The sequence below is a fragment of the Nicotiana tomentosiformis genome, chromosome 3 (genome assembly GCF_000390325.3).
Source record: "Nicotiana tomentosiformis chromosome 3, ASM39032v3, whole genome shotgun sequence".
Classification (NCBI taxonomy): Eukaryota; Viridiplantae; Streptophyta; class Magnoliopsida; order Solanales; family Solanaceae; genus Nicotiana; species Nicotiana tomentosiformis.
The window spans coordinates 81,526,435-81,598,523 of record NC_090814.1 but is presented as its reverse complement, the minus strand read 5'-3'; the positions used below and the strand labels follow the sequence as shown (position 1 = coordinate 81,598,523).

General features: G+C 37.5%; 4 protein-coding genes across 7 annotated transcripts; 2 read left to right on the top strand and 2 right to left on the bottom strand.

Annotated features, from left to right (window-relative positions):
* The first annotated feature begins 44,238 nt into the window (after positions 1-44,238).
* LOC104106191 (protein COFACTOR ASSEMBLY OF COMPLEX C SUBUNIT B CCB2, chloroplastic) lies at positions 44,239-52,957 on the top strand. Of its 4 annotated transcripts, none has more exons than XM_070197168.1 (7): positions 44,239-44,670; positions 44,813-44,931; positions 45,017-45,088; positions 48,816-48,959; positions 49,078-49,231; positions 49,384-49,575; positions 52,753-52,957. In XM_070197168.1, the coding sequence occupies exons 1-7, from the start codon at positions 44,469-44,471 to the stop codon at positions 52,815-52,817; spliced, it is 948 nt and encodes a 315-aa protein (XP_070053269.1). In that variant the 5' UTR covers positions 44,239-44,468; the 3' UTR covers positions 52,818-52,957. The 4 variants fall into 4 exon arrangements, with proteins under 4 accessions (XP_070053269.1, XP_070053273.1, XP_070053272.1 ...); XM_070197172.1 differs by having other exon boundaries at positions 52,758-52,931; XM_070197171.1 differs by lacking the exon at positions 52,753-52,957 and adding an exon at positions 50,105-50,285.
* LOC138907078 (uncharacterized) lies at positions 45,267-47,324 on the bottom strand. Its single transcript, XM_070197167.1, has one exon. The coding sequence runs from the start codon at positions 47,206-47,208 to the stop codon at positions 45,376-45,378; it is 1,833 nt and encodes a 610-aa protein (XP_070053268.1). The 5' UTR covers positions 47,209-47,324; the 3' UTR covers positions 45,267-45,375.
* LOC104108583 (dihydrodipicolinate reductase-like protein CRR1, chloroplastic) lies at positions 51,939-55,306 on the bottom strand. Its single transcript, XM_009617655.4, has 9 exons — positions 54,923-55,306; positions 54,764-54,838; positions 54,614-54,679; positions 54,415-54,510; positions 54,091-54,207; positions 52,930-53,022; positions 52,644-52,745; positions 52,459-52,545; positions 51,939-52,382 (listed from the first exon to the last, which is right to left on the bottom strand). Exons 1-9 carry the CDS (start codon positions 55,175-55,177, stop codon positions 52,350-52,352), a joined length of 924 nt encoding a protein of 307 aa, XP_009615950.1. The 5' UTR covers positions 55,178-55,306; the 3' UTR covers positions 51,939-52,349.
* A 10,552-nt stretch (positions 55,307-65,858) lies between these two features.
* LOC104108587 (uncharacterized) lies at positions 65,859-66,461 on the top strand. Its single transcript, XM_009617658.1, has one exon. It carries the CDS (start codon positions 65,859-65,861, stop codon positions 66,459-66,461), a length of 603 nt encoding a protein of 200 aa, XP_009615953.1.
* The last annotated feature ends 5,628 nt before the right edge of the window (positions 66,462-72,089 follow it).

Below are 72,089 nucleotides of genomic sequence, written 5' to 3'. Positions count from 1 at the left end.
ATTTTGCTTCGCAAATTGTCTTGCAAGGTGGCCCCATGGCCAAAGTATGACATTATGTGTTCAGAGTCCCTTAGTCGCAATTTGGTACGCCAGGTTAGGTGAGGCACCGGGTGCTTGTCTCGCTCCTAGGTTCGGGGCGTGACAAACTTGGTATCAGAGCAGTTCTATCCTAGGGAGTCTACAAGCCGTGTCTAGTAGAGTCTTGTTTATAGATGTGTTGTGCACCACATTATATAAACAGGGCACTACAGGGCATTTAGGAGTTGGTTACCCTTCTTTGAAATCTAAATCGTGCTATAGAACTGAGTTATAGGAAATTTGAATTAAACTTATGTGTTGGTGTTTGCATGCACAGATGACGGTGACTAGGAAGACTACGGCTAGCCTAAGGAGAGATACAACAGTAGGTGAGGGGACCAGCAGGGTACCCCCAGTAGATGGGGCCCAGTCTGAGGCTCAAGGTGAGACCCCTACTCAGCCATTACCGGCTCCTCCACCAACTACGGAGATTCCTAGGGAAACCGCACATCCAGTTCCCCCTCCACTTCCATCAGATCAGGACTTGAGGAGTGCGGTGCATTTGTTGACACAGTTGGTAGCTACCCAGCAACAGGCTAGGGCATCAGCTAGTGCAGGAACTTCTGAGGGGTCTGGGAGTTCAAGGGTCCGAGAGTTTATTGCTTTGAGTCCCCCAGAGTTCACGGGGACAGATCAGAGGGAGGACCCGCAGGATTTCATAGATCAGCTTCACAGGATCTTTCGTGTTATGCATGCCACGGAGAAAGAGGCAGTTGAGCTAGCAGCTTTTCGACTCCGAGATATAGCCATCCTTTGGTACGAGGGATGGGAGAGGTCCAGGGGACGTGATGCACCTCCAGCTATTTGGGAGAATTTTTCAGATGCCTTCCTTGACCAGTACTTACCACGGGAGATCCGACAGGCTCGAGTCGATCAGTTTCTAGCCCTCAAGCAGGGTAATATGAGTGTTCGAGAGTATAGTCTCCGTTTTGACTCATTGGCCAGATATGCACCATCCATAGTTGCTACTATGCGAGACAGGATTCACAGGTTTATAGCAGGGTTAGCCCCAGAGTTAACTGAGGCATGTGCCACCGCTGCATTGCAGGATAGTATGGATATCTCCCGGATTCAGGCATTCGCCCAGAATATAGAAAGGGGTAGGCGTCGGCAGCAGGGTACAGAGAGGGCTGAGCAAGGGCAACGTAAGAGGATGAGATTTCCCAGGTCTCAGGAGAAATATCAGGGTAGTTATAGGACCCAGTACTTCGGACGGCCACCTAGGCCTCCGCCACCTCAGTTACAGGGTTACAGGTATGACCGCTATACTCAGTCAGGACCAGGTGAGAGCTCATGGGCGTCGGGTTTGCAGCGACAGCGAGGATCTGCGCAGACATGGTCATTTCCTCCACGGTGTGACATCTGTGGTAGAGGACACTTGGGCCAATGCCGAGCAGGTTACTGATGCTTGTTATACATGTGGGCGTCCAAGGCATATGATGCGGGATTGCCCAAATAGAGATTCGGGGGGAATGGCACAACCAGCGAGTTCAGCAACAGGATCATCTATGTCCGTGCATCCTTCAGGGCGCGAGTCTCAGTCTTCGGCTGGTAGAGGTCGGGGCAGAGGTAGAGGTTCCAGTTCAAGTGGTAATCAGAACCGTATCTATGCTTTAGCGGGTCGATAGGACCAGGAGTCTTCACCAGACGTTGTGACAGGTATATTAACCATTTGCTCTCACGATGCTTATGCTTTGATAGACCCAGGATCTACTTTATCGTATATTACCCCATTTGTCGCGAGGAAGTTTGGTATAGTGCCTGAAATACTAAGTGATCCTTTTGCGGTATCTACACCGGTCGGAGAATCGATTATTGCTAGACGGGTTTACCGAGGTTGTACGGTGACAATTTGTAGTCGTCAGACCTCAGCTGACCTAGTTGAGCTAGAGATGATGGATTTTGATGCTATCATGGGCATGGACTGGTTGGCAGCTTGCTATGCCACAGTTGATTGCCGAGCAAAGGCAGCCAGATTTTATTTTCCGGGTGAGCCAGTCCTTGAATGGGTAGGTAATACACCAACACCCAGAGGTAGGTTTATTTCCTATCTGAAGGCGAGGAAAATGATCGCAAAAGGGTGCATTTATCATATTGTGCGAGTTAGAGATGCAGATGCTGAGATACCTACACTTCAGTCTATTCCCGTAGTCAAAGAGTATGCAGATGTGTTTCCAGATAAGCTTCCAGGTATTCCTCCAGAGCGAGAGATTGATTTTAGCATCGATTTGCTTCCAGGAACTCAACCAATATCCGTCCCTCCGTATAGAATGGCACCTGGCGAATTGAAGGAGTTGAAGGAGCAGTTAAAAGATTTGTTGGAGAAAGGTTACATCAGGCCCAGTACCTCACCTTGGGGTGCACCAGTACTATTTGTGCGGAAGAAAGACGGCTCGCTGAGGATGTGTATCGATTATAGGCAGCTGAACAAGGTAACTATTAAGAATAAGTATCCACTTCCAAGGATCGATGACTTGTTTGATCAGTTGCAGGGGGCTAGATGCTTTTCAAAGATAGATTTGAGGTCGGGGTACCACCAAGTCAGAGTTCGGGAAAAAGATATTCCGAAGACAGCCTTCAGGACCCGATATGGCCACTTCGAGTTCCTTGTCATGTCCTTCGGGTTGACTAATGCACCCGCTGTATTTATGGACTTGATGAATAGCCTATTCCGACCATTTTTAGATCTGTTCGTGATAGTATTTATTGATGATATTCTGGTTTATTCCCGTTCAGAGGATGAGCATGCGGACCACCTGCGAGCGGTACTCCAAACCCTCCGTGATCGTAAGTTGTATGCTAAGTTTTCTAAATGTGAGTTCTGGTTGAAGTCTGTAGCATTCTTGGGGCATATTGTATCAGATGAAGGGATAAAGGTGGACACTCAGAAGATTGAGGCCGTGAAATCTTGGCCTAGACCTACCACTCCGACAGAGGTTTGTAGCTTTCTAGGCTTAGCAGGATACTATCGGAGGTTCGTAGAGGGTTTTTCTTCCCTTTCGGCACCATTGACGAAGTTGACACAGAAAGAAACTAAGTTTCAATGGACAGAGGCTTGTGAGCGGAGTTTCCAAGAGCTTAAGAACAGGTTGACCTCAGCTCCAGTTCTAACACTTCCAGAGGGTCTAGAGGGTTATGCCGTGTATTGTGATGCATCAGGTGTCGGGTTAGGATGTGTCCTGATGCAACATGGGAAGGTAATTGCGTATGCTTCAAGGCAGTTGAGGAAGCACGAGAGGAATTATCCGACCCACGACCTCGAGTTAGCTGCGGTTGTCCATGCACTTAAGATATGGTGGCATTATTTATATGGTGTTCATGTTGATGTATTTACTGATCATAAAAGCCTTTAATATATCTTCAAGCAGAAAGAGTTGAATTTGCGACAGAGGCGATGTCTTGAGTTATTGAAAGATTACGATGTTAATATTCTCTACCATCCAGGGAAAGCTAATGTTGTAGCAGATGCCTTAAGTCGCCGATCTATGGATAGCTTAGCACATGTAGAGCCCAAGAAAAGACAATTAGCTAGAGAGATTCATCAATTGTCTTCGTTGGGGGTTCGGTTAGTAGATTCTGAGGATGGTGGAGTTGTACTCCAAAACACTATAAAATCTTCCCTCATAGCGAAAGTCAAGGAAAGGCAGTACGAGGACCCAGAGTTGGTCGAGCTGAGAGAGCAAGTTCCACAGCAGAAGAATCCACTGTTAGAGCTAAAGGGAGATGGGGTTCTCAGATATAGGGGTCGTTTGTGTGTTCCAGATGTAGCAGGGCTACGAGACTGGATTATGTCAGAGGCACATTATTCATGGTATTCCATCCATCCTGGGTCGATGAAGATGTATCATGACATTAAGGATGTGTACTGATGGAATGATATGAAGAAGAACATTGCTGAGTTTGTCGCCCAATGTACTAGTTGCCAGCAAGTGAAGATAGAGCACCAGAAGCCTGGAGGGCTAATGCAGACTATAGAGATCCCGACATGGAAATGGGAGGCGATAAACATGGATTTTATCACGGGTTTACCTCGTTCTAATCATAAGTTCGATTCCATATGGGTGATAGTCGATAGGCTCACGAAATCAGCTCACTTCCTACCGGTCAGATCTACATATACAACAGAAGATTATGCAAAGTTATATATTAAGGAGATAGTGCGGCTACACGGAGTACCAGTTTCTATTATATCTGACCGTGGGGCTCAGTTTACAGCACATTTTTGGAGGTCATTTCAGAGAGGTCTAGGGACTCAGGTGAATCTCAGCACAGCTTTTCATCCACAGACTGATGGACAAGCCGAGCGCACAATTCAGATGCTCGAGGATATGTTACGAGTATGTGTGTTGGATTTTAAAAGAAGTTGGGATGAACATCTACCTCTTGTCGAGTTTGCATATAATAACAGTTACCACTCCAGTATTCAGATGGCTCTGTACGAGGCTTTGTATGGGCGTAAGTGCAGATCTCCTATAGGGTGGTTTGATGTTGGGGAATCTGGGTTATATGGGCCAGACCTGGTTCAACAGGCCATAGAGAAAGTAAAGCTTATCCGGGAGCGACTGTTGACAGCTCAGAGTCGTCAGAAGTCATATTCTGACGTGCGGCGACGAGACTTAGAGTTCAGGATTAATGACTGGGTATTCTTAAAGGTATCACCTATGAAGGGCGTGATGAGGTTTGGCAAGAAAGGCAAGCTTAGCCCACGGTATATTGGGCCTTATAGGATCATTCGGAGAGTGGGCCAAGTAGCTTATGAGTTAGAGTTGCCCTCAGAATTGGAGTCTGTCCATCCGATTTTTCACGTATCTATGCTACGGAAGTGCATTGGCGATCCTACCCGAGTGGTGCCCACGGATGATGTACAGATTACAGAGGACTTGTCATACGAGGAAATTCCAGTTGCCATCCTAGACCGACAAATCCGCAATCTACGAAATAAGGAGGTAGCTTCCGTAAAGGTTTTATGGAGGAGCAAGAATGTAGAAGAGATGACGTGGGAATCGGAGGAAGAAATGAAGTCTAAATACCCCCACCTATTTCAAACTGAAGATATGGCTCGAGATGGGATGCTACAACACAACTCTATTTAGGCTAGAAGGTCAGCAGGTAAGCTTTTATTTTTCACTTTTAGTATTTATGATTTACGGTTGGTGAGGCAAAGTGTTGCTATTTATAAACATTGGCCATGTGTGGCATGCATAGTATGTTTTCTGGCTACGTACAGGTTGGTTTTAACCTAGTGTACGAAGGATACTCTGGCAAAAGTTTCCAAAGTCTCTAAGAGTAAACATTCGAGGACGAATGTTTCCAAGGGGGGAATGATGTTACACCCTATATTTTCGTACATAAAAATGCATCGTAAGCAAACTAATGTAGGACCAAAAATGAGATAATATTTAAAAGTATATAAATTAATTTAATCATGTTACCTCTGAGGTTACAAATATTGAAGATCATGAACAACAAGTACAAAGAGGGTTGGACGGTTCAGAAGATAAAGCAATTGAAGAAAATAATATTTCGTCGAAAGTCGACAAGTTGGGAATGTTATAACATATACCTTTGGGGTGAGACTAGGGTGCTTAACATGATAAGGAGATTATGTTATGATTTATATTAGTCATATGACATCCGTGTGTTATGTTTTGAAGTCAAGAGAGTTGTGGAACAAAAGTCGATGAAAGTCATCACAAGTTACATTCATAAGTTTTACTGAAACTTTGGGTCAAATGTAACTGCGATTTTCTCCCAATATACTTAGAGTTATGGGGTGTTCCACCCATAAAATTAAAGATCTATGAGTCTATTTTCTAACTCATTAAACCGTTTGTCAATACGACATTGGAGTAGAAAGATATAGGCATTTGTGCGATACTGCGCAAGCTGCTAGGTGACAAGTAGGTGTGTCACCTACTTGCTTAAATGAGAGCCCAAAAAAATGGGCCATTTCGGGTCATCCAAAGAGGCCTTTTAAGGGCCTATTTTCTTCATATATTAGACTTAAAATAGAGCATAATAACCAGACATAAGCTCTGCAAAGAATCCTCCCAAAAATTTCCCACAAACCCTAATTGATTTTCTCTCCCTTTCAAGTTCCAATTAGAGGTAAAACCTAGAGTTTGAAGAACCAAGATAAGAGCTGAGTTATCCAACAAATAAGGTGAGTTTACTTCTCTCTTTCATCCAATTTTTCTTCTGTAAATTCATGGTAAGTCGTTCTATACTTGTAAGAACTCACGGGACGGTGATCGGAAGCCGTGAGTTCGAGTTATTCACTTGTAGCGGACTGTTTTGTGGACTGTTTTGTGTTGCTGTTGGGCTGCGTGTTTTACTACTATTTTGTGGAGTTTTGGAGGAGGAAGGGGGTTTATAAACACCATATAAATGTAGGGTGGTTGGCTGGTCGTTCGTCATAACATTTTCGGGTCGTTTGACACTACTACGGTGGTCGTTTTGTGTACGAAGAGATTGGGGTGTGTTGGGCTATTTTGTAGTATTTGATGGTGTATATAGGGCTGGAAAATGATGTATATATGTTGTTATTGTTCTGTTCTTGTATTGTTGGTGTTATCTTGAATTTGGAGGAAGTAAGGATTATAGGGGAGATGCTGCCCGTTTTAATACAAAATAGGTTTGTCGTTCGTTGTGCGATAGTTGTACCTTTCGTAACTTAACGATAGTATTATTATCATTCTTGTAGATTAAGGTGCGAAGAGGTGAGTTCAACTTGGTGATTGGAAAGATTGTGATAAGGTATGTTAAGGCTAAGCCTTCCTTCATTTTGGCATGATCTCGTAGCTACATGTGTTAGTAATGAGACAAAAAGAGAAGTTCATATTCATGAATTTATTCACACTATTCTAGTCTCATAAGTTACAATATTATTCCTTATCGAGACTCTATATTCAATTTTAGTATTGTCTTCTTCCAGTCAAGAGAGCAGCAAGCCTATATATACAGTATTACAGTATTTTCATTACCATCGAGCTATAATCGATGGGCAGGCCCCTATTGGGAAACCTCTGATCAGATGGAAAGTTATATACCGAGCCTACTGTGGCCGAGCGCCTATGAGCGAGCCCAGCATGGTCGAGATACATAGCCTAGTATGGCCGAGCGCCTATGAGCGAGCCTACTATGGCAGAGCAGTTATATATACCGAGCCTTATAAGGCCGTACAATTATTTTACTTACTATATTGAAGGAGTTGAGTCAGTATCAGCAGGTAAGTATATCTCCAGATCATCTTTGACTCCCAGTTACTTCCAGTTATTATATTATCAGTTCAGTTTCGATTTTCAGTTATGTTATTGCCTTACATACTCGGTACATTATTTCGTACTGACGTCCCTTTTCCGGGGACGCTGCATTTCATGCATGCAGGTTCAGATAGACAGACGAGTAGATCTCCTCAGTAGGTGTTTCCCGAGTTCAGCCTGATCGGTAAGCTCCACGTCTTTCAGAGTTGTCAGGTCTAGAGTGTTGTGTACATCTTATGTATATATGTATATATGTTATGGGTAGGTCGGGGCCCTGTTCCGATCATAGTACATCTATCAGTAGAGGCTTGTAGACATATCCTGTTGGTTAGTGCAGTATGTTGGGTTTGTAGGCCTGGTATGTATAATTTGGTGGTTTGTCAGCTGTAGTAGCTATGACGGCCTTTTCAGCCTAGCTTTATATTGATGTTTAGTTAGCGCTAGTTTCCATTCAGTTTTATATTTTGCTTCGCAAATTGTCTTGCAAGGTGGCCCCATGGCCAAAGTATGACATTATGTGTTCAGAGTCCCTTAGTTGCAATTTGGTACGCCAGGTTAGGTGAGGCACCGGGTGCTTGTCTCGCTCCTAGGTTCGGGGCGTGACAAACATCTGGCGTACCGCCTCAACAGTGTCAACAGCCAGGTCTGGCTCGTTAGACTGGCCAGCTGGTGCCACTAGAACTGATGGTGCTGGTGCTGCTGGTAGTGATGGTGCTAGATCTATCAGCATGCCAAATGGAAGATCTCCAGCTGTAACAATCTTGGTCACCTCTTTTTGCAGCTTTTCAATTGATTTCGTGGACGCCCTAGATTTCCTCATTTTCTTTACTTGCTTTCCCATCTCCTCAATCGCTAATCCATATTGTACCAAGGTGTTCATTATAGTGGTCTGGTTCTCCAGGAGCTTCTTCAAAGTCTCCTCCACTGTCGGAGGTATCTAGGGTGCCGGCATAGATGAATACATTATAACAAGACCAGATAAGTCAGACAACTTTGCAGTAGCTGTCTGCATCTAGTTGTTGAGGCTCGCCAAAGTCTGGGAGATTCGCAACATAGATAGTGGAGCAGAAGGCATAGGCACCGGCTTCAAAGCCGATGTGGAGGGCACTGATGCTGAAGGACCTAAAGAAGGAGGTGGAGGCATAGCTGTTGCACCATCAGAAGGCTCTGCTGAAGTAGATGGCATGTCAACTGTCTCAGCAGCTACCCCGGCGGGCTCATCAGACTGGACTACAATAGTAGAGGGTTGACCATTTTTCATTGGGTTTCCACCACCCATCAAAGAATACCATGAGAAGGGCTTCTTCGCCCGCACCTTGATATCAAAATCCCTCGGCTCCACCCCCACATCCGTAAGGTACTTAGTAATAGTGTTGGGATACGGGTAGGAGGTGTCACCTTGCCTGGTGGCCACATACATGTTGGCCGACATCACGACACCCATATTGATTGGGTACCCGGCCATGATAGAGGCGACTAGCACTGCCCGCGGAATTGGAAGATTTGTTTCATTTCGGCACAGGTCTAGTTTGCTACACACAAACGTTTTCCATCACTTGGCCATAAAATTTAGGGTGTTCCGTGGAATAGGAACCCCTGCTGTGATCCATGCTGGAGGCGGCCCCAGAGCTGCAAGAATCTCAACTAGCCATGGTCGAACTGCATCTCCCAGTGCTAACGTTTCCAGGTATTGCACAAGCTCCACATCCTCAAACCCTAAATACGTGTTCTGGGTATTCTGATCGAATCTCACCTTTAGATTTCTAACTCTTGTTACCTTGGTCCCCTTCTTTATATGCGCCACATTGGCGTAAAATTCCCGGACCAGGTATTCCTTGGCATCTATCACACTTTGGGTGAACCACGTCCACCCCTTCTGCTCCGGGAACTGTCTCAACACTACCGGGTTGTATTTGTCAAGGTCTTTTAACATGAACTGACGCTCAAGAGTGAGCAATCTCAAAGGCCACCAATTTTGAAAACTTGTGAAATCAGTCAGACTAACAAACCTATCTTCCCACATCTCTTTATTCCTCGACCTCTCAAGGCCGACAACTCTGGTATCACCTACTCTACCATCATCCAGAATATCATCCACATCAGTTGTTGATGCTTCAAGGACAGGTGTAGAAGAGGGCTTTGAAGCCTGACTTGCACTCTCCGAATCCTCGAAAGTGCTACGTGAGGAGGAAGGCTCGTCTCTAAGTTGGTATCTGCCCTGTGGCTGTGATTGAACAACAGGTTGCTCTTGCATAAAGTCATCCTCTGACGCTTCCCGAGATGAGGCGTATGAACTAGATTCGGAAACTCGGCCTGCTGTGGCTTTCTTACTGATTACCCTTTGGAGGGTGAGGGGTAAATTGCTTTTGCCTCTGCCTCTGGAAGGCTCACTCCTCCCCTTTGATGTATCACCATGACCTCGTGATCTAACCATTTTCTGTATCAAATAGCAGCAGGAGTCAGTTCAAGTGCATATAAATAGACATTCACAGAACAAAACATGTTTGTAGGTTGGGGAAGTGCGGTCCGCACAATTACAAGTACGGCCGCATACTGGGTTGTGCGGACCGCATAATTTGGACTTGCGGACCGCATAATTTGGACTTGCGGCCGCATAGATGAAATTGCGGTCCGCACAATTTTGAGTGTGACCGCATATCTGAAGTGCGGTCTGCACAATTGTCAGTGCGACCGCACTATGAGTACCTCAAAATAGCAACTCTTTGAAGACAGAGATTGGCCGGATCTGTGACCGCATACACTTTTCTGTGGTCGCGATGGGATTTTTGCGGTCCGCACAATTTTAAGTGCGGTCCGCATAGTTTTGCCTCACCAACTGCCCCAGTTAACACTTCTGCGGACCGCACAATTTCTTGTGCGGTCACAAATTTCAAACTTAGATTGGGCAGATCCCTTAAGGGTTTCGATTTATGCACAAATTGGACATGGTAATAGCAGCTAAACATGCTAATCAAGATACCCATTCCCCAAATAGCAATTAGGAGCTGACCCAACACAATTTACACCCCACATAGATATAAAATTGACTTCTAATGACAAATGGTCTAAAATAACTAACAAATTGTAAATTAAACTAAGAAAATTGAAGAATCCTAGAAGTGATTTGAACATACCAGTGATGAAGCAGTGCTAAGGAATGATCACATATGCGTATCTAGGTGGTAGATGATTGAACACATGTGTGCAAAGTTTTAGCCCATTTTTTTCTCAGAGAATGAAAAGTTTGTACAGTAGCCTTACCATTACTATTTATACACAACGGATCTGGCTAAGGAACAACGAGATGAGTGCGGCCGCAAAATTTCTTCTGCGGTCCGCACTCTATTACCTGGAGGTTCAATTTCCTTTTATGATTTTGCGGTCCGTAAATTTAGCTGTGCGGCCACAGATTTTGGTGCGGACCCCAGAATTCGCTATGTGACCGTACATTGGTTGTTTCTCTAACATACAAACTTCAGAGAGTTTGCATTTTTCCATCTCAATTTGTGCGGTTCGCATAAGAATTGTGCGACTGCAATTGCCTTCTGTTGTAGCTATCAAAATTGTGCGGTCCGTACTTTTTCTAAACTTCACTAATTTTTCTGAGCACAGTTCCTGTAAAGCACACTCAGTCCTGCAACACACTTCAAATCCAGTTAGCACAAAATAAGCCATATCTAAAGAAGAAGAAAAGAAAAAGAAAAAACATGGGTTACCTCCCAAGAAGCGCTTGATTTAACGTCGCGGCACGACGCAGATTACCATCACTTGAAATGAATTACTGCCACGACGTGGCCATCACTAACATTTCCCAGATAATGCTTCACCCGGTGACCATTCACTCTAAACACCTCATCATTTTTATTCTTCAAGTCCAATGCACCAAAGGGTGTCACTCCCACAACTTCAAACAGGCCACTCCATTTAGACATTAATTTTTCGGGAAACATCTGTAACTGTGAATTGAACAACAACACAAGATCACCCTCTTTAAACTCTTTGTTCCAAATGTACTTATCATGAAGATATTTCATCTTCTCTTTGTATAAGGACGAACTTGTGTATGCATGGTACCGGAATTCATCCAACTCATTCAAATGTGCCACCCTTAAGTTGGCGGCGACATCCCGCTCAAAATTCAACTTCTTTAAAGCCCACATGGCTTTGTGCTCAAGTTCCACTGGAATATGACAAGATTTTTCGAACACTAACCGGTATGGAAACATTCCGATAGGTGTTTTGTAAGCCGTCCTATAAGCCCATAAAGCATCATACAATTTCTTGGACCAATCCGTCCGGTTAGCATTCACTGTTTTGGACAAAATACTCTTTATCTCCCGGTTGGAGACTTCCACTTGACCGCTTGCTTGTGGATGATAGGGAGTCGTGACTTTATGAGTGACACCATACTTGGTGAGTAAGGTGTCAAAAGTTTTGTTGCAAAAATGCGATCCCCATCACTTATGATAGCCCGTGGAGTACCATACCTTGTGAAAATATTCTTCTTCAAAAACGCCACCACACTTCTCACTTCATTGTTCGGTAAAGCAATAGCCTCAACCCATTTAGACACATACTCAACCGTGACCAAGATGTAGGTGTTTCCATAAGAACTCACAAAAGGACCCATGAAGTCAATACCCCACACATCGAAAATATCAATCTCTAAAATGGTGGTGAGGGGCATCTCATTTTTCTTTGAGATTCTACCGGCCCTTTGACATTCATCACAATGCTTGACGAGATCACTTGCATCTTTGTAAAGAGTGGGCCAATAGAAATCGCAACTTAGCACTTTGGCCGCCATTATTGCTCCACCGTGGTGGCCACCACACGGCAAAGAATGACAAGCTCCAAGGATTTCACATTGTTCCTCCTCCGGTACACATCTTCTAATCACTCCATCCGTACAAATCCGTAAAAGGTATGGTTCATCCCAATAATATTCTTGACAATCCCGTTTGAGTTTCTTCCTTTGGTTTGAAGAGAACTCATTCGGAATGATACCACTTACAAGAAAGTTTGCTAGATCCGCGAATCATGGCACCTATTTCATTGAAATAGCCAAGAGTTGCTCATCGGGGAAGGAGTAATTGATTTCAAGTCCATCATGCGGCCTCCCCTCCTCCTTCAAATGAGACAAGTGGTACGTCACTTGATTTTCACTTCCTTTTCGATCTTGGATGTCTATATCAAACTCTTGCAACAAAAGCACCCATCTAATCAACTGAGATTTGGAATCTTTCTTGCTCATAAGATAAAGAAGTACCGCATGATCCGTGTGGACAATTACTTTTGCACCCATCAAGTACGGGCGGAACTTCTTAATAGAAAACACAATGGCAAAGAGCTCTTTCTCCGTAACGGTGTAGTTGACTTAGGCACTATTCATGGTCTTACTAGCATAGTAGACCGGATGAAAAATCTTATTGATGCATTGCCCCAAACAGCCCCTATTGCTACATCACTTGTATCATACATGAGCTCAAAATGGACACTACAATTTGGAGTGGTGATAATGGGAGTAGTAGTCAACTTGAACTTTAGCAATTCAAAGGCTCTCATGTAATCATCATTGAAGTGGAACTTAGCATATTTATCCAAAAGCTTGCACAACGGGTTCACCAATTTAGAGAAATCCTTTATGAAACACTGGTAAAATCCCGCGTTGCCTAATAAACTCCGCACGCCTTTCACCGAAGTTGGAGGTGGAAGTTTAGAAATCACCTCAATCTTTGCCTTGTCAACTTCAATGCTATTCTTTGAGATCTTGTGGCCAAGGACAATGCCTTTCTCGACCATGAAATGACATTTCTTCCAATTGAGCACTAAGTTTGTTTCTTCACATCTTGCCAACACTTTATCCAAGTTTGCGAGACAATCATTGAAAGAATTCCCAACCACCAAAAAGTCATCCATGAATACTTCAAGGTATTCCTCCATCATGTACGTGAAGATCGACATCAAACACCTTTGAAAAGTCGCTGGTGCATTGCACAACCCAAATGGCATCCGCTTGAAGGTGGAAGTACCATAAGGACATGTAATGGTAGTTTTCTCTTAATCCTCCGGAGCAATAAGAATTTGGTTGTAGCCGGAATACCCATCAAGGAAATAATAGAAAGCACGGTCGGCCAATCTATCAAGCATTTGGTCTAGGAAGAGAAGTGGAAAATGGTCCTTCCTTATGACTTTGTTGAGCTTACGATAATCTATACACACTCTCCACTCGGTCACCGTTTTTGTAGGAATCAACTCATTCTTATCATTGGTGACCACCGTCATGCCCCATTTATTTGGGACACATTGAGCCGGAGAAGTCCACGAACTATCAGAAATGGGGTAGACAACCCCGACATCCAACCACTTGATGATCTTCTTTTTGACAACCTCTTGCATGGCTTCATTGAGTCTCCTTTGATGTTCGATAGATGGTTTGGCACTTTCCTCCAAGTTAATCTTGTGCATGCAAAATGTGGGGCTTATCCCCCGAATATCCACCAAACTCCACCCAATATCCTTCTTCCTCTTTTGTAGCACCGCCAGTGTAGAGTCTACCTGCACATTAGTCAAACAAGAGGAAAAAATAACCGTTAAAGTAGAAGAAGGGCCAAGAAATTTATACCGAAGATGTGGAGGCAATGACTTCAACTCTAAAATTGGATGCTCTTCAATTGAAGGTTTTGTAGGAGGAGTTTTCCTATTTTCAAGATCCAAGGACAATTTGCGGGGTTCAAAAATGTACGACCCCATTCCTTGCAAAGAGTTCACGCATTTCATGAAGCCATCCATCTCGTCATCAGCAAAGTTGAGCAAGGCGTCCTCCAATGTATCATCAACATTCATCACATCACTTGTTTCATCTACAATCACATCGGTCACTAAGTCCACGAAAGAACACACCTCTTTGCTATTGGGTTGCCTCATGGACTTACACACATGGAAAACCACTTTTTGATCACCAACCCAGAAGGTAAGTTCTCTGGCTTCAACATCAACTAGAGCCTTCCCCGTAGCAAGGAAAGTTCTACTAAGAATAACCAGTACCTTATAATCAACCTCATAATCAAGAATGACAAAATCCGCCAGAAGAATGAATTTATCAACACGAACCAATACATCTTCAATCACTCCCAATGGTCTCTTCATGGTACGATCGACTATTTGTAATCTCATAGATGTGGGACTTGGTTGCCCAATTTCCAAAGTCTTAAAAACCGAATAGGGCATCAAATTGATACTTGTCCCAAGATCACAAAGAGCTTTAGCAAACTCAACACTTCCAATTGTACAAGGAATCATGAAAGCGCCGGGATCCTCCAACTTGGGAGACATGGAATGCACAATTACACTCACTTGATGAGTTATTTTTATAGTTTCAAAATTCATCGACCGCTTCTTTGTCACTAAATCCTTCATAAACTTTGCATAACCGGGCATTTGCTCCAAGGCTTTAACTAATGGCACATTTATCGAGAGACTCTTCATCATATCAATGAACCTTTTGAATTGATTCTCGCCATTTTTCTTGGCAAGCCTTTGAGGATAGGGAGGAGGTGGCTTAGGAAATGGTGCCTTAGATTTTTGTACTACCAGTTCTGGTATGTCAATCATATGATCCCAAAACAGGTTTACATTCTCTTGAGTTTCTTCCACCGTGTCATCAATATCAATCCGCACTTCCTCATTTGCGTGCACAACATTGTTTGGGCTCTCCTCTGCCTCTACCAGTTACTCATCATCCACAAGTTGCCTTTGACTTGAGGTGGGTGCATTCCTACCTCTTCCACTTCTTGTAGTAACCGCCATGGCATACCCCATATTGTTCCCACCCTTCGGGTTTACCACCGTATCACTTGGTAATGATCCCTTAGGATGAGAATTTAAAGCTTGAGAGATTTGACCTATTTGCACTTCTAAGTTTCTGATTGATGTGTTGTGTGAAGCAAGTTGAGCATCGTAATCAGCATTCTTCTCCATCATTTGCTTGAACATATTCTCAATACGACCCATTTCATTATTGGAGGAACTAGGACCATGAGAAGGGTAAGGAGGTATTTTCATCGGGGGCCTTTGAAAACCCGACCCCCAATTTCCTTGGTTGTTGTTCCGCCCGCCTTGGTTGTTGCCTCCCCAATTGCCTTGATTGTTGCCTCCCCAATTGCCTTGGTTGTTATTATTTTGCCAATTCCCTTGGTTATTGCTTCCACTCCAATTGCCTTGATTGTTGTTATTCTAATTGCCTTGATTGTTTCCGCTATTCCAATTACCTTGGTTGTTTGAAGGTCTCCATTATTGTTGACTAGGGCCTTGGAAGTTATTTCTTTACCCTTGAAAGTTATTCACATATTGGACCTCTTATTCTTGATCATTGTAAGAATCACCTTGATCAATTCCACTATCATCTTGCGCAAAATTGTCCACTCTTTGTTGCACTTATGGACTTCTTGTTCTTCTCTTGTTTTCTATCATATTAACTCCCTCCATAGCATTGACTTGCCTTAGGTTTTGTACTTGTTGAAGTTGAGCCTTTGCCAATTAGTTCATGGTGGTGGTCAACTCAGCAATAGCTTGCCCATGATCATGCAATTCTTTATGTAGGTGAATCATGTTCGGATCACCTCGAGGAACATTTGCCCTACTTTGCCATGCCTATGAAGTGTCCGCCATCTCATCTAAACTCTCACAAGCTTCCGCATACGACGTTGTCATGAAATTTCCACCGGTAAGTTAATTTACCACACACCGATTGGTCGTGTTGATCCCCCAGTAGAAAGTTTGTTGAATCATAGCCTCCGTCATGTCATTATTGGGGCACTCTTTGACCATAGTTCGGTACCTCTCCCATATTTCATGCAACGGCTCATTGGGCTCTTGTTTGAATGCTAGAATCTTGCCTTTAAGAGTAGCCATATGCTCAGGAGAAAATAACTTGGAAATAAATTTCTCCGCCAACTCATCCCATCTATGGATGGAATGGTTTGGCAATCTCTCTAACCAATCCAAGGCTTTCCCCCGTAGAGAGAAAGGAAATAGCCTCAACCTTAAAGCATCCTCAGAGACGTTTGTCTGTTTACTCCCTCAACAAGTGTCCACAAACCCTTTCAAATATTTGTATGCATTTTGACTCAGAGCCCTGGTGAAGAATCCTCGTTGCTCTAGCAATGTAAGCATTACATTCATGATTTGAAAGTTGCCCGCCCTAATGCGGGGCGGGACTATAGCACTTGCATACCCTTCATTCGACAACACCTGGTGTGGATATGCTCTTGGTGGAGGAGAGGGTGGAACTGGGATGTTGTCTTGAGGCGGTCGACCTCGTTTATTTGCCTGAGGTTCAAGAGGAACCTCTTCAACTTGGTCATCTTCAGCGTTCACATCCCCCAAATGTATGTTTCCGAGTTGATCATTGTTGAGGGCTATTGTTGCACCTAAAATTGATTCACATAAATAAGTAACATGGAAGGAAAAGAAGACAATTCACACACAAAACCAAATATATAGCTAAATCGGGTTTTTAGCTCCCCGGCGACGACGCCAAAAATTAGTCTCGTCCCAGTCACACCTCTATTTAAGGTTATGAAACGGTCGATGCAATATTAATAACCAACAAGGAGTCGCGGTCGATTGTTTATAGGGAGCTATGAATGGGACTTAAGGATATATATTATAGTGTATGAGCTTGAAATATCTCAAATTGCACTCCTACAAACTTTGGTTGTTTCTAGGTCTAATTTAAGCTAAAATTACAAACTAAGAATTGAAACTAGGAAAGTGTTTTTGTTGTTGTTTTTTCAAATGATGTAAAAGGACTAGGGCTATGACCTTCACCTAGGTGTTTGCCTAATGGGTTGTAAACTTTAAGCTTGTTTTATTGGTCGTGGTGTATTATAGCTATCAACACTCGAGTACCCACTCAATACCTCTCGGTCAAAGAGTGATTTTGCCCAATTTGGCTTTCTCAAGTCCAAATGGGTATTGAACAAAATGGTTGATACAAAGCTCAAGTCGGGTTTTATTATCTTTAGTTTCAACCCTTTAATTGGGACTATCAATCTCTCGATTTACCCAATTTCTTGTTAGCCAAGTTTTTCTAGACTAAGTCTCTCTTTCTCAAGTAGAGACCAAGTCAAATAGGCATAAACTAATATTTGTAACCATTAATTCTACAATTAAAAGCAAGAACAAGGCTAAATAATAAACACTCAACCATAAACAAGCAATAAATCAAACACCCATTAAGATTACAATCTAGGGTTGGGTCACAACCCTAGTGAAAATCTAGCTACTCATGCTTAAGATAGAAGAAATAGAAGAAGAAATGATAATTAAACCCATATTGATAATTAAAATGATGAAATCAATATTCAAAAAGCTCTAAATAGCAAAAACTACTAAAAGAGTAACAGAAACCGTATAATGTAGCAGCTGATGTCAAAACTTAACCTAATAAAGTAAAACTGTTCTACTTATACAAAGCTAGAATTTTCGGACAAAAATACCCTTTTGGAGATTCTGCGGCCGCCCAATTCCATGTGCGGTCCGCACTTTTCTTTAGCTTGATAGGAGTAGGAATCCGCGGTCCGCACAAATGTGTCTGTGACTGCACCTTGCTCTTCTGCGATCTGCTCAAATGTGATTGTGGCCGCATAACTATTCTTCTGCGGCCGCACAATAATTGTGCGGTCCGCACTTTTGTTGAACTTGAGATGCAGGTTCTCTGAACTTTTGCTCTTATCCAGTTTCTGCGGCCGCACATTTCATGTGAGGACCGCACTTTTCACACTTCTCTAATGGCCGTTTCTTCACATCCTGCGGCCGCAAATGATAATCTATGGTCCGCACTTGTGAGCTTTTGTGTCTGTTTTTTGTCCTTGAGTTCAGATCACTCCTTCTTGAGTTGAATTTCATCTTGGGAGCTCATCTTCCAATTTTCCTGTAATTAAGCACATTTTATCAGTTTACAGGAACATAATTAAGCACTTTTGGACTAAAATGAAAGCAAAAAGATGCTAATAAGTAGTCAAAATCTACACTTATCAACTATCACACCACAACAAAATGGTGTGGCAACTGTCATATACTTGCTAAATAGGGTTCCTAGTAAAGCAGTTCTAAAGACTCCTTTTGAACTTTGGACTAGTAGGAAACCTAGTTTGAGGCACTTGCATGTTTGGGATTGCCCGACAGAAATAAGAATTTATAATCCACAAGAAAAGAAACTGGATTCAAGAACAATTAGTGGTTTCTTCATTGGTTATCTAGAAAAATCAAAAGGGTATAAATTTTACTATCCTAATCACAGTATGAGAATAGTTTAAACTGGAAATGCTAGGTTCATTGAGAATGGTGAAGTTAGTGGGAGTGAAAAACCACGTTATGTGGAAATTAAAGAAGTCAGGGTGCAAGTTCCTTTGCCCTGCATTTCTTCTAAACTTGTTGTTCCTGAAGTTGTTGTATAACCTAACAATTAGCAAGAACAACAAATAAATAATACTACTACTAACAATGAAGTTGTAGTTAATGAACCTACAGTAGATGAACCACAAGAAGTAGCATTAAGAAGGTCTCAAAGACAAATGAGATCTGTCATTTCAGATAATTATTTAGTTTATCAACATGAGCCATAAATTGACTTTGGAATTGATAATGATCAGTTTCATTTTCACAAGCCATTAAAAGTAATAATTCTTATAAATAGTTAGATGCTATGAAAGATGAGTTGAAGTCTATGGAACAAAATTAGATTTGTGACCTTATTAAATTACCATAAGGTTGCAAAAGATTCGGGTGTAAATGGGTCTTTAAGGCCAAACGCGACTCAAATGGCAACATCGAACGTCATAAGGTCAGACTTGTTGCCAAAGGTTTTACGTAGAAAGATGGCATTGGCTATAAAGAGACATTTTCACCGGTCTCTAGAAAGGATTCACTTAGAATTATAATGACTTTAGTAAGTCATTCATTATGATTTAGAGCTACATCAAACGGATGTAAAAATTGCCTTTTTGAATGAAAATTTAGAGGAAGAAATTTATATGGATCAACCAGAGAGGTTTGCCGTTAAAGGAAAGGAACACATGGTGTGTAACTTAAGAAATCAATATACGTACTTAAACAAGCTTCCCACAGTGGTATCTTAAATTTAACGAAATTATTGTCACCTTTGGATTCAAGAAAAACACTGTTGATCAGTGTATATATCTGAAGGTCAGTGGGAGTAAGTTTATTATGTTAGTCTTGTATGTTGATGATATATTGCTTGCTACTAATGATCTTGGTATGATGCATGACACCAAAAAATTTCTTTCTAACAACTTTGAAATGAAAGATATAGGAGAGGCATCCTACATGATCGGGATAGAAATATTCCGAAATAGATCACAAGAATTATTGGAGTTATCTCAAAAAGCCTATATTAATAAAGTGTTAGAGAGATTTATAATGGAATCACCAAGTCCCATTCCAATTCAGAAAGGAGATAAATTTAGTCTCATCCAATGTCCAAAGAATGTATTGGAACATATGCAAATGAAAGATATTTCTTACGCATCTAAGTTGGTAGCTTAATGTATGCCCATATATGTACGAGACCAGACATTAGTTTTGCTGTTGGAATGCTGGGCAGATATCAAAGTAATCCAGGGATAGACCACTGGAAGGCTGCAAAGAAAGTGTTACGATACTTGCAAGGAACGAAAGATTATATGCTCGCTTATAGAAGAGCTGATCATCTTGACGTGATTGGATATTCAGATTCAGATTATGCTGGTTGTATGGATACAAGAAAATTTACATTTGGTTATTTATTCCTGTTAATCGGAGGAGCAATATCATGGAAGAGTGCGAAACAGTCTGTTATAGCTGCATCCACTATGGAAGCTGAATTTGTGGCATGATTTGAGGCTACAGTTCAGGCTAATTGGCTGCGAAACTTTATTTCAGGACTTGGACTAACTGACAATATTGCCAAACCGCGGAAAATTTATTGTGATAATTCTGTAACAGTCTTCTTCTCTAAGAACGACAAGTATTCGAAAGGTGCTAAGCATATGGAAGTGAAATACTTTGTCGTCAAAGAAGAAGTCCAGAAACATAAAGTGTCAATTGAACATATTACCACTAAATTTATGATTCCCGATCCTTTGACGAAAGGATTACCGCCCAAAACATTTATAGAACATGTTGAAAGAATGGGGCATTATTGATAGCAATGTATGAATTTACATAAAAACTTTTTTATGTTTATGCAATTGACACTTTGAGCTCATTTACGTGTATGTTTCTATTATTTCCTGTTTTCTCTTGTATACATTACGTTGAGAATAAAAATAACAGGATCTGACTTAGATAAAGATACTCTAATCACAATTTTTGGACCAATTACGTAATTTTAAATGTTGTATTGGGTGATAGACTAATAACATAGTACATGGAAGGGATTATGTTGAATAAAATGATATATAACCGCCATGACTTATATTAGTTTATTTCTTAATAACGACTAATGATGTTGGATTTAATGTTAATTCTGCACATGATGATTATTTATTAAACGTTTAAGAATGTGTGCCAAGTGGGAGAATGTAAATTGTGGCCCACGTGGCATTTATTTGGTTTAATAAATTTAATGATAATAATATATTAAATCCTATTGAGGATGGGAAGTTACCTAGTGGTTTTAAAATTACTCAACTCCTTCACGTTGATGGAACGTAAAAATAACTGCTTAAATGAAACTCTCTTTTATAAGGGTCCTCTCTCTCTGCCAATTAAGGAATAACGTTTTCCATCAGATGTTTTCTGTAAGTGAAGGAAAAGAGACAGAGAGATCAGTCCTATCAAATTCAAGATTAAAGCAATTCCGCACAAGTTCAAGAAAAACTCGTCATAGATTCTGATATGTTATTCTTGAATAAACTACTGTAGTTATGTGTTATTGTGAAAACCATGAAGTTCCATGATCTTGAAATTATTGGAATAACATGAATTAGATTATTCAAGTTTATAATCAAGAAACTGAAAATACTAATGTCCCCTTCTCCTCTAATGAAATATGGACAAAAGACTATCAAACTGAGGTAGAAATGGGATCACTATCCCTGCTTAGTTTGATTGTCTAAGTTAAATATTGGAGTACTGATAATTGATTTAAACTTGGTAATTACATGGAAATTAGACTTTCAGTTAAATAGCAAAAGCACCAATAATGATGAAGAAAATCAGTTTAATTATAAATAGAAGTTGAATTCGGTAAAATTGTGGTAATCAGGCTTGCTGATTGTATTGTTCGAATAAGTATTTATACTTTATAAGCTCAAATAAAATTTGAGTCTAGTTGACAGTGACTCAAGCCTGCTTAGATTTTTTTTTATTAAAAAAAAAAAACAATTGTATTTAAGACAGCCTGTAGCTTATTCATTTGAGTGAGGTGCAAGCTTCATTAGTCCGCTAACACACAACACACACAAAAGAAGAAGAAAAAACTTATTGACTAGTTTGATTTGCTTTGCAACAACGTTACTAGATGGTATTATAGTGGAGTAAATACCAAATATAATTGGAAGTATAAACGAACTTGGAATAATCTTATGATAACAAAAAGATCTCTTTTTTTTCTTGAAAGATAAATCACTAGTAAAAACTTGTAATTATCCACATAATTTAAATTACTAGATTTTTTTAATTAAAATATATTAAAGAGATTTTTACATTGTCGATCACTAGTTAAGAATTATTTTTTAACGAGTAACATTATTAATTGATTTATTTTTTAAAAATAGCAGATTTATTAAAAATTATAGCATACTTCAAGATTGTTACGTGTTAACAGATTTAAAAAATTAATCGGTGATCCCCAAATTAAGGAATCAATTTTGATTCTTATCAATCTATTTCCCATTCTCGCACTCACAATTACATCATTACTATACCCCCCCTCCCCCTCCCCCTGTCACGACCCAATTTTTTCTCCGTGTGACGTCGTGACGGCACCTAGTCTTTGTGACTAGGTAAGCCTAACATTTGCGGAATAATAAAATAAAAACATAAATTCAACAACTAACTGTAGCAATAACACCATAACTGAATACTATGCCGCTTGGCATGTACAATAACCAACTCCTTAGTATACTACATAGCATTCCAAAAACCTGGAATATCGTGAATCACAAAATACGGAAGGAAAATCTAGTGTCTCTATACATCAGAGTCTATCAAAAGAAAATACAAAAGATAATGGACATGGGGAAGAGTAGAAGGGGACTCCGAGATCTGCGGACGCGACAGATATACTTTGAAGTCTCCAAAGCTGTCCCGACTCACTGATAGTGGGACTGATAAGGGGTATCTGGATCTGCACACGAAAAATATGTGCAGAAGAGTAGCATGAGTACACCACAATCGGTACCCAGTAAGTGCCAAGCCTAACCTCGGTCGAGTAGTGAGGAGGTCAGGCCAAGGCCCTACTGGCGTATAAATAATAACAAAAGATAAAATAAAATATTGCAGTAAAAAAATGTACTGAAATTTAACAAGAATGAAATCATAACAAGTCAATAGCTCAGTACACAAAAATAACAACAGGGGATCTCCCAGGATACCGTCCCGTCGTCCCAAACATAAATGTGCAAAAATAGGGGGGGAGGGGGGAGGATCTACCGGAATACCGTTTCGTAGTCCCAAAGTAAATATGCAGAGCAGGGGGGATCTACCGGAATACCATTCCGTAGTCCCAAAGTAAATATGCAGAACATGGGGGATCTACCGGAATACCGTTTCCTAGTCCCAAAGTAAATATGCAGTGCAAATAATAGAAATACAACTACATCACGAAATCTTACGATTTAGACTAAGTACCAGTCAAAGAAGAAGCATGAAATTCACTAAGCATGCTGCACAGAGTTCACATAAGCAATTAAGACACGCAGACATGTTGTTCAAGACTAAACAAGATAAATTCATATACTAGTGTAGCTCAGTTAAAGGAAGACATATATTTTACTTAATGAAAATAAAGTTTTTCAACAATAGACAATTAATAAATACAATTACACACAATAAATCAAATCATTCAAATAAATGTCTTTCACATATAATTCTTTCAAATAACTCTCTTTCAAATATAATTTTCTCAAATAATTACCTTTCAAATATAATTCTTTCATATAATACCTTCTACATAAAAATCCTTTCAAATAAATATTTTGAATATAATCCTTTCAATTAAAAAGTCACCATGTGACACCTCGTTTCATAATCATAAAAATACGGGTCTCAACCCATTTTCATATTTTTCGTAAACACGGGTCTCAACCCATTTTTCATATTTCCACGCCACCTCGTGCCCATAATTAAATCATCATTTCCCCCGGCACCTCGTGCCCTCATTTCATATCACAACTGCACAGATAATTCACGTACCAAATATCATTATTATTTAATCACAGTACCCCGTGCCCACAATTCATATCACAACTGCACGGACAATTCACGTGCCAATATCCTTATTATTTACTCACGGCACCCCATGCTCACATTTTATTTTATAATCCGCCTGGCAATAGCTACAGGCTTTCAATTTCAACATAAATCAGATTGGTATCAATTTACCAAAAATAAAAAAAATTGCACAAGGTATAAAAATAAACACAAGAATATCACAACATCACATGAAAATCATCAACCCCACAATCCCAAATCATCACATATCGTCCCTGACAATAGCCACCCTTATCGCTCCTATTGCCACCCTTATCACTCCTATAGCCACCCTTATCGCTCCGCACAGATAATATCAATAGCCACCCTTATAGCTCCTATTGCCACCCTTATCGCTCCGCCCAGACAATATTCCAACAAACACAAACACAATAAAATGCCACCCTTATACCCACATAATATCAACGGTGAAATGCCACCCTTATATCTTCAAAATAATAATTAACACAACACAACAATTTACACGGAAAATTATCACGGCAACATAACAAAATCAATTCATATCATAATTTGCCCAATGGCTACAACCAAAATTCCAAAGATACAACCAAGTCAATTAATTTCACAACAAATAGTCGAAGGCTCCACACAATGTATACAACACCCAAAAACAATCAACATAGATAGAAATTACTCAACATAAAGCAAAGTCTTTATTAACTCCAAATTTTCAATAATTATATAAACACCTCTTCTTAAGCTCATTTAATTAATTATTTGTAGAAGAAAAAATTCAAAGTGAAATTAAATTCCAATAATTATCAAACCAGCAAATTCATAAAATTTCATAAATAGTCAAATAATAATCACATCAACTTTTCATATAACAACAGAGTCAACAACAAGGATTTAGGCACGACAAATAGATGATTAAATATATGCCAATAATTATCCAATTTACTACACAATATGCTCAAGACTTTAACTCAATAAAATTTGCACATATAAACCAAGTACGTACTCGTCACCTCGCGTACATGATTTTAAATTACATAAATTGCACATAAGACTCAATGCCAAAGGGAAAATTCACCTACTCGAGGTTAAGTAAGACACTTACCTTTTTGAAATTAGGTCGATATTCCAAAATAGTTTTCTCACGTGAATTGACCTCCGGACGACTCCAATCTTTCTTGAGCCTTCCTTACATTACTACGAGATTCTGGAAATCCTAGCAACTTTAATCTATTTATAAACATAACAAAAGTGAATCATAATTAGGAAGAGTTTCATGGTTTCAGCTCATTTGAGCATTTTATCAAACACTAGGTGTGCAAATTTGGTTACAAGGTTCTTCTACAAGATTTTCTTCATTTCACAACCCAATCTTTACTTATTTGATCTCAAAAATCTTCCCACAAACCTTATTGGTACAAGCATATATACATAATACTCTTATACCCAAGAATCATACTCCCAATCACCAATCTTTTACCCCAAACTCGAAATTGAAAACTAGGGGTTGAATCTTACCTCTTTGATGAAGATTTTGTGATTTTCTTCCTTGATTCTTGAATATTGGATGATTAGATAGGTTCCCTCTTTCTCTCTCTAAAATGCTCTTACCTCTCTCTAAAACCCTCATAAAAACACCTCAAAATAAGCCCCAAAGCCTATTTATCAAAATGGGGTCGGGTTATGAAAATAGAAAAACTAACCCTCCGAAAGCAGGTCTGCGGTCGCATAATAGAAAACATAATAGGTATGCGGGCCGCAAAATTGTTCGCAAAATCGATGCCCAGAACTGGGCTCTTCTGGTTCATTCTGCGACCAGTTTGCGGTCGTAGAAGCAGTTTTGCGATCGCATAATTGGTCGTAGAATTGTATTTTTCCAGCCGTTGGTAATTTGGTCATAACTTCATGTACGAATGTCCAAATGACGAACGGTTTGAAGCGTTGGAAACTAGACACATAGATCTTTCGTTTCATAGGTAACACACCATATAAATCTTCATATCAAGAGATGTATGCTCGTTTGAAATTAGATCTTGTGTGAACTCACTTGAAACTTTAGTCTATTATGAAATTTTCAACTTCAACATTCGATGCCGAAATCTATCGAATCAAGTCCGATTGACCTCAAATTTTGCATATAAGTCATAAGTGACCTAACAGACCTATTCAAATTTTCAGAATCGGATTCCGACCTTGTTATCAAAAATTCAACCTTCGATCGAACTTTTCGAAAATCGTCTACTTTCCAACTTTCGCCAAAATGCGTCGAATTGTCCTACGGACTTCCAAATCCAAATCCGAACACGCGCCTAAGTCTGAAATCACCATACAAAGCTATTAACATCATCAAAATTCTATTCAGAGGTCGTTTGCTCAAAAGTCAACTCTTTGGTCAACTCTTTTCATTTAAGCTTCATAATAAGAATTTCTCTTTCAATTAAATTCTAAATCTTCCGAAAATCAAACTCGATCATACCCGCGGGTCATAATACATATTATGAAGTTGTACGGGACCTTAAGTCGTTGAACGGGGCGTTAATTCTTAAAACGACAAATCGGGTCGTTATATTCTCCACCTCTTAAACATTCGTTCGTCCTCGAACGTGCCAAGAATCTTTCTGAGGACTTTAAATTACTAAGTGTATTCTTACACACATACTTATGGGTGATTCTACGTTCCCAAAATTTAACACGGGTCTGACGACATCATCTCAATTGATATTACTTCTTTTCTCCATTCTTATAAGCTTTAAAGCAAATTCCCTAACTCTCCAATCATTTACAAAAGGCCTGATTTTCACTTCGACACACGGTATTAGTCTTAACTGGCTATAGTAACTCGTGCCTACGCACACATCAACTTTCTTGATAGTGTTGAAGTACTTAAAAATAAAAATTCTCTTCTCCGCTTAGAATCATTCACCCTCAAACACATAACATATTTATATTTTCCTTTGCAAATCTCAATCCTCCAAATTTTACTAACTCCCAAATTTTTCAGAAATTTTGGCAGAGTCCCCCCCTGTAATTGGGCCTATCCACCTGCCAGAGTAACACCAAAACAACTCCTAACAACACATCCATAACCCAATAAAATACCACAATGTGTATATCAATAGCACTAATCTCAGCATTACAAGCACTGCATTATCATAATTATATCAGGACCTGAAGCACATCATATGTATGCTCATCACCACATCTCTGGTCTTAAAAGTCGTTCATAATTTATTCCAGCATTATCAATTAATCTCATATTAACCACCACCTCATTTCGAATTTTCACAACACTGACAACAGAATGTGAGGCATGAAGACCTCATGATTGCTTACTCGGATTAATGAGTCACATTTAACGCCACCTTGGCACTCATCTCATAGGTTAAAACTCAATGTTTACAGCACGAAAATGGCAGAATATGCACAAAAAAATATACAATAATTATCAAATATGACTAACATGCATGACTCCTTATTAATACTATTGTACAATTAAATTTCACAAAGGAAAAATTTTAAACTCACAAATATTTCACCACAAGGACCTCGTCCTTACATAACTTCCATCGCGGCTTGCAACCCGGTTTAAATATTTCACATCATGTAAAAATGCGAGGATCTCGTCCTCAACTCTGAATCACAAGTATGTTGCACATTGTGCCAACTGAATTTTTCAATTTCCTTTCTTTCTTCTTTTCAATATATTTCATAAGTAATTTTCACAACATATAATGAATCCTCCTACCGGTAGGGCATATAATTCATAAAAATTAGAATCAATTATTCTGAAACATATTAAACCCACTATAATGAATAATAAAAATTACTTTTGGGCTTATAGCCCTCAATGGTGTACCAAAAATAAAATGACAGACATGGGTTCACATCTTTTAATCTCCCAATAGGGATAAACATATAAGAGGTTCACAAATTTACGAAACTCACCCATAAGTGAAGCATAATGGGAGAACTCACCTCAATATTTAGAACCGAATCAAATTAAGGAAAATATCCTTTTATAATAAAATCAGGATCGTACCTGTAATAACACCATCTGGTATTTTGTCCTCAGCCAAATCATAGTGATTAAATCAATGGGTCGGGCCTCCAACTCTTAAGCGCCCACTACCCGCCTGTCCTCCACCTCTAGCTGATTGTGCATGTGGAGTATCAACTGGAATAAAGCTTGTGGCTGGAGTGTTCAGATGAAATCCATCCCTCCCAAGTCCGGGACAATCTCTCATGATATGCCTAGTATCACCACACTCATAACAACCCCTCTGAGGCCGCGACTGCTCATACTGAGTCTATGCTGGATAACTGGAATAACCACTGTAAGAATCTCGTGTCGGTGGTGCACTGTAAACTGGAGAACTCCGAGTAATCTGATGTGCGGACTGAGCTGACCGACTGCTCGAGCCTCTGCTATAAATGGGTTCTTGCTGAAGAGTAAAACCCAATGAATCCTCCAGACCTTCGAGACCTTTTGGCCTCCTTAGACTCCCTTTCCTCGCCTAAAACACCCTCAATCTTCCTTGCAATCTCCACTACTTGTTGAAATGGAGCATCAGTTTGCAACTCTCGAGCCATGCATATTTTAATATCATAATCGATCCCCTCAATGAATCTGCGAACCCGTTCTCTGATTGTAGGAACTAAGATAGGTGCATGACGGGCTAACTCACTGAACCTGATAGCATATTCTGACACTGTCATAGTGCCCTGACGCAACCGTTCAAACTCTGTGCACCACGCATCTTTGAGAGTCTGGGGAACAAACTCTTTCAAGAATATTTCCAAAAATTAAGCCTAAGTTAGTGGTGTGGCATAGGCTAGTCTACCTTCTTCATAGATTTGCCACCACCGATACGTTGCGCCTGGTAGTTGAAATGTAGTAAAGGAAACTCCGCTAACTTCCACAATACCTATGGTGCGGAGAATACGGTGACAATTTTTCCAAAAATCCTTGGGCATCCTCTGTAGTTGTGCCACTGAAAGTTGGTGGATCATATTTTTTAAACCTTTCAAGTCTCTTTTGTTCTTTTTCTGATGCCTCGGGCCTAACCTCAGGCCGAAACGGAATAACAGGTTGTACCGGTAATACACCCGGAACCTATCCAACGTGAACCTGCTGCTCTGGAGTTGTGGTAGGAGTCTGAGCTACTACCCCAATCTGCGGAATGTTTGTTGCAACAGAGATCAATCCCGCCTGAGTTAATATACCAAACATACTCACGAATTATGCTAAAGTCTCCTGAAGTCCTGGGGTAACAACAGGTGCTTCGGGTACCTGTCCCCCAACTGAAGCTACTAGTGGCTCCTCAACTGTTGTTCTGACAGGTGATCTAGTCGCAGCACGTGTCCTTCCTCGACCTCTACCTCGGCACCGGCCTCTTGCAGCCCAAGCAGTATATGCAGATGCCTGCTCAGCTAACCCAGTAGCACGTGTCCTCACTATCTGTGAGAGAATGGAGATACAAAAGTTCAAATTCCAAATTAAACAAATTTCGCACGACAGGAATGAAAGAAATGGAAATTTCCTAACAGTTATGTAGCCTCTCGAAGATAAGTACAGACGTCTCCGTACCAATCCGCAAGACTCTACTAGACTTGTTCGTGACTTCTAGAATATATGAACCTAGAGCTCTGATACCAACTTGTCACGACCCAAAAATCCCACCACAGGCATCGTGATGGCACCTAATCTCTAAGACTAGGTAAGCCGATTTCAATTACATTTATTTTTTGGAGCCATTTTGTTTTTAATTAAATAAGTAACCAAAACTAACCGCGGAACAAATATGAATGTACAACCTCCCAAGAGTGGTAGTACTAAGTCAAGAACTCTAACTGAATACATGGAATGATCACGAGGACCGGATATACAGTATTGTTTGATTAAAAATTAAAAGTACAATGAAATGAAATGACTCCAAGGGACTGCGACGACCAAGCAGCTCTACCTTGAATCCTTACGATACCGCTTTAACTCTTCTCAAGCCCAATAACTCCAATACCTGGCTCTGCTAAAAAATATGCAGAAGTGTAGTATGAGTACACCACGGTCGGTACCCAGTAAATATCAAGACTAACCTCAGTGGAGTAGAGATGAGGTACAGTCAAGACACTCACTAGTCTAATAGCCTGTGCAATATAATATACAAAATAATAGGAAGCAAATAACAATAAGGGTAACATAAAATAACCAGTAATATGCACAACAGACAACAAGAATACCATTAATATCGCTTAAAAATTAATAAATTCAATTACACACAATAAATCAAATACTTCAAATAAATGTCTTTCACATATAATTCTTTCAAATAACTCTCTTTCAAATATAATTTTCTCAAATAATTACCTTTCAAATATAATTCTTTCATATAATACCTTCTACATAAAAATCCTTTAAAATAAATATTTTGAATACAATCCTTTCGATTAAAAAGTCACCATGTGACACCTCGTTTCATAATCATAAAAATACGGGTCTCAACCCATTTCTATATTTTTCGTAATCACGGGTCTCAACCCATTTTTCATATTTTCATGCCACCTCGTGCCCATAATTAAATCATCATATTTTTTCCGGCACCTCGTGCTCTCATTTCATATCACAACTCCACGGATAATTCACGTACCAAATATCATTATCATTTAATCACAACACCTCGTGCCCACAATTCATATCACAACTGCACGGACAATTCACGTGCCAATATCCTCATTATTTACTCACGGCACCTCGTGCCCACATTCTATTTTATAATCCGCCTGGCAATAGCCACATGCTCTCAATTTTAACATAAATCAGATTAGCATCAATTTACCAATAATAAGAAAAATTGCACAAGGTATAAAAATAAACACAAGAATATCACAACATCACATGAAAATCATCAACCCCACATCATCACATATCGTCCCTGACAATAGCCACCCTTATCGCTCCTATTGCCACCCTTATCACTCCTATAGCTACCCTTATCGCTCCACACAGACAATATCAATAGCCACCCTTATCGCTCCTATTGCCACCCTTATCGCTCCGCCCAGACAATATTCCAACAAACACAAACACAATGAAATGCCACCCTTATACCCACATAATATCAACGGTGAAATGCCGCCATTATATCTTCAAAATAATAATTAACACAACACAATAATTTACATGGGAAATTATCATGGCAACATAACAAAATCAATTCATATCACAATTTGCCCAATGGCTACAACCAAAATTCCAAAGATACAACCAAGTCAATTAATTTCACAACAAATAGTCGAAAGCTCCACACAATGTGTACAACACTCAAAAACAATCAACAGAGATAGAAATTACTCAACATAAAGCAAAGTCTTTATTAACTCTAAATTTTCAATAATTATATAAACACCTCTTCTTAAGCTCATTTAATTAATTATTTGTAGAAGAAAAAATTCAAAGTGAAATTAAATTCCAATAATTATCAAACCAGCAAATTCATAAAATTTCATAAATAGTCAAATAATAATCACATCAACTTTTCATATAACAACAGAGTCAACAACAAGGATTTAGGCACGACAAATAGATGATTAAATATATGCCAACAATTATCCAATTTACTACACAATATGCTCAAGACTTTAACTCAATAAAATTTGCACATATAAACCAAGTACGTACTCGTCACCTCGCGTATATGGTTTTAAATTACACAAATTGCATATAAGACTCAATGCCTAAGGGGAAATTCCTCCACTCGAGGTTAAGCAAGACACTTACCTTTTTGAAGTTAGGTCGATATTCCAAAATAGTTTTCTCACGTGAATTGACCTCCGGATGACTCCAATCTTTCTTGAGCCTTCCTTACATTACTACGAGGTTCCGTAAATCCTAGCAACTTCAACCTATTTATAAACATAACAAAAGTGAACCATAATTAGGAAGATTTTTATGGTTTCAGCTCATTTGAGCATTTTATCAAACACTAGGTGTGCAAATTTGTTTACAAGATTCTTCTACAAGATTTTCTTCATTCCACAACCTAATCTTTACTTATTTGATCTCAACAATCTTTCCACAAATCTTATTGGTACAAGCATATATACATAATACTCTTACACCCAATAATCATACTCCCAATCACCAATCTTTTACCCCAAACTCGAAATTGAAGACTAGGGGTTGAATCTTACCTCTTTGATAAAGATCTTGTGATTAACTTCCTTGATTCTTGAAGATTGGATGATTAGAATATTAGGTTCCCTCCTTGTCTCTCTAAAATGCTCTTACCTCTCTCTAAAATCCTCATAAAAACACTCCAAAATAAGCCCTAAAGCCTATTTATCAAAATGGGGCCGGGTTATGAAAATAGAAAAATTAACCCTCCGAAAGCAGGTCTGCGGTCGCATAATGGAAAGCAGAATGGGTATGCAGACCGCAAAATTAATCGCAAAATCAGTGCCTAGAACTGGGCTCTCCTGGTCCATTCTGTGACCAGTTTGCAGTCGCAGAAGCAGTTTTGCGATCGCATAACTGTTTTGCGATCGCATAATTGGTCGCATAATTGTATTTTTCCAGCATTTGGTAATTTGGTCATAACTTCTTGTATGAATGTCCAAATGAGGAACGGTTTGAAGCGTTGGAAACTAGACACATAGACCTTTAGTTTGAATATAACACACCATATAAATCTTTATATCAAGAGACGTATGTTCGTTTGAAGTTAGGTCTTATGTGAACTCATTTGAAACTTTAGTCTATTATGAAATTTTCAACTTCAACATTCGATGCCGAAACCTATCGAATCAAGTCCGATTGACCTCAAATTTTGCACACAAGTCATAAGTGACCTAACAGACCTATTCAAATTTCCAGAATCGGATTCCGACCTCGTTATCAAAAATTCAACTTTCGATCGTACTTTTCGAAAATCGTTTATTTTCCAACTTTCGCCAAAATGCGTCGAATTGTCCTACGGACTTCCAAATCCAAATCTGAACACGCGCCTAAGTCCGAAATTACCATACGAAGCTATTGACATTATCAAAATTCTATTCTGAGGTCGTTTGCTCAAAAGTCAACTCTTTGGTTAACTCTTTCCATTTAAGCATCAAAATGAGAATTTCTCTTTCAATTAAATTCTAAATCTTCCGAAAATCAAACTCGACCACACCCGTGGGTCATAATACATATTATGAAATTGCCCGGGACCTTAAGTCGTTGAACAGGGCGTTAATTTTTAAAATGACAAGTCAGGTCGTTACACTTTCCCACGAATATCCGGCTCCAAGTGGCCCAAATCTAGTCAAATCAATTACATAACGTAAATATAGCTTCAAGAAACTAATCTAGCTAATGAAATTAAAGTTAAAGCAAGAAATTATAAAAACACCCAAAAAGCCTCCTCGGGTCCACGTCTCGAAATCGTGTAAAAGTCACAAAATATGAACACACATTCACTCATGAGGCCAACCATACCAATATTAGCCAATTCCGATCACAGCTCGACCTTCAAATCCTAAATTTGTGGTTTGTGAAGTTTCTACAATGTTTCCCAAATTTTCATCTCAGAGTACTAATTAAATGATAAAATCAGTGATATATACATGTATATTGACCAAAGCCGAGTTAGAATCACTTACCCCAATAAATTTCTTGAAAAACTCATGAAAAATCGTCCCAAACCGAGCTCCCAAAGTCTAAAAATAAAATAATAACCTAAACCTCGGTTATATAGTACATCCTCTGAACTTCCAATGTGCGGTCCGCAAAATTTCAAGTGCGGCCGCACATCCCACCTTCTACGGTCGCACAAAAATTGTGCGACCGCACTCTTGTGACTACACTGCTAGGCTTTAGTATTTTATCCATAATTTTATCTACAGATGTCCAAATGATGACTTCTTTACCTTTCTGAAAACTAGACACAAAGGGCTACAGATTTTGTTTTTGAATCAACCCAAATTTCCTTGTAGATCAAAAGATATAAGCTTTCGAAATCGAACCAACGAATTTGAGAATTCCTGAAGTGCGGCCTGAAGTGCGGCCGCACACAAAATTGTGCGGTCCGCACAATTCCCTTGAGGTCCGCACTTTCCCTTTGCCTCAGCACTCCCAAAATGCGCGGTCCGCACTTCCAAAGACCCCAGAACAACATTAGAGTGTCGAAAAGCCCGAACTCGCTCAAAACTCACCCTGAAACTCACCCGAGCCATTCAGGACCTCAATCATGATACCATCACGTCCTAAAATACCACACGAACTTGGTCGATCCCTCTAACCACATCAAACAATAACAAAAACACGAATCGCACACCAATTCAAGCTTAATGAACTTAAATCTTCAAACTTCTACAACCGATGCCGAAACCTATCAAATCACGTCCGATTGACCTCAAATTTTGCACACAAGTCATAATCAACATTATAGACCTACTCCAACTTCCGGAATCAGAATCCGACCCCGATATCAAAAAGTCAAATCCGTGGTCAATTTTAAAAAATTTTAGCCTTTAAATTTTCAGTTTTCGTTAAATGGCCATAACTTGAGTTAGGGAACTCAAAATTAAATTTCGGGCATACGCCCGAGTCTCAAATCACGATACGGACCTACCGGAACTGTCAAAATACTAATCCGGGTTTGTTTGTTCAAAATATTGACCAAAGTCAACTTAGTTGAGTTTTAAAACTTTATTTCACATTTTAATCAATTTTTCATATAAACACTTTACGGAAAATTATACGCACTGCGCACACAAGTCGAGGAATGATAAATAGTATTTTTTTCGAGGTTTTAGAACACAGAATTAATTATTAAATTTAAAGATGTGCCTTTTGGGTCATCACACCCCCTCCCCCCACCCCCACCCCCACCCCCCAATTATCCACGGCAATTACAAAAACAATCAACATTTATTAAAAACCAAGCCAAATTTATCATTTATTCTCATGAGCGAAAAAATAACAACAGTTTCCATGGATTAGAAAAAGAGTGATTATAGGGAGAAGAGAATTTTAATATATAATCACTTTTACATTATTCAGATTCATTGACATAAATAAACCAGCTATATACTCAAAAATTAGCATGTAAATTTCAAGTTATACATTTAATATTATACACGGTAATGTTTTCTAAATAAAATGCATATATTATATCATTATTATATCATAATTATTCGGTAAACATACTAGAAATCTTTTCTAAATAAAATGCATAAATAAACACATATCCATATACATTATCATTATTATACCATTCATTTAAATAAATATTGCTAAGTAAAATATACAAATACTACAACTGTTCCCTAAATATATGATGAAGTTTTCCACACTTATTTCCTAAAAATATTATAATCTTGCTATCTAACTATATCTATTTATCTATATCTATATTATTATAAAAGTACGAATAATTTATGCTAAATGTTGAACGACTAAAATATCCCTGAAACATTGATTGACTTTTATGCCCTTAAATATTTGTTTAATATAAGGATCTAATTATAAATTACCCAATAATAAAATTATTTTTCGATTTAAACTGTACATACCCACCTTACAAAGTAGCTAGATGCTGACTTCGTCTTACCCACCCAATTGATACAGCGGTGCATGGCAATTTTCAACAACCAGAATGTATGAAACCCAGCTCAATCTCCTAATAAGGATGGATAAACCTGGTAACTTGCACTATACACATACAAAACCCCAAAAGAAAGTGTGATGTGAACAACTTTGGTTACTAAAATTATAGATGGAGGGCGTCATTGATCGGAGTCATGGAGGATCGATCAGAGAAATAACATATATCGCTTTTTTTCTTTTGTCATCGGATTTTAGCTCGCTTTTGATTTGAGCCCGGACAAAAGCGGATTCAGAATTTAAATTTAATAAGTTTAATTTTAAAATTTTCAGCATTAAACTCATTGTATTGTTACATTGTGATTCGGATTTAATATTTTTTAAAGATTTTAGTATATTTTTACATATACATCTATATTCCGTGTCGAAAGTTATGAGTTCAAATAAATTCGTTGCCGGTAGGCTACATCCATCCCAGAGCCCGAACCAAATTTCTGTTGAATTTTACGGGACGAATTATTCGAATAGTCGTTTTTAGGACAGTGAGAATAATTGAAATTTGTAAAGTTTTTAAAGTTCAACTGTCTCAAAATACTTGGATTAGAAAGACACGTCCATAATTTTATTTTTAAAAAATTATTGTTCATAATTACACAAAATTATTATCACCTTAAGCACCACAAATACTCGTGCTCAAACCTGGATGTGAGGAGCTAAACAATACAGGATGTGTGCATGAAATAACATGTAGAGTTGAAGTTGGAGTCTGCTCTATGTATTTGTTTAGTTTTGCACATCAATATTCACATAAATATAAATATTTATTACGTGTAAGCTTGCTATTTGGTTTTCCAATTTGTATGGAACTTAGATTTATTGCATGAATTCATGTAGAAAAAGAACAAGCCAAATATTTCTATAAAAGAAAGCATTGTTCCACATAATTATCATAAACGTTTTAGGGAGTATTGCACATAATTTGTGGTTTTGCTGTAGAAAGAAGCAAAGTTCTCCAACGATATTATAAGTTCTCTTTTTTTTCCTTGAATTAATATTTTAAACTTTAAAGTTAAATCTATAGTATTTGTCACACTTATTTTTGTAAGACTTTTTACCATTTCAATTGAAAAAAGGAATTTTATTACCTTCTAAAAACAAGTTTACTTGAGATTAGAGATTGCACATCTAATCCAATTTCTTCATTGCATAACTAAATGGTTCCGATCAAGTTCTAATTGGAATAAGATGGACTTTAGTTTAAAATCCTTAATTTATTGGAAGTACTTGAGCAAATGTAATTGCTGTGGACTTAACCATCATTGGAACTTCTATCCCCATAGAAGCGAAAGAGAAGTTGAAACGTTGATCCTTTCAAATAAATATGTAATTGTGGGAGAATGAGAGATTTATATAGCTATTGCGAAGTCAATATGAGATTATTCCTCACAAGGATGATGGGTTATATTTGAAAAGGGGATAGTTAAATATCGGAAGAGAAAAAATAAATACTTTATAGTATGACTCTAATAATTAGTATTTGGAAATCTAGAGCATGGACACCAATTATCTAATTTAGTTATCCATCTTCGAAGGTTCAGACAATATTTAACTATTTTTTATTTATGGACTTGGTGAATACATGCAATTAAGAACTTATCTTTTTGAAATATATTTTATAACAATTGATAAGAGATATACGTGCAACACACGTACATAGAAACTAGTACTATATTAAAAGCACGAAAATCCTTAGCGAAATATCGTTTGCTTTTTTTACCTTTTTAAAATAGAATTTATATTCAACAAAATCGTCATTTACCTATTTTCCTAATATTTAGGAGCTTGAAACTAAATAAAATTTTGACTATTAGGATTTTCCTTATTTGAATTATATAAAAAGTTCTAATATTTAAAAATTTAAAGTCAAGTAAACTTAAACTTAAATAAATATATTCCTTATTTGAATTTGGGTAAAAATAACTACTAGCCTATCATTATGAGTATGTTGCTTCTTAAAAAGTTACCCTCTCACGTACGTAACATTATATATACTTATTTACTTTATAAATATGACTATATGTTTCTTTCTCAAGACACAAACTAACATAAATAAAACTTAAAAGTATAAATAATCTAGCAATTTTATTACGTGCGCAGCATGCCAATTAATATAAAATGTATACAAGAATAAATTGGTAATAAATTGCAATTGATATTAAACTAAATGCGATATATATTTAAATAATTAAAATGGATGTTTACTATATATGTTAATTTTGAATATTGTGGAAGTATAAAAATAACCCTTCAAGTTCTAGAATAAACCTAACAAATAATAAAAATATTTAAGGTACCTAACAACCTAAAAATTGATGGAGTAATTTATATGGAGTTAATTATTGCCACATAGTTGAAGCTGGTCGATGCCTTTAAAAAGTAAAATATTCCTTCAACAAATAAATCTATGTTAAATAGTTTTATTAAAATATTCCTTCAACAAATAAATCTATGTTAAATAGTTTTATTAAAATATTAAAATCTAAAATCTAATATTTAGAACTTTATATTCAACTAATTAAAATTTACCGTAATGTTAGTAAAATGTGATTTAAGGATCTACTTTTGCATTGATTTTTGTTGATAGACGAGTATAATATATCTATTTGTCAATATCTATATATATCTACTCTAATTATAAAAGCACGTAATCCTAATACGAAATATTGATAAATTTTCTTACCTTTCGTAAACGCTTTTCATGTCGGATAAATTATAATTACAATTAATAATTAACTTATGGCATAACTATTTAGAATTTTGAGGATTTTTACGAGGAAGAACTTTTTCCTTCATTGGTTAATTAAATAGAATCAACAATCATCAATTTTATAATTTTATAATTTTTCGTTACCTTTTATTATATAACTCAAATACAATTTTAAAATAATTTTATGTGCTTTTTAAAAATTTGATTTCCTTGAATCGAGGTTCTCCTGAAACTAGTTATTCTATAAAGATATGATGAAATTGTTCCATTATTATACCATTTTGTATGACTAATATTATTCAGTAAGAAAATGAAAAAGATTTGGGTGGGAAGTGACTAAGGGGATTTCGTTTGTTAATCATATCTTTGATATGGAAAGCAATATTTTGTTGCCATCCAATGTAAATCTCATTATTGTGCTAGGATTTTATATTATATTTTGAAAATGTGTATAGTTGTAAAGTTTTCCCAAAATTAAAGGACCATATATCGTGAGAGATACCAATGGGTTTGTATGTATTATTCAATTAGTCGTTAATTTATCTATGGAAATACGGAAAAGAGAAATGCTCGAGTTGTTTTCTTCTCCATTATAATTGCTCCTTGTCCTTCTTTATCTCTTTTAGGACTATCTTTTATTTTCTCTTCCATTTTGCTCTTCATAGAGATTTTTAGGAAGAAGAACGAGAAATAAAGTGAAGGGGAAAAAAGGCGAGGTGGGGGAGAAGAATCTTTGACCAGTTTTGCATTCTAAAGCTGATAAATTAAAGTAGGACTATTTTTATATTTTGCTCTTCTGTTCAAACCCATTGGTAGAATTCAATATATAAAATATTGTAATTATAGTAACATGTTTAGTGTGCGTCGGCAATGGAATTCAATGCAGTTATGATTTCTTCTGTCCGGCCTCTTTATACAGTTTCATAAGTATATTCATTAGGAATAGACATATAAGGTTAGTACAATGCGGTGAACCATATGAATTGTTTACAAGTTAAATTATAATAACAATATAGTAACAACAATAATTACAATAATAATACTTTCCGTTTCTCTTGTTTATTTCCCTTCATATTATCAATAACTAATTGGCACACAATTAGCTGATACTTATTTCTAATATATTGTCATTGCTCCTCTTAAAAAAGAAGTTAATGACACATGGGTCTTCAACCTCCGCATGATATTGCTCCATCAGGCTTTAGTTCATTGCAAAAAGATTTCCAATACTATCTCTCCCTGTGTGACTAATCATCCTCTTGGACCAGCTACTAATCATCGTCTCTTACTAATTAGATGCAAATCCTTCCTACGAATTCCTCCTTAAATTTTTGTGATGACTCAAAATGTCATCTTTAAATTTAATAATTAATTCTGTATTCTAAGACCTCAAAAATCACTATTTATTATTCCTCGACTTGCGTGCGCAGTCCGTAAAATTTTCTAAAAAGTTTTTATGTGAAAAATGGATTAAAATGTGAATTTGAGCTTTAAAACTCAACTGAGTTGACCTTGGTCAATATTTTTAGCAAACGAACTCGGATCAGTGCTTTGACAGTTTCAGTAGGTCCGTATTGTAATTTGGGACTTGGGCGTATTCCCGGAATCAAATTCCGAGGTCCCTAGCCCGAGATATGGAATTTTGAACAAAATTAAAAGTTTTAATTCAAATAGTGATCGGATGTCGAATTATATGCAAACGACCCCGGAATAGAATTTTGATGATTTCAACAGCTCCGTATGGTGATTTCGGACTTAGGAGCATGATCGAAATTTTATTTGGAAGTCCGTAGTGAAATTAGGCTTGAAATGGCTAAAATAGGAATATAAGTTTGGAAGTTTGACCGGGGAGTTATTTTTTTGATATCGGGGTCGGAATCTAGTTCTGAAAATTTTAATAGCTATGTTATGTCATTTATGACTTGTGTACAAAATTTGAGGTCAATCGAACTTGATTTGATAGGTTTCGACATCGTTTGTAGAAATTGAAAGTTTCAAAGTTTATTAGGCTTGAATCTATATGTGATTCATGTTTTTTAGTGTTGTTGGATGTTATTTGAAGACTCAACTAAGTTCGTATGATATATTAGGATTTGTTGGTATATTTGGGTGAGGTCCCGAGGGACTCGGGCGTGTTCCGGATGGTTAACGGATCATTTTTGACCTTGGTGAGATAACTGATATCTGCTGCTGCAATTTTTCTGGTTTCCTCTTTCGCGTTCGCGAGAGGAGCCTCGCGTTCGTGAAGAGTGTTCTGAGCCGGTGAATTTTGTTCTACGCGTTCGCAGAGGAGAGGACGCGAATGCGAATGCGAAGGGTAGGGCAGTGTGTGCATCGCGAACGTGTGAGTGGCGTCGTGTTCACGAAGGATAATGAGGCAGCTGGGAACCCCAGTTTTTTGTTCTACGCGTTCGCGAGATAAGGGACGCGTTCGCGAAGGTCTGAGTTTGCAAAGCTTCGCGTTCGCGAAGAGGAAAGTTGGGCAGTATATTTTTGTGTTTCGCGAACGCGAGTCAAGGGTTGCGTTCGCGAAGAACAAACCACTGGACATAATGTTTAAGTTCAGAAAATGGGTTTTTAACGATTTAGAGCTCGGATTGAGGCGATTTTTGGGAGATTTTCAGAGAAAATATCGGGTGTAAGTGTTCTTAACTCAATCTTGGTTAGATTACCCGAACCCCTCACTGTTTTTAATATTTAATTGGTGATTTAAGTTGGAAAAAATTAAAAAACCCTCATGGATAGATTTGAGGATTTGAGGGTAGAATTATTATTGGAATTTAGTCATTTTGGTATGGTTAGACTCGTGATTGAATGTGCGTTCATATTTCGTAACTTTCGCCGGATTTCGAGATGTGGGCCCCACGTATCATTTTTGAGTTAATTTCGGATTTTTATTGAAAAATGTATTATTTTCTTATAGAATTAATTCTATAATTTTTATTGACTATATAGAATTAATTATGACTAGATACGAGTCGACCGGAATCGGAAGATCGAGGAAAAATCATACTAATTGTTTAAATTGGAGCAAGTCGAGGTAAGTGACTTGTCTAACCTTGTGTGGAAGAAATTTTCCCTAGAATTGACATTAATGTGTTTATTAAAATATGTTGAAAGTCGTGTACATGAGGTGACGAGTGTGTACACGGGCTAAATGTAAAAGATTATATTTTTAAATTGTGTAGATCATTGTTGCGCATTTATTAAATTATTTTATCTTGTTATATTCTTCATCATTGATCTGAGATATATACCTTAAATTTGTTTGACCTTTTCCTGCTAATTGTTATACCTGTTTAGTTGAAACTTGGTTTCTTTTATTCTGTGCATTATTTGAAGGGTGATTTTTTAAAAATTAAACATTATTAATATGAAGTATTTTACATTTTAAATTTGATATTAAAGCAACGTATTAAAGGTTTTGAAATATTTTTTTCCTGAATTATTTATTCTTGAATATTTTGTAAGATTTTTGTACTCACTGTGATGGAGCCGTGAGCTTTTTATTATGGAAAAATATTGTTGTTGAATTATTTTGACAAGTTACATTATTTGAGCACTTGAGGTGCAAATTGTGATATATTGTAATATTGATACGCGTGCGGTGGTATAAAGTCTGGGTATTGAAACGCATGCGGTGAGATAAGGGTGGCTTGATACGCATGGCTAGTAGGGGGAACTACTAGAAGTCTTGCGGTGTGATAAGGATGGCTAAAACGCGAGATGCTATTTCGGAAAAAATATTTTCTTTCAAATAAATTGTGAAGGCTCCCGCGGTGAGATAAAAAAAATGAGATATTGTGAATTTATTTATGATTTGGGACTACGATGCGGTATCTCGGTAGTGCCCTTGTTGATATTGATTTATGGCCATAGTTGCCTTCGATTAATTGTTGTGATTTTCATAAAGTTGAAAGGAATTTTGTTTTGATTTCACGAGATATTATTTGAAATTATTTGGTGTCATTAAATGTGACATACTATTTGATTCATTTCCATAGTCATTTTATCTTATTAAATTGTTTAAACATTTTTCATGTCATTATCTATTCTCTAGTAGGGCCTGACCTGACCTCGTCACTACTCTACCGAGGTTAGGCTTGACACTTATTGAGTACCGCTGTGGTGTACTCATACCACGCTTCTGCACATCTTTTTGTGCAGATTCAGATACATCTTACCAGCCTAGATGTCAGTGAGTTACCTGCGCACGGAGATTTCGAGGTACATATGCCAGTGTCCGCAGACTCCGGAGCCCCCTTCTATTATTTTATATTGCTTCCTTATTTTTCTTTAGACCTTGATACATAGAAATATTGAGAATAAATTTTTAGAAGCTTGTGACTTATTTCTACTGGGTTTTGGAAGTTGCAATTATTTGAATTGTAGTTTATTTATTTCAGATATTTATGATTATTCCGCAATGATAGACTTACCTAGTCTTAGAGATTAGGTGCCATCACGACCTCCTACGGAAGGAATTTTGGGTCGTGACAATTTTAGAGTAAAGTTAGAGCCAAAGATTCAAGAACTAAGTTATCACCAAACTTTAGAATTGCGGTGAGAGCCAAAATTTTAAATTAGATTAGATGTTATTAGTTTACTATATAAAATTTTCGTGATTTTTTTAAATTCACTGTTAGGTTCAATTAAGAACGAATGTTAATATATTTTTAAGTAAATAGATTATTTTTGTAAAAGATTTTGCCTAATCATGTAAAGGACCAGAAGTATGGCATTACAACTTCTTTTGAAGCTTTGTATGAACAAAAATAGAGTATTGGCAAAACTAGCTTACTACTATCTACAATGTCAGCTATTTTTTTTTCTTTACTTTTTCAAAACATTAAATTTGACTGAATCTCCTTGCCAATATCTTGCTTACCATCCGTAATTAATTTATTAGACTAATTTCTATAATGATATTAGTACCAGTTAAGCATAGTTTTGCCTAAAGACCTTTTAATACATAGAGATAACTATAAATAGAGCTTCAAAATCCCACTTAATCAATAAGATCCGTGAAACGGAATCTAAATGTGATTTATAATCGCAATTGTCAAACTGCGATTTATAAAACACAATTTACAAATGCGATTTATAAAACGCAATTACCAAATGCCAGTTATAGCGTAATTACCAAATGAGATTGATAAAACGTATTTATGAAATGCGATTTGTGGATGGCAAATATCAAACTCATTTTACGAAATTTACAGTGATGCCCCTCGATCACCTTTGTTCATGTTGCTAAAGAGTATCCCAGCATCAAGAATTGCATGTGCGTGGAAATACAAATGTGATCACTACTCCAATAGTTTTAGAGAAATCAGAGTTTTTTTGGAAAAAATCCAGTAGCTGGGATTGCTTGGCCAAGGAATTCGCTTATGTTTGTAATAATGCGCGAGTTCCACCTGAAATTAGGATCCTACTGCAACAGCTTATGTTTAAAGTAGAATTCTTTTGCTTTGCTGTTTGTAGATGAGTTAGCTAGCTGTGAAAGTTAGAGTTATGGCTTTGTAATTTCTTCACTAGTAATTAATGCAAATTGTTAGTTACCCCCCAAAAAGTGGAGTTTCTTTTTCTTCCTCTTTTCCTAATTGGTGGTATTAAGTTCAAAAAATTTCATTTAAAGATAAGTGAATTAATATTATACGATATCTCATAGGATATATATTCCACCTTTTATACGAGATATTTAATCCTATCATTTTAGGGGTCGTTTGGTTTGAATACGGCTTATTCTTGGATTAGTTATCCTGATATTATTTTTTATCCATTGTTTGGTATGTTGTATTAAAAATGATAATTGCATAATTTCTAAGAAGAAGATATAAGTTATACCGGTACTAATTAACCAACCCCTATAAGGTATAAGTTATCCCGGTATCAATTTTAATCTCGGGATAACTTATACCAGATTTGCTAACCAAACAAAATATTAAGATAGTATTAAAAATTTATACCAGCACTATATCTACTTATACCTCATACCAAACGACCTTTCCGTAAACTTATCCGGAAATAAACTAATATTTATATCAAATAAAAAATAAATATAATCCCAAATTCTAATAGGATCCCACATAACCAAAAAAAAATGCATGCTCACTCGGTGCATTGTTTTATCGAGTAATAAATATGAAGGGAAAAGAAAAAGGGAAATTCCCTTATTTTTGGTTCAATGGAACACACTCGTTAACGGAGCGTGGTACAACAACATCCCGACGACTCTCGCCAACGGGCGAGGCTTTTCACTGACTGAGAGTGTAGGAATCACCAGTAATCAATTTAGCAAAAGGAGAAGTTCCCACTGGCAAAAATGGGCTACACCTGTCAATCGTTAAACTCATTAACGCCGTCAGTGTTTCCCGTTAAAAGATACGGCAAATCCATTCCTCCGGCGGAATTCCGGTGCCGGAAAACCAGAAAATCATCGCCAATGACACTCTACAGTCGTCTCGATAAGTCTGCTGATACCCAACAGCAACAGCTTAATCTCTCCGTTCTTCGTTTCACTCTCGGTAGGTCCAAAACTCCTCTATTTCTCTCTCTCAATTTCAATTCGTATTTTTCTTTATATATTTCAATTAGTATATACTTTCATGTAATATATGCTCATTATTTGTGTGTCAAATTGTGCGCGCGTGTTCACGTGTTGGATAGGAATACCTGGATTGGACGAATCGTATTTGCCTCGGTACATAGGCTACGCATTTGGTTCTCTTTTGGTATTGAATCACTTTCTCGGTTCAGATTCATCCGCCATCACCGCTGCACAGCTCGTGAGTTAGCAATTTGTATTCAACTCTATACATAACTGTTGTCTGTTTGAATGTAATTCTAATTTAGCGTTTCTGTTTTGTATAGAGAACGGAAGTTTTAGGTGGTTTTTTGGCTGCTTTTTCTGTTATTGTTCCCTACCTTGGAAAGTTTCTTAAGGTAATATCTCTGTCTATGTTTTACGTAGATATTAGAGAGCTTAAGTTCTATAACATCCTCCCGAAACTGGAGGATATGTTGTTGAAAATGAACGGTATGTTCTTTTTATGACGGTGGTGTGCCGGCTAGCTTGTCGTACACCTCGAATATTCCACTAGGTACTTGCAATCCTTGCATCAGCACCAGGGGCGGCCCGACGTATTTTGGGGCCTAAAGCCAAATTTTAATGAGGGGCCTTAATGTTTTAATTTTTTTATTATTATTTGAAGTCAATTTTTCTAGCTTTTTTAGACAAAGTTACTAATAATTTTCTTATAATCAATTTCTCCTAATAAGTCTTTCTCAATTGACAATATAGCTAACCCATTTAATCTCTCTTGAGACATTGTTGATCTTAGGTATGATTTTATCAATTTTAATTTTGAAAAACTTCTTTCCGCTGAAGCAACGGTAACTGAAATTGTTAACATTATTCTATAAGCAATATAGGCATTTGGAAAAGAATCAAGTCTCTTTATTTGATTGAGTATATCGATTAAACTATTATCTTCTACTTGTACTATTTCCCTTAATACTTTCAACTCAGAAAATAAATCTAAACCATCAATATCGGATTGATTATTATGCTTTAAGAAAAATTCAAGATTAAGGCAATGTGTTTTTAAATTTCCATCATTTAGTGATCTTAGTTTTTTACCACTAAATAGAAAACCAAAAATATTTTCATATGCTTCAAATTGTTCAAATCTATTTTGAAGTGAAATAATAGCCTTGTCTACAATGTATAAAAAGTAATCAACTCTAAAGGACTCTTCAAGAGACTTTGAGATTTCATTAGCAACATTCTCATCAAAAAATTTCTTCCTAGATATCACACGTTTCTTACGAAATTCGGATTCAATATTCATTTCAAATGCAATTTCTTTGGCAGAAATCATAGCAGTTACAAATCCTTCTTCTCTATATTTGTTAAAAAAAGAAATCAAACCTTTTAATTGATCTATGGCAACATCAATATGCATGTCTTTTGACTGCATACTTTTGCTAACTGAATTAACAACAAATAATATATCATACCAAATAGTCATACCCAATAAAAATTCAAAATTTTCGAGTTCATATGTTACTAAGGAATTAGCTTCACTTTTAGTTTTTGGATCATCACTAATTTCTACTAATTTCAATAAAGCATCTCTTATTTTTGGAGTTTGAAATCTTATTGCTTTAATACTTTCAATACGACTTTCCCAACGAGTTTGTGACAATGATTTAAGAGTTAGACTAGGTACACTATCCTTTAATACTTTCCATCGCTTAGTAGAAGATGAAAATAGTGAATATATACGTTGTACCACTCCAAAAAATGATATAGCTTTTGTACAAGAATTAGCCATATCACAAAGTAGCAAATTTAGATTATGACAACCACATGGTGTATAAAATGATCTAGGATTTACATCTAGAAGTCTTTTTTGCACTCCTTGATGTTTTCCCTTCATATTTGACCCATTATCATATCCTTGCCCTCTTAAATTATCAATATCAAGTCCAATATTTTTTATTTCATCTATAATAACTTCAAAAAGACCTTTTCCGCTTGTATTATCTACTTTTAAAAATTCTAAAAAATATTCATTAATTTTTATTGGAGTTGCCGAAATATCCACACTCTGCAGTATAAAAGACATTTGTTCTTGATGACTTGTATCTGGAGTGCAATCAAGTATGATAGAGAAATATTTTGCTTCTATAATTTTTTTAATAATTTTATTCTTAATTTCACTTGTCAATAAGTTTATCAATTCATTTTGTATTCTATGCCCAAGGTAATGACTATGAATTTCATCATGCTTAATTCGTCGAATATGTTCTTGCATGACAGGGTCAAATTCTGAAATCATTTCAATTAAACTTAAAAAATTTCCATTATTCTCTTGATATATCTTTTCATTTTTTCCTCTAAATGCTAAATTATTTTTTCCAAGAGTTTTGATCACGGCAATAATTCTTGACAATACATTTTTCCAATGCTCTCTATCTCTATTGATTTGTTCTTGAACATCTTTATCGATTGTTTTATCTTTTTGCAGTCTTATTTCTAAATCAATCCATGCAGCCATGTTAATAATATGTTCATTTGTTGTTTCATGAGTTTTGAGCTTAGTACTAATATTTCTCCAATCATTACTACCTTCACTAGCTAGTTTACTACTACAAGTTCCGGAACTCAAACTAAACAACTTACAACAAAAACAAAATACTTTATCTAAGTCTTTAGAATAAACTAACCATCTTCTATCATGTCTTTCACCATTCACCAATTTTTGAATATAATGTGTAGTAGAAAAATGTCTTGAAAATGTATCATTCGGAAAATTTGTGTCAATTATTCTAATTGGCCCATTTTCTACCAATAGATCTCTCAACTTTGTATCTATATTAGTCCATTGACTAGGATCATATATATTTATAGGAGTTGAATTATTTATTTCATTCATAAGCATCAATGTATTATTTTGAGGATCTATTTCTGGCTTGTCACTTACTTGTTCTTTTTCTACTTGAATATTATTAATTTTCGAATTATCTAACTCAACTGAATTACTAACTTGGTCATCTAGAGAACACTCTCCCAACTTTTCTGATTCAATAAAAATTTGTCAAGAGTACCTTTTTGAGATTGTATTAGATTTTGAATTCTTCTTTTTTTCTTGAGTTTTTCATAACCAGATTCACACTTTCTATTTGACATACTTATCTTCTAATAATAATAAATAATCTAAAAATGCACTAAATAACAAAATATTAAATTTTAGATGAGAAAATAATAAAAGATAGAATAATAGAACCTGGTTAAAAAACGGATAGCTTGATATGAAATTAAATTTTCTGTTCGAGTATGCTTGTTGTAACTTGTAAGATTTGAATCATGAAAATAGAACAAACAAAAATACTCCACTATTTCTTGAATCAATACACTGAACTCTGAAGTCTGAAGATCCAAAATAAAGCTTTGATCTTTGGCTATTGAAGAATGAAGAATGGAGTGTGATTAATTGAAGAATGAAGAACAAAGTATAAAAATATAATATAGTGGTATAGTCAATAGTGTTACTCACGTTAGGTATAAGTTGAACCGTTGAAAAATGAAGTAAAAACAAAATATAAAATATAATATAGTGTCATAGTTATTAGTGCACATTGCATAAGTTGTCTACTTGTCTTCACTTTGCTCAACAAAGTTTTGTGAGTAAGAACAAAGTATAATATATAATATAATGGCATAGCTATTAGAGTATTAGTGCACAGTGCACAATTGCACAATGCACAGTGCACACGTTCTGCTTGTGTTCACTTTGCAAACATTGAGAAAGTTGTGGACTCGTGGTCCACTATTTTAAATTTGTGTTTAAACTTTCCGTTTCATTTTATATATTTTTTAATTTATATATATAATATAGATATAACTAAAAAATGGGGCCCCCATAAATGTGGGGCCTAAAGCAATTGCTTTACCCGCTTTATGGATGGGCCGCCCCTGATCAGCACAGGTCACAGGTAGGAGGTAACTCTACCCACTAAGGGTTAGGCAGATGAGAAGAAATCAACTAGTATTTCTGCCTCTGCTTAGATTTGAACTTGAGACCTTATGGTTCTCTTTCCACTATATTAACCGCTAGGCCACATCCTTGAGTGCACTAAATTGTTAATGACTAAATTGCTCCAGGGTGCTGTTCTAGTAGAAGAAAGAAATGTTCCTGAGGATGCTAAGCAAGCCTTTGTCATCTCAGAAAAAATATCAGATACTCTGAAGGAGGATTTGGCTTGGGGAACATATGTTTTGTTGCGCAACACAAGCACCATATCAGTGGTATGTATCTTCAGAAAACATTGTGCCAACATGGAGTAGTCAGAGCATCTTACAAGAAGATAGTACAACCACAATTTGAAGAAAACTTATAACCGTGAAGATTATGTTGATTTTGTAGCTTTTTTCACTTCAAGATACAATTTGTGCTCGTGGCTACTGGAGAACACCAAAAGATGCATCAAAAGATCAGTTATGTGACTGGTTTGACAAACAGATCCAGCAAAGTGGTTTTCGTAATTTGAAGGAGACACTTTATTTTCCGGAGGTCTCAGGTATCATTTATTTTTTCGTTTCTATGAGAGTGATGTCCTTTCAAATATTAAATTACACTTTCCGCAGTGTGAATTAAGGTGAAACTGCACTTTGATGTATTATAACTAAGTTATGATATTGTGGTTCTCTCCACATTTTCGTGATGGTCTAGACTCTGAACTGTTGGAGATGCTTCCAAAAGGAACCCGTTCTCTCCTTGTGCAACCGGTGTTACAAGCTGAAACTTCAGATTCTGGCCAGAAGTGGAAGAAAGATGGTTTTGTGCTTGTGGCTTCCAGCAACAGTTATGCATACAACAATAAGGATAGAGCCTGGGTTGAAGCTGTCGCAAAGAAGTTTGAAGGTAAGTGCATCCATGCAGATCTATAGAGACTCTAATAGTTTTTCAAAATATGCTTTAAACAATTGTTCAAAATTTGCTCATTGAGCTAATTCAATGAAATCCATAAAAGCTTCAAAGCTGTGTTTAGGTGCAAGCTTGGTTGCTGATATGCTATGTACTAGTTGACTTAACCTTTTGCTGCTAGATGTCCTGTTTCTTTACCATATACTTAGGGAAGTGTTCAATGCTTACTTTTGAAAAATATTTCACCTGTGATACATCAATGATCAATGCATGCCAGACACACTTATGTGAAAAAATAGTGAAGGAGAAGAACTAAATTCTAGTAGATGGTTCTAAATAAACTTGCGGTTGAGATTATCCATAACATTTTATTTTGATTGTATTTAATAATTTAGCTTTCTGCTGGTGAAATTTAATAGCTAGTCTTTCTGATTTGAGCTGTACTCTGTGCTAGACCACCCTTTCCTTCCTTGTCCACTATGGGAGGAATTGGAAAAAAAAGTGAAAGCTTAATTTCTGACTATAGATGGCAACAAGGGTAGCAGCTGGCATCCAGAACTTATGATCACATAAGCAGCATTCAAGAATCCGTGGTATTTGTAGATTAATTCAAGTCTTTCCCATCCAGCAGGCAATAGACACATATATTTTTCTATGGTGTAGTAGATCCTTTTTTGGTTCAACCCACCTGAGTATATGCTTATTCATTTCTGTCCAAAAATCAGGCTACATTCTGCCAGCTGATCGGGCATATAGCATCATATAAAGCAGGGATGTAATAATATGGTCAAGAGGTGCATGGAACCTGAACATCCCCTGTCATAAACATCATTGACCTAATAAGTTTCGGAAGAATGGTCAATGGTGAACCTAATCATGTCCGCAAATTCCATGCAAGGACATTAGTACAATTTTGGCGAAGTGTCATGACCTGCAAGGACGCTTGGTCCTCTTGATTTTTGATATCAAGATACTGAATCATTAGATTATGATCTTTCACATTTGAATTCTCTAACTAGAGCTTGCACTGAGGAGCTTAGTTTCGTTATGATTTGGATACTGTTTGAAATTTTCTGGGGATAAAACTGCTTCTAGGACATAGAATCATTGTTTAAACTGCATTGACCGTCTGCTTCAATCCAAAGGTTGCTAAATATGGATAGTGGTACTTACAGAAAAAAAAAAAAAACTAAAGAGATAAGACCCTATGGACTATGGAGAATGTGGTTAAAAATCTATAATAGGGTCCGACCACAATGACCAAATTGATTATCATCGTGCATAACAATACTATATTACCTAATAGAAAAGGAAGAGTGCTTATGGTCTGATGGTGTGGTAGATCAACTGGGGGTGTACCATAGGTGACGATGACTTTTGTTTGACAAGTACTGTAACAATCTTTCTGATAAGTGCTTCACTATGGAGTTCTGATGGACAATTAAAATCTTCTCTCTTGGTGTAAATTGTTCACATAAGGGTTGCCGGAATAATAATATATGTACATCTCACCATTAAATATATACATGCTTTAATTACCAAAAGCAGGTTAATGAAAATTTATGAGTCTTAATTCCATTCCCAGCCTTTTAATGGGAAGATGGCAAAACTTTTTTATGGGGCTCAGCAAATGACCAAAGTACGGCTTCCTTTAGCCTCTAGGACTTCCCTATCTGGTTACTTCTTTTATGCTTTTATTTGCTTTAGTTGTCCTCTCTATATTAATATGCTGCAAATTACAGTATTCTCATTTCATGAGCATGTCGGGATATTGCAAATGATCCATCATAAGAATAGTTTGTGAATAGGAGAAATTGCCAGCCGTTCTATGAAGTGCAGAGATTAAAAATATCCCTCGGTTCTTTAGGTCTTTGTTGTGATTAATTTCTCCTTTACAGAAGCCCCTGGTGCATAAAATATCTTTTTCTTTTTTTTCTTTAACTACTTTAGAAGCCAGCTGTCTTAGTTATTCGCCTTAAGGTAGTTGTTGGTTTATATGTAAATATAGCTTGTCTCTTGCTTTTTTCAAGTCTTTAGCAACTTACTACTGTCTCTTCACCATGTCAAACGTTTCGGTTTAAGTGTACAGCATTCTGTGACAATTGTCTTTGTTCCTTTATAGACAAAATTTGAAAGCTCTGTTTCCTGTTAGCTTTTTATTTGAGGAAGTTCTTTCAATTGTGCAATTACAACTCCAAAAACCTTTTCAGTCTTCGAAATGCTATGGCTGGAATTTGATTCTTATTGTTTAAGACTATACAGCAAATAATGAAACTTTACATAGTAGGCGAACAAGAATCTAAAGAGGCAAAGGGAAAAAATATTTAAAAGAACCCTAGTCGTAGAGCATTGAGATGGAATTGGCACCACAATGCAACTTAAAATTAATGTTATTTACTACCAATCCACCAAGTGGGTTTGGCAGGAGGAAAGAACAATTGCAAAAAGGATAAAGGGCTCTCTCACATTTTCCCGCAATAAAAAAGAAAAATAAAGGGGAATTATTCAGTTTAAGTCTGAAAGTTTTTAGAGGGTACAATTTCTATATTCTCACTTTTAGGCGACATGGGAAAAACATATATTCTCAGATTTTATTAGCTGTTTATAAGTTGCATATTGTGATCCGAATTTCTTGTAACATTCTTTTGACAGCAGTATTTTGGGAGTTTATCTCTTGACTGCGTCTGTCTTTCATGTCTCCCCATTCATGTACTTTTCACAAGCTATCTGGATGTTGCCTACAGTCCCTTTAGCCTCTTAGTGTCTGCTTCTTATAAAAACTTCTCCAAGCCATAGACCAGGTTCTGCCAAGGGAAAACAAAGAGTATGTTGTTTAGTGTCATGGTGAAATATGTCAAGACATGGTTATTCAATAGGTACCTTGAGGCGAACAACTTTTCTGATGGCCAGAATTAAGCCTGGCATGAGACATTGCACATCTGTGATATCATGCTTTAGTGTGTAAACCTGATGAACAACAACCATAGATGAGATTCTCATAATACAAGGGGGATCCATGGCCCTTCTCTACCATAGTCAACGGAGAGTACAGTTCAGAAGCACACCTCTCCTGGCCTTGAGAAGTATACTGACGTACTAGACGGAAGCCCTGGTAGAACCAAGCTGTGAACACGTACTCCGTCTTCCCCTAGAACTTGACCCCTTGCCTTGCAGCACAGAAGATAAAAGCAACAAATTATCAGAATGCAGTTGAAGTCAAGAAATTGCCTAGTCTATAAATCCAATTGCTGCAGAGTTTTGCTGGTAATTAATGTTCTCATGTTATTTGATCCCATTTGGCTTATTATGATGGGGTTACCAGTTCGTAAATAAGGATTTGTTGCTTCATACCGGAATATCTGTGGAAATGTCATCTCTATTATACAGCTGACCCAAATTGGAAAGGTTGTTAGCAATTTGAACTGCATCCTGGGTTGGAAAATCCTGTAACCAGCAATAATTTCATTACTTTTGACCGCTGATTTTGGTAATTCAATAGCATTTAATGCATGACAGGATTCTTTTTCTTATAACTATGATTTAAATGCAAGAAATACTCAGTCTATATATATTCACTGTCATGATATGGGTGAGAATATGTTACTACTACTAGTTATCAGTGAAATCCTCCGCCAATGCGTCAGTTCAATCCCTAGTTAATCTCTTTGGATAAAAAAGGCAGAATTAAATTAGCTTTAGCTGATCTAGAGAATTAAAAGATGAGACGCTTAATGCCCTTAAAGCTCTTTGAAAGAAAAACTAAAAGACATGGTGTATTTAGAAAAGAATAAAAAAGAAGATTCGGTGTCCAAAGGTCTAGAGACGACGATCGTGTCACTGTTACTATGTGCTGTTTGATTGAGATTTTAAGATCACAATAAATTCTTGTACCTAATTAAGCGACAAAGACTGGATCCAGCTAGGTTATGGACCCATGAACTATGCTTTACTATCATTATTCAATTGGAAAAGAAGGATTTTAAGGCATTGCAACAAATTAGATGGTGTTAGGTCTTGGCCTTGAGCCCGTTCTAATGTTGAAGTAATGGAATTTTCCCTCTAACATTTTGTACCAAGGAAAAATATTTACTTGAATCTAAGCATTAGTCATTGAGGGTCATTTGGTTTACGGGATAAGGATACTAATCCTGAGATAAAATTTGAGATTGTACTTATCTTATGTTTAGTAATGGGTATTAGCTAATACCTGTATAAATTTTATACTAAAATGATGATATTAGTTATCCTAGCTAATCCCATGGAATATCTTTAAATATCCCACGATTGAACTAAATGACCCCTAATGGTATAAAAGTAATATGACCGGTTCTAGAAAATAACAAACATTTAAATTTAGTTGGTTTCTATATTATTTGGTTTGAAAATATTTTTATGCAGACTTTAAACTCTTTTGTCTTTACCAAGCGTGGCAAATGATTTACATGCCGAACTCAAATATAGTCCAAATAAACGAGAAAACGTGAAAAGCACAAAAGAGGTTAATGTACTTACCACTGCATTAGCTCTAGACTCGACAATTTCTACATTGTAATAGTGAAAAGAAGCTGAAATTGCTGCTTGCTGGAGAAGTATGGATCCAATTGAAAGAGTCGGTGCAACCAAACAACCCTGATAGCAGTGCCAAAACATGTGAAATAAAATCCGTTTAAGTAATTGTTTCTTCAAGTGTTTTTCTCATGTAAATGAACAAATGAATTTTGTGAATCGCATATACTAAGGTACTAGCAAACAAGGATGTCAAAAGAGTAGCATATTGTTTGAAAATGGGGTTTATATGAATTTTATAAATCTGTAAATCTCACCCTGCACCCTCACCGTGCTGGCCTTTTCGCAGAACATAGATAAAGCCATTACAGTTTCTTGCTTAATTCTTGGCACGTAAACTACACTATTCATTCCAAATGCTGTCGCCTGCAAAACAAAGCCGAATTATTATGTTCACAATATAAATTTCCAGTAGGACCACCTTCTAAACTTTCCTTTTGTTAAAGAAGTGATAGTATTAAGATTGGACCTGTTTGACATTGTCATAAACTGTAGAAGGGTCAGTGAAATCAATGACTACCCCAATTGCTTTTGACTGCATAATTTGATTTCACAAAGTCAGAAATCATAATTTGACCAGAATTAAAGCAATTGAGTTAATTCCTGACCATATTTTTACCTGAGATATTGAACCCAACACCATGGTAAGGTCGTTAATTATCGGTATTTCTAGAGGTTCTTCCATGTCACAAACCTGAAATACTAGGTCAGCAAGTAAATGAAAGAACAACAAACGCAAAAATCAAGAATAGTGAATAATGGAATTAAGCAATGTGACCTGTCCAATATCTTGTCCAACGAAGTTAGAATCAACCGCACCAGCTACTTCCATTCCTCTAGCTTTAGTCACAGCAATTACGGCTGCTCTTCCTATCTCCTTTGCAGCTCCATTTATGATTACTTTCACATTGTTTTGAGATGGCTGTACTGAGCAACAGATAAATGACTTTGTTGTCTTCACTTTTTTAGGCCTGACGTTATAATTATAATTAATATAGTATGTGGGTTGAAATTGGCAGCTCGAGGCCGCCATTGATATGTATGCTTACAGCCTTTTGGTCTCTTTGCTTGCTGTGTCTTAGTACCTTATTGGTCTCAAATTTGGATAAAACTTCACTGTTTCTGTTAAAAGATAAGGTTTTTTCTGCCTTTCATTATGTCCTTGTTGGGGCGCGCACATGTTGGTGCATGTTCTTAGTTGGTCACTATATAAACTTAATTAACACCAAAGCTTGCATATATCGCGGTATTGCTTTGTCAGTTTGTCACAATTATATCAAAGTGTTCAAATTTCGCGTATCTGATTCCAATTGCACTCGCGCGACTAGGCCCTCTCCTAGGGCAAAATGAAAAAAGTTACATATGAGAATGACATGAAGTAAACTAAGAGTTCTCCAAACTCTATATAGAACTGGTTCTCTATCAGTTCCTATAGAACACACAACAGTAAGTAAATACCACAATAATATTTACGTGGAAAACTCCCTACTCACGGGATTAAAAATCATGACCTACACTCGTAGGATTTCAACTTCACTAACTAAGCAACTTTAGATTACAACTTATTGTAACCTAGGAATTAAACTCTTAATCCCTCACCTACTTACAATAACTCTATTGCAAGCATCTTTGTAATAACTCTATTACAAAGCTAACCACTTTGACTAACTCTAGTCAACACAAACATAAGGTTTATGGTTTACAAAGTGTCATACGAGATGCTTCTAGATAAGCTGAGTAGGAGTTACAAATAGCATAAACAAAGACACAACAATACTAAGGACACACAATGTATTCAATGCTGGGATCTGATCCTTTGTTATGCTATTGTTTTGTTCTTCAGTGCCTTGGAGTGAATGAAGGCGGTTGCATACTTGAGAGTAAAATATGTTTTAGGGTTTGCAAGTGTGTGTAATCCCTTACCTCATGTTGGTAATATATAAGTGAGGTCATCAAGCATGATGCAAGGAAGTATCCGGTACACAACATGCTTCAACAATGACTGCTGCATTGCTGCGTGTGCAGTGCAACAACTTTAATAACTGTAAGAGTTGACTTGTACTGTAACCGGAGGAACTGATATCTATCTGTTCCCTCTGCTGTTCCCATAAGTGATTTCATTGAAACTTGTGCCAGACATTTAACTTGTTGTTCTGAGCGCGGAGAGGCTAGTTGTATCAGGTTCCCTATCTGGTTCTCATGTGAAGTTTGTTAAATCATAAAAATAAAAGGTCACATAACTTATCAATTTCCCCCTTTTTGATGATGACAAACTTAGAATTGATATTCTCCCTAAGAACTAGATCTCTATATTGTTCCTCCTGCATAATAGCCATATTCCCCCATGAGAACCTGTTTCTCCCCTTCAATGTTCTTTACCCCTTTGGCATCATAAAAATAATTTTACAAGTAAATGCAAAAAAAGTCTAGCAAAGTTAACTCATGCCACTTGTGTGCACACAACATAGCTAAAAGCATGACACAAGAGTATAACATGCATTTAAAAAGGGACTAAGATGCTCATTAAATTTAAGGAGAAGAAAAATAAGTAGCAGTACCATCATTACAAAACATTCACAAAATAAACATTACTAGAGTACCACAACCATAGGGAGAAGACAATTCAGAGGGCACTGGAAGAGGAAGGGAAGGACGAAGGAGAAAGAGCCTTGAGGAGACCATCTACACGAGCATTAACAGCCCCTGCTCATTGATCAACTACTCTTTCAGGTTCTCCACCTGTTTCCTAGCTCTGCATTCTCAGCCGTCAAGCGACCAACTTCTACACCCTGAGCACTTATAGAACCAGGTTCCGTGCTGGCTTGACTGAGCTTTCCCTCAAGAATGGAATCCTGGGCCTTCAACCTCCTTATCTCCTCATTAGCAGCACTCTGAGCATCGATTATTTGAGAGATTATAGAACTGCTGCCAACTCCCCCTTTTTTATCAATACACTTGAATTCCTCCAAGGTGTTCTTTGAGAACATTTTCTTACGAGTTCCTACAACTGCTCTCCCCAAAGGGACTTTAAAATGTTCAAAGACTTTTGTGAATAGGAACCCATATGGTAACCCATGGTTTCCATCCTTGAAGTCTTCCACCTTCTTCATGTGTTCAATCAGAATTCTGGGCAGATTGATAGCAGTGTATCCGTCCAATGCCTCCAAAAGAACCAGGTCTGCTATAGATGCAATGAATCGTCTTTTAGCTCGAGGTAGCAGTACCTTGTTCACCGACTCGAATAAGAGTTGGTATTCTGGAAGCAGTGCCTTCTTGTGCACTCGTTCCCCTTGCTGAACAACTTGAGGCGTTAAAATAAGCTTCCTAAAACTTGGGGAACAGGTCCCCTCAACAGTTGAGATCCCCTCAATAGGCACTTCAAGAATATCTCCTAGCACATCCTTATCAATCATGAAGTCCACTCCATTGAACTTCAAGCAGATGGTGTCACCTTTCATAGTGAATAGATCAACATAGAAACTGCGAACTTCCTACTCATAGACTTTTGGACTCTGAAAAATAAAGAGATGAGTCCACTTTTGGAATTCACAGATTTCAACCAACTGCCTCATGCCTGACTTGTCAAGAATGTCAGTATCAAAGACTCTTCCCCACAGGACTTTTTGCTTCTTTAGCTTTGCTTTCCTTTCAATCTCAGACACATCAACTCTGGCCCTCTTTGAGGAACCAGGTTCCTCACTGTCGCTTGGCTTTCTCTTGTGAGACTTCTTTTTTCCAACACCTTTCTCCTTCCCAACAGGCTTCTCCTTCTCACCAGACTACTTCTTTTCAGAACTTTCTTCACCACCAGTTTCAACAACCTTCATAGATGATATCTTCTTTTGTTTTATAGAGACAATCTTCTTAGAGGATTTACGAACAAGGGAAGCAGGTTGCTCATTCACCTCTTCATCCTCAACTTCCACAACATTGGCCGGAGGCAGATCCTCCTCATCAACTAATCTACTTTTCACCAGTCTTCTTCTCTTCTTTTTCTCCTTATTCTCCTTTAAAGCATTATCAAGGGCAACCTTTTTCTGCTGCCTAGTGGTGGGTCTTTTAAGAACAAACTTTTGAGAAGCTCTCCCACCACTCCTAGCAATGATGAACTGGTATACAGACACATTGTCACAGTCCTCCTCACTGTCATCTCCTTCTTCTTCAGACACAAACTTTATTTCAGGATATACAATATCTAAAGGGGTTTCATCAAGGTGAGGGGAAGGGGTAGGATCAGTACTGTCCAGGGGCGCATGGAGTTTCATCCCAAGTAGGAGCGGAGAAATCCTCTTGGGTCGAGGGACCAGGTCCCTATGTTGGCTCCTTTGTAGTACTGACTTGTGCCGTGTCACCTTAAGGCACTAGGTCCTTATTCCCGTCCCCATTCCCTCATTCTTCCCCCTGAATCCCAGCATTTACACAACCAGACACAAAATCCCCAACCAGACTTCCCTTCAGTAGCAATAGATAAAATATTTTCAACATCTTCTTTCTCACCCATATTTTCCAATAATGCAGAATCAGTAAGAGCGAGTGGAGCATTACCTGATGATGACAGAACATTGAGATCAAATCCTTGAACTGTGGGAGTGTCATACACTAGATGCTGACTTAGCTCCACTAGACCAGTGACAACCACTTAGTCCACACTTTCTTCCTCAACGCGGTGAAACCTCTGTACCTTCTTTTCTTTTCACCAGTCATTCTACTTCCATTTTCTCTGTTGTAGTAGAAGGAGAGATTAAAGCAACGAACTTCTTAGGAGTTTGATTTTTCCGGCTACGATGGGAACCAGAACTCGATGGAGTAGGGGAGAAGACAGTGGATGGTGGTTGGTTGGAAATATGGGTTTCAGTAGGTGAAGGTTGGGGCTCCGATCCTGATAGTTATGCTTCATGGGACGAAGACACAACATGGATTTCAGTGGTGGCCTTTGGAGACTCAGATTGCTATGAAGACATGGTGAATTTTTTAGAGTGAAGACACAAAAGAGAGGGTTTTCAGAATGAGAGAGAGAGAGAGAGAGAGAGAGGGTTTTCAGAGACATAGAGAGAGAGAGATAGATAGAGAGAGAGAGTTTGATGGATTTGATGTAGATAGTTATAAGTGAGACTTGTCTTTTAGGGATATTAAAAGGAAATGAGAGACCAGTTACAATTGGACGCGATTGAACGGGTGTGATGTTTGGGTTTAAGAGATACGGGAGAGGGAGGAAACAATTAATGATGTGGCACACTAGCAGTTCAAAAAGCGTATGAGTGTAAGAGAAACTACTAACCTAAGTCATTGGAACCAGGTTCCCTGACTAATTTTGCAAATATGAGCATCATCCTTCTAACAAATTGCAATGTCATTAGCTGCTTGTTTGTCCTATAGTTACTATATGTGTTTACATGTAACGGTATATAATTGAGTTAGAAGTTGCCAAAAAACAATTTTTAGCAATTCACCTTACCATCATTTCATAGCCAGTCATCGAGGAACCAGGTTCTCAGTTCAATTTGATCAATCCCAACTCTAGTTGATTCTTTTAAAATTCTCTTTGCTCAATGCTTTGGTGAAGATATCGACTACCTGGTCCTCTTTCTTGCATAACTTCATACAGATGAGCTCCCTTTTCAACATTGTCCCTTAGGAAGTGGTGTCGCACATTAATGTGATTTGTCCTCTTATGCTGAACCGAGTTCTTTGCCATATTGAGGGCACTTGTGATGTTACACAACAGTGGAACACAGTCAGAGAATACATCAAAATCTTCTAATTGTTGCTTTATCCACAGTAGTTGAGCACAACATGAGGCAGCTGCCACATATTTAGCTTTTGCAGTTGAGAGAGCCACAAAATTTTGTTTCATTGTACCCTATGAAATCAAGCATGATCCCAGAAAATATTCCATGCAATATGTGCTCTTCTTATCCACCAGATAACCAACATAATCAGCATCAACATACTCAATTAAGTCGAAATTATCTCCTGAGGGATAATAGAGGACCATGTCCTGCGTTCCTTTGAGATATCTCAGAATTCTTTTTGCAGTTTTCAAGTGTGATTCTTTAGGACTTGATTGGAATCTAGAACATAAACCAATTAGACACAATTATCAGGTTCCTCCCTCTTTTCTTTAGAAAAAGAGTGTTGCCAATTTTCCCTCTAGTGAAGCCATTCTCTAGAAGGAACCTGGACAACCTTTCATACGATGCACGAGGGTCCCGCTTTAATCCATATAAGGCCTTGTCAAGCTTGAAGACATGTCCAAGATGCTCATGGCATTCAAAACTAGGTGATTGTTTGACAAAAATTTCTTCCTTCAAATATCCATTCAGAAATGCACTCTTAAAATCCATTTGGAACAATTTGAATTCCATATGAGACGCAAAAGCAATAAGAATTCTGATCGCTTCCATTCTTGCAACTGGATCAAAAGTTTCATCATAGTCAATTCCTTCCTCTTGATTATAGCCTTGAACCACCGGTCTGGCTTTATTTCTTGTTGTATTGCCAAACTCATCAAGCTTGTTTATGAACACCCACTTAGTTCCAATATTTGTTCTATCTGAATGTCGAGGAACCAAGTGCCACACATTGTTCCTCTAAAATTGATAGAGCTCTTCTTGCATAGCAACAATCCAATCAGTATCTTTTAATGCTTCCTTGATATTTTTCGGCTCAATTTGAGATAGGAAAGCTGAGAAAGTAGACATGTTTTTTGTCTTTGATCTAGTATGAATTCATGAATCTAGAGGAGTGACAATATTTTGGAGAGGATGTGAGCTTTTATGCTTCCAGTTAGACACCTGAGTCTCATGGTGTGAGGGACCAGGTTTCGTCATGTGAGACCCATCATTGGCATCCATGGAAGTGTGAGTACCATTTCTCTGCTCTGCATCAGGGGTGCTTAGCACAACATCAACAACTCTATTTTTAGCTTCCGTTGTTGTGATGGAGGGACCTGGTTCCTCATAATCAGCTGGAGGTTATACTTCATCTTCTTCACTAGACTCCTTGACCTGACTCATTAGATCTGTCTTCCCATTTACCATATCAATGACCTCTTCAGGTACCTTTGAATAATCTCCATCTTGATCATTCTTATCATGTAAATCCTTCCCACTTGAGTGGTGTGATTCATCAAAGATTACATGTACGCTTTCCTCTACACATTGAGTCTTTTACCTTGTATGCTTTACTTTGTTAAGAATAGCCAAGAAAATTCCTTCATCACTTTAAGCATCAAATTTTTCAACGCTTCCTTGCCATTATTAAGAACAAAACATTTGCATCCAAATGCTTTCAGGTAAGTCAACTTTGGTTTTCTCCTATTTAACAATTCATACGGGGTCTTGTTGAGGAGGGACCTGATCATGCACCTGTTTATTAGTTAACAGGCAGTGTTCACTGCTTCAGCCCAAAAGCTCTTTGGTACACCACTATCAATTAGCATAGTCCTTTCCATATCTTCAAGAGTCCTATTTTCCCTCTACACAACACCATTTTGTTGGGGTGTTCTGGGAGCCGAATAATTATGACTTATACCATTTTCAGCACAGAATTCATCAAATTTTGCATTGTCAAACTTGGTACCATGATCAGATCTTATGCTCACAACATTATGGCTCATCTTCACTTGAATCTGCTTCACAAAGGCAGCAAAGACTGGAAAGGTTTCATCCTTGGTTTTGAGGAACAAGGTCCATATGAATCTAGAATAGTCATCAACAATAACAAAGGTGTACGTCTTTCGCCCTCTGCTGGGCATCCTCATTGGTCCACGCAGATCCATATGGAGAAGATCCAGTGGCCTTGAGGTCCTTACTTCCTTCTTTGGCTTGAATGAGGACATGAATTGCTTCCTATTCACACATGCATCACACACCTTGTGATATTTGAACTTTAACTTAGGCAACCCATGAACCAGGTCCATGTTGATTAGCTTGTTCAACAGAGAAAAGATTGCATGTCCCAATCTTCTATGCCACAGTTCAGTATCATCAACAACAACAACACTCAAACATGTAAGATCGCCACTGTTCAGAGACTCAAAGTCTGCAACATAGATGTTTTTAAATCTTTTTGCCACCAGAACTACTTCACCAGTTACAAAATTAGTGACAATGCAAGGCTTTGATAAGAACTCCACTTTGTTTTCTTTGTCGCATATTTGAGAGACACTCAACAACTTGAAATCATAATACATATTTTCAATTGAATGAGTGAGTGTCTTCCTAATTTTTCCAACTCCTAGAGTGTATCCCTCTTTGCCATTTCCAAAGGACACACACCCACCTTGCAGGGCTTTGAGTGAAAGGAAACCATCAGTACTTCCAATCATGTGTTTAGAGCAGCCACTATCCATGTACCATCTTTGGCTGCTTTCTTTCATTGCTGCATGCACAAGAAAATTAGAGATTAGACTTAAGAACCCAAACAAGTTTGGGTCCCTTGTAATGAGGAAAATGGGCAGATTAAACTTCATTTTGTCTAAGCAAGCATCTGATGGTAGGCTAGAAACCCATATTTTAGTCATAGTTTGCACTCCAATTAATGCATTTTACTTGTGTTTGAGCTTATTGTTAGTGTATTGCATTTTTATGTATTTTATGCTTTGTAGGAAATGATTTCGAGCTATTAACATACTTTGGAGTTAATTTGAACAAGTTGGAGCTCTGAAGTCTGAGTAAAAGCCCCAAGAAATCAATCCGGGATCAAGATCGGGGGTCGAGAACCAAGTCTGGATATCAAAAATCGAAGAAAAATATTTTACTCTAAAAAACTTCCACTGCCGTGCCGCATGGTTCCGCGCGACAATACATTTTGCTGCTGTCTGTCAGAACTTGCTCTCTGAGCTTCCCCACTGGCGCCCCGCATGGGGCGGCGTGAGGCGTGGGGCGCTTGTGTAATTTTCTCAGAGTAGTTATCCTATTTCGACTTGAAAAAGGTAATTTCGCCTGGGCCCACAACTACAGGGTATAAATACACCAAAAATATATTTTTGAAGGGACTTTTGACCTTGGAACCTTTGGGAGAGCATTGGAGGCTACAAGACACGTGATTCCATCATCTTTACATCAATTCAATACGAGAGTTTGGATTGTAACATTATATTGATATTTTCTCATTATTTAAATATATTTGTGATAACTTCCTCAATGATTGTGGAGTAGTTTACCTTAGGGTTTGACGGATACGATGTTTTGATAAATATTGTGGATTTTAACTCTAGTTCTTGCTTGAATTCGTTTATGGAGTTTTAAATTATTGCAACTCTATTCATCAGTTTATTTAATCAAAAGAGGAATATCTTGATGATTATCTTTGCATTATTTTGTTTGATTTAATTCGTTGATTCTCTTAAGTAATCGGAAGAACTTGTTGGATTGTTGATTAAATCGAGTTAGGAGAATATTCGAGAGATATTTTCCTAAGGACCAATCCATTAACGCATGCTTGCATACTTCACAATGCTTATTTTAGTTCATCTCGAAGAGTTAAGATTTAATCCAGAGAGGAGTCTTGACTACACGTTTGAACTAATCATCGAGTGAATTCGTGAGAATCATTAGAAGATTAGAGTGAATTAAACTAGAGTTACATTCTAAATAGCTATCTTGCACCTATCCTGTAAAACCCTTATCCCTCACATTGGTAAGAAACCACTCTGCAAATCCCCGATTCCTTGCTGTCAATTGTCAATTGCATTATTTTAGTAGTTAAACTTAGATCATAATCATTTAACTCAAGTGTTGATCATCCTGAATAGCGATTAAACTAGGAATTACTTAAACATTGTTTAAATCCAATCCCTATGGGGACGATATTATACTATACTATCTTTGATTAGCGGGCATCAATTTCGTGTTGTATTTTGTGCTTGTCAAATTGTGGCGTCGTCACCAAGGATTGACAATCAATAGTTTTCAAATTAGTTTTTGGTGCTAATTTCAGGAATTTATTTTGTTTTATTCTATTTTTCTTTTTTATTCTTCACGGGTTCCTCTTTCATGTGCGGGCAACAAATTGAGGTCTCTGGTGTATGACTCGATCTTCTTCAAAGGAAATGATTCCATACAATGTAGAGGTAGAAAAGAGTTTGCGACAATTGAGGAAAGAGAAAGAACTCACGGGAAAGTTCTTGGGGAAACCTTCAACCTAAGAACACATGGCTAATAACAGTGAAGATGAGGTAAATTTAGCTACAAGAGAAGCAACACATCACAAAGAAGAAATTGCAAAGATAGCAGCTGAGGCAGCCCTTAGAGCTACTGATGAGACGGTCAACGATGATGGGGGTCGAAGATTCAATATGAATCGACCCTTGATTGAAGATCAGTTAGAGAATGTAGTACCCAAGCCTGGTAGAGCATTGGGTGATTACGCCAGACCAGTCTACAATCAGGGACTGTACAGTGTCAGACCTCCACCAGTAGCAGCGAAGTTGAAGCGAGGCGTGCTTCAAACTATCTAGAACAACTGTGTCTTCAGAGGAAATGTGGATGAAGATCTGAACAATCACTTGATGGATTTTGAGAAAATCATGAACACCTTCCGGTACAACGGAGTGTCAAAAGATACAGTATACTTAAGGGCATCCCTTTTTCACTAAAGGATGACGTGAAGCACTGGCTTCGTAGCTTACCAAGAGGGTCGATCAGGACATGGGAAGAGATGGCTAGAAAGTTTCTCGACAAATATTTCTTAACTGCAAAAACGGTGAAGTTCAGAAGGGAAATTCACAACTTCTGCCAGACGGACACTGAAATAGTTTTCGAGGCTTGGGAAAGATACAAGGAGATAATGAGAACGTGTCAGCATAATGGAATTGAATTGTGGATGCAACTCCATAACTTTTGGGATGGACTGATACCCCCCTCACGACGAACTCTGAACATTGCAGTCGGAGGTCCTTTAATGAAAAAGACTCCTGAGGAGATTGTGACAAATCTTGATGAGTTATCTGAAGATGCTAACCAGTGGCCTGCTCAGAGTAATGATAGAAGAAGATCAATTGGGGTTCATCAAGTAAATTCTAACACCACAGTGCAATCCTAACTAGACGCCATGGCCAAAGAGATACGAAAGTTGACCTTAGCCAAGGTCCAGAGCCATCCATCGCCAGTTTGTGATTTCTGTGGAATGGGTCATCCAACACATGAGTGTCATGCCTTAGCTGCAGATGAATGGTAAATATTATGGGAAGCTTTGATAGAGGCAACCACCAGAGTAGTAATAATTTCAATCTTATGAGAGAGAGGCACCCATGCTTTTCTTGGAATTCACCCAGTGGTAGCCTGAACTCATGGAAATAAAGTAACTCTAGACCCTAGGGACAAGGAGCTCCAAGTTTTCAAAATCAGTAGAGGTAGCAATATCATCCTCCACAGTCCAATCAGTCTAGCATGGAAGATATGATGAAGGCCTTTATTATTAAGACAGATGAGAGGCTTGACACCCACAGTGCATTTATCAAAGAACTGGGCATATCTTTTCGAAACCTGAAAAGACAAGTTGGGCAACTAGCCACTCTATTGTCTTAGAGGGTTCCAGGAACGCTCCCTGCTAATACTGAAAGAAATCCAAAAGGGAAACTAAATGCAGTGTCTTTGAGGAGTGGGCACAAGTTGGAGGATCCCATAGCAAAGTAAAAGGATAAGCCGATTGAGAGACATGTAGAGATTGTGGACCAACAGAAAAATAACAACATCCAAGAATGAGGAGTGATGGTAGATGAAGATTTGAAGAAGAGGGGAAGATTAGAGCTCAGAAAAAAAAAATCAACAAATAATGAGACTGAAGATAGCAAGTACATGCCAACTCTACCTTTCCCCCGGAAACAAAGAAGAGAGAAGTTGGACAAACAATTCGAGCGCTTTCTAGAAGTGTTCAAGCAGGTGCATGTGAATATACCTTTCACAGAGGTGCTCTCTCAGATGCCAGCTTATGCTAATTTCATGAAGGAGATATTGTCCAAGAAGCGGAAAGTGGAAGATACATCGGTTCTCAAGCTGACAGCGCATTGTAGTGCCATCTTGCAAAATAAGATCCCTAAGAAATGTGGAGATTCAGGGAGTTTTACTATACCTTGCTCTTTAGGAAGTACTATATTTCAAAAATCTTTGTGCGATTTAGGTGCTTCTATTAATCTTATGTCATTGTCTATTTTCAGGAAATTAGAGGGAGAGACTGGAGAAATCAGGTCGATACCTATATCCTTGCTGCTGGCGAATCAGACCACAATCATACCTAAAGGAATGGTGGAAGATGTGTTGGTTCGGGTTGGCAAATTTGTAATCCCTGTGCACTTCATTGTGGTGAACATGTAGGAAAATATGGGGGTCCCTCTGATTTTAGGAAGACCATTCTTGGCTACAGGCAGAGCAATTCTGGATATCTAAGAAAGACAGCTCATGCTCAGAGTGGGAGATGAAAAGCTGATTTTCAAAATGGAAGGAGAAAGAGGGGCCCTGAGGGAGAAACTTGGAGAGAGTCAAGCAGATAGGTGTGGGGTGTACCTAAAGAAGGAGGGAAAAAAGCTCTCTGCGTGGATGTGTGCACTGGGTCGGGCGTGCAATGGAGATCCCGACTTCGATTCGGACCCCAACTAGATGAATCGGGCATGCAAAGGAGATACCGACTTTGATTCAGACCCCAACTAGATGAATCAGGGAAGTTTCCTTTACCTCTTGCTTTTTATTTGTGTGTCTTGGGGACATTCCATAATTTAAAGTGTGGGGTGAAGAATGTATATATGTATATGTGTGTTTGTAGGCATTTCTTTTGATGCTTTTGAGATTTTTTTTGACTTTTCCCGACGATGGATTTCCTCGACTGTCTTCTTGAGGGATCAAAGCCGAAGAATAAATAATTTGTTTTTCTTAGGTAGTGTAATAATTCCCCCTTATTTTTTCTTTATGCCGCAATTCTTTTTCAAGGTTTTTGGTTGAACCGTGTATAGTTAGTTTTTCTTTTAGTAGGAGTAGTGAAGTCTTGTGCTATGTATGAAATGGAGATGACTTTCCTTGACTTTGTTGTGACTTGAGAGCGGTGAGTTCCTTATTTGTGACACCTAGGCTCAGTTTTTGACTCGTCTATAAGTGCCTTAAATAATTTGATTTTAAATTTGCTTAACTGTTTTGACTAGAGAGTCGAGATATATCCAATCTTGAGTGAGTTATGTGCCAATGTGTGTGTGAGGTTTTGTGATAGTCTGTACATGTCGGTTGATGTATAGAACCTTCCCTGTGTGTTTGCAAAGCGAAATAGTAGTCTTGTTTAGTCTAGGACGTGATATAGGTATTTCTTTGTTGATCCACACATATGCTTGTACCGACCTAATGAATATGTATCTTATTTAGCCCTGTTGAGCCTATATTCCTATTTCTTTGGCAACCACACAAGCTTGACCCTACCTTTGTTTGAATTGTCTATCTATTTGAACCTTTTACCTCTCGTGAGCACTTGACTTTGTATGAGCTTGTAAAATCTAAGTGAGGTATGGTCGAGTTTTGAGTGGAACTATAGAAAAAATGAGAAAGGTGCACTAGTTGAAAAATTGTGAGAGCCATTTGTAGAGAATTGAAAAATTGTGAGAGCCACTTGGGGCGGCACTGCAGTACATTTTGCTACTTGGGGCGGCACTTGGGGCGGCGCTGCAGTAAATTGTGAGAGCAACTTGGGGCGGCGCTATAGTACATTTTGCTACTGTATGTCAGAACTTGCTCTCTAAACTTCCCCACTAGCACCTGCATGGGGCGGCGCAGGGCGCCTGTGTAATTTTCTCAGAGTAGTTGTCCTGTTTTGGCTTGAAAAATGTAATTTCGCCTGGGCCCACTCCTATAAGGTATAAATACACCAAAAAGACATTTTTGAAGGGACTTTTGACCTTGGAACCTTTGGAAGAGCATTGGAGGCTACAAGACACATGATTCCATCATCTTTCCATCAATGCAATACATGAGTTTGGATTGTAACGTTAGATTGATTTTTTCTCAATCTTTAATTATATTTTTGATGACTTTCTCCATGATTATGGAGTAGTTTACCTTAGAGTTTGACGGATATGATGTTTTGATAAATATTTGTGGATTTTAACTCTAGTTCTTGCTTGAATTCGTTTATGGAGTTTTGAATTGTTGAAACTTTATTCATCAGTTTATTTAATCGAAATAGGACTATTTTGGTGATTATCTTTGCATTATTTTGTCTGATTTAATTCATTGATTCTCTTAAGTAATCGGAAGAGCTTGTTGGATTGTTGATTAAATCAAGTTAGGAGAATATTCGAGAGACGTTTTCCTAAGGACCAATCCATTAACGCACGGTTGCATACTTCACAGTGCTTATATTAGTTTATCTCGTAGAGTTAAGATTTAATCGAGAGAGGAGTCTTGACTACACGTTTGAACTAATCATCGAGTGAATTCATGAGAATTATTAGAATATTAGAGTGAATTAAACTAGAGTTAAGTCCTAAATAGCTATCTTGAACCTATCATGTCAAACCCTTATCCCTCACATTGATAAGAAACCACTCTGCGAATCCCTGATTCCTTGTTGTCAATTGTCAATTGCGTTATTTTAGTAGTTAAACTTAAATCATAATCATTTAACTCAAGTGTTGATCCTCCTGAATAGCGATTAAACCAGAAATTACTTGAACATTGTTTAAATTCAATTCCTGTAGAGACGATATTATACAATACTATCTTTGATTAGTGAGCATCAATTTCGTGTTGTGTTTTTCGCTTGTCAGTATCACACATTTCGTTTTGAGAGAACCAGGTTCCTTTGTAGTAGATACTTTTTCAACAAAAACTTTTTTTTTTCTGTTGGGATTGAAACCTTGCTTTACAAGAATCTTTGAAATGGCCAGTATTACCACAGTGAGTGCAAAGCCAGTTATTAGGAAACATACTTGCTATGTGGGTTGTAGGGAGCCTTTTCTTTTTGGAATCCGATTATCTCACGATCCAAAATCCCACCACAAGCATCGTGATGACACTCAGTCTCTAAGACTAGGTAAGCCGATTACAATTACATTTGGGCCTTTTTTCTAAAACATATAATTTAATACAAGTGTCAAAACCAAAAGCGGAAACAAATATTAAAACCTCCCAAGACTAGTAATACTGAGTCGCGAACTCTAACTGAGTACATATAGTGATCCCAAGGATTGAATATACAATACTGTTCGAATAAGAGTAGACAGTACAATAAAAATGGAAAGACTCCAAGGGACTGCGATGACCAAGTAGCCCTACCTTGAATCCCTGCGATCACACTCTAATCTCTGTCAGAATCCGATATCTCCAATACCTGGCTCTGTACAAAAATGTACAGAAGTGTAGTATGAGTACACCACAGTCGGTACCCAGTAAGTATCAAGACTAACCTCGGTGGAGTAGTGACGAGGTACTGTCAAGACACTCACTAGTCATTTAACCTGTGCAATATAGTAACATACATGGATAATAGAAAATAAGTAGCAGTGACGACAACAAAGATCAATCAGGGATATGAACAACAAGGCAACAAGAACACCATAAATATTGCTCAAACGAATAAAGAACACAAGTACAACCAATTAATCAAATCCTTCAAATATAAATCTTTTACATATAAGTTTTTCAAATAAAAATCTCTCGAATATAATTCTTTCAACTAAATATCCTTCAAGTATAATTTTTTCAAATAAAAGTCACTCTGTGACACCTCATTACATAATCATAAAAATACGGGTTTCAGCCCACTTTCATATTTTTACGGCATCTCATGCCCATATATTTATTACAACCGCACATATAACTTACATACCAAAATATCAATGTATATAGGATCCACATGATCAATTTATTTTCAATAAAGTAAGTTTATAATTTTTAAACCAAGTAAGAAATCAACAAAAAAATGAGTTTATTTGTGAACTCGTTTGGGGTGAAGAAAATGATATTTCAATTAAAATGAAGCATCCGATAGCTACTGATTTGGATGTAAAATTTATTAAATTAAAATATAATAGCAATTTCTTTTATTCGAAACAACTCAAACCTCGAAAATCAGTAAAAACCAAAAACACAAATCCTCAAAGTCTTGTACAAAGAGCCAAAGCCAACATAATACAAGAAGGAATACAAAACACATACTACGTAATAAAATCAAATAATACATCACGGAAGAACACAAGAATTTACATATCACGGAAAAATAAAATAACCAAAGGCTAGTGCAGCCATAGAGAAATATCAACAACGAGCACTTTCGAGGTACTCTCTCGTAGTCCTAAATCATAAATAAATTTCAACAAAGGGCACTCCCGAGGTACCGCCTTGTAGTCCCAAATCATAAATAAATTTCAATCTTTTCATATATCATTGCGGGAGCCTTCATATTTAATTTTTAAAATTATTTTTTCCGAAATAGCATCCAGCGTTTTAGCCACCCTTATCGCACCACATGGCTTCTAGTAGTTCCCCTACTAGCCATGCGTATCAAGCCCCCCTTATCTCACCGCATACGTTTCAACACCCACGCCTAATACCACCGCATGCATATAAAAATCACAATATATCGCAATTCGCACCTCAAGTGCCCCGATTATCAAAGCATAACACAACTTGCACTTCAAGTGCTCAAATATCACAACATATTATAAATTGCACATCAAGTGCTCAAATATCAAAACATATCACAAATTGCACCTCAAGTGCTCAAATATTACAACATATCACAAATTACACATCAATTGCTCAAATATTACAACATATCACAAATTACACATCAAGTGCTCAAATATCACAACTTGCCACACAAATCAACAATACATTATTTTCCAAAATAAGGAGCCCATGGCTCGACCGTAATGTGCACAAAATCTTAACAAAAATATCCGGGAGTGAACAACTCAACAAAATAATATTTTACAATTTAACACTTTGCCTCAATATGATATCCGGCCTTTATAACTCAATACCAATTTCAACAACATGAACTGGAAAGTAATTCATCAAGGAACAACGCCTTCTTTAAATCCAATTTTTTTGGCAAATAGATTAATGCCTCCTTTTTAAATTTATTTAATAAATTATTTGCAAATGAGTTATCCATAATTAAATTATCTCCATTAAATATCAACTCAATAAAAATACGGGATTCACATAAAAATCAAGGTGGCAATCACACCAAATTATCATATAAAAATAAATTCAACAAACCAGGATTTAGGCATGACAAATAAAGGATTTACTATGTTTCAATAATTTTCTAATTTAATACATAAGGGCGTTTACAAATTTCAACCAATGTAATTTGCACATATAAACCAAGTACGTACTCGTCACCTCGCGTACATGATTTTTAATTACACAATTTTCATATAAGACTCAATGCCTAAGGGGTAATTCCCCCACTCAAGGTTAGACAATATACATACCTCAAGCAACTCAATCTACTGGTAAGCCTTTTTCCGCGATTGTCCAACTCCGAATGGCTCGAATCCAAATGAATATTTCCTTGAAAATCCCTCGGCAAATTTGCCACAAATCGAGCTTTCTTGATTAAGCTCTTTAGTGGTATTAAAACCTCTAGCTACTCTTATAACTTCAATCTACATCAACATAATTCGATTGTACCAATATTAGTAAAAATTTCCAGATTTTTAGGCCATTTAGGAATTTTATCAAACACCTAGAGTATATAAATCTCTACATCTCTTAACCATGGAATTAGTTCATCAAACTACCACCATTTACCAACAATTTATAACTTCCAATCATCACATGTGTGACCATTCATCTACACCCAACCAACAAAATTACATCAATTAATCCCCTTTCAATCCCTACCATGGTTATGTATTTAAATTGGGAATTTATGGCTTCCAATCACCATATCATGAGTTTCAATACTTAATTCATACTCATATTTGCATAATAAATTCGTACATGTAAGTCTAA

Bases quoted from the DNA above. Each gene is read 5' to 3' on its own strand.
- LOC138907078 (XM_070197167.1), bottom strand. From the start codon at position 47,208: ATGGCTGCATGGATTGATTTAGAAATAAGACTGCAAAAAGATAAAACA.
- LOC104106191 (XM_070197168.1), top strand. From the start codon at position 44,469: ATGGGCTACACCTGTCAATCGTTAAACTCATTAACGCCGTCAGTGTTT. The intron at 44,671-44,812 runs GTAGGTCCAAAA...CGTGTTGGATAG, and splicing joins CGTTCTTCGTTTCACTCTCG to GAATACCTGGATTGGACGAA. The intron at 45,089-48,815 runs GTAATATCTCTG...AAATTGCTCCAG, and splicing joins ACCTTGGAAAGTTTCTTAAG to GGTGCTGTTCTAGTAGAAGA.
- LOC104108587 (XM_009617658.1), top strand. From the start codon at position 65,859: ATGGTAGATGAAGATTTGAAGAAGAGGGGAAGATTAGAGCTCAGAAAA.
- LOC104108583 (XM_009617655.4), bottom strand. From the start codon at position 55,177: ATGGCGGCCTCGAGCTGCCAATTTCAACCCACATACTATATTAATTAT. The intron at 54,208-54,414 runs GTGAGGGTGCAG...CACTGCTATCAG, and splicing joins TCTGCGAAAAGGCCAGCACG to GGTTGTTTGGTTGCACCGAC. The intron at 52,546-52,643 runs GTGTGCTTCTGA...GTTGTTCATCAG, and splicing joins ACTTCTCAAGGCCAGGAGAG to GTTTACACACTAAAGCATGA.